Source organism: Lolium perenne, chromosome 5 (genome assembly GCF_019359855.2).
Source record: "Lolium perenne isolate Kyuss_39 chromosome 5, Kyuss_2.0, whole genome shotgun sequence".
In the NCBI taxonomy this organism is placed as follows: domain Eukaryota; kingdom Viridiplantae; phylum Streptophyta; class Magnoliopsida; order Poales; family Poaceae; genus Lolium; species Lolium perenne.
The window spans coordinates 48,353,431-48,424,702 of NC_067248.2; the positions used below are offsets into that span (position 1 = coordinate 48,353,431).

At 45.4% G+C, this 71,272-nt stretch overlaps 5 protein-coding genes and 3 non-coding genes across 8 annotated transcripts; 4 read left to right on the forward strand and 4 right to left on the reverse strand.

Annotated features, from left to right (window-relative positions):
• Positions 1-10,703: 10,703 nt before the first annotated feature.
• Positions 10,704-12,254, forward strand: LOC127304611 (putative F-box protein At2g02030). Its single transcript, XM_051335251.2, has one exon. The coding sequence runs from the start codon at positions 10,707-10,709 to the stop codon at positions 12,252-12,254; it is 1,548 nt and encodes a 515-aa protein (XP_051191211.1). The 5' UTR covers positions 10,704-10,706.
• A 6,356-nt stretch (positions 12,255-18,610) lies between these two features.
• On the reverse strand, positions 18,611-18,830 carry LOC127304962 (small nucleolar RNA U3). The gene has a single exon (XR_007853624.1). It is a non-coding gene; the product is annotated as a small nucleolar RNA U3 (small nucleolar RNA).
• Positions 18,831-21,040: 2,210 nt separating this feature from the next.
• Positions 21,041-24,776, forward strand: LOC127299097 (receptor kinase-like protein Xa21). Its single transcript, XM_051328990.2, has 2 exons — positions 21,041-23,979; positions 24,220-24,776. The coding sequence occupies exons 1-2, from the start codon at positions 21,234-21,236 to the stop codon at positions 24,588-24,590; spliced, it is 3,117 nt and encodes a 1,038-aa protein (XP_051184950.1). The 5' UTR covers positions 21,041-21,233; the 3' UTR covers positions 24,591-24,776.
• A 554-nt stretch (positions 24,777-25,330) lies between these two features.
• LOC127304960 (small nucleolar RNA U3) lies at positions 25,331-25,551 on the reverse strand. The gene has a single exon (XR_007853622.1). It is a non-coding gene; the product is annotated as a small nucleolar RNA U3 (small nucleolar RNA).
• A 1,606-nt stretch (positions 25,552-27,157) lies between these two features.
• LOC127299098 (receptor kinase-like protein Xa21) lies at positions 27,158-31,051 on the forward strand. Its single transcript, XM_051328991.2, has 2 exons — positions 27,158-30,145; positions 30,375-31,051. Exons 1-2 carry the CDS (start codon positions 27,415-27,417, stop codon positions 30,743-30,745), a joined length of 3,102 nt encoding a protein of 1,033 aa, XP_051184951.1. The 5' UTR covers positions 27,158-27,414; the 3' UTR covers positions 30,746-31,051.
• Positions 31,052-31,420: 369 nt separating this feature from the next.
• On the reverse strand, positions 31,421-31,640 carry LOC127304961 (small nucleolar RNA U3). The gene has a single exon (XR_007853623.1). It is a non-coding gene; the product is annotated as a small nucleolar RNA U3 (small nucleolar RNA).
• Positions 31,641-35,457: 3,817 nt separating this feature from the next.
• LOC127299101 (uncharacterized) lies at positions 35,458-38,288 on the forward strand. Its single transcript, XM_071820759.1, has 3 exons — positions 35,458-35,472; positions 35,998-37,340; positions 37,542-38,288. The coding sequence occupies exons 1-2, from the start codon at positions 35,458-35,460 to the stop codon at positions 36,901-36,903; spliced, it is 921 nt and encodes a 306-aa protein (XP_071676860.1). The 3' UTR covers positions 36,904-37,340; positions 37,542-38,288.
• Positions 38,289-39,899: 1,611 nt separating this feature from the next.
• LOC127299099 (polyubiquitin) lies at positions 39,900-42,191 on the reverse strand. Its single transcript, XM_051328992.2, has 2 exons — positions 42,037-42,191; positions 39,900-41,266 (listed from the first exon to the last, which is right to left on the reverse strand). Exon 2 carries the CDS (start codon positions 41,264-41,266, stop codon positions 40,121-40,123), a length of 1,146 nt encoding a protein of 381 aa, XP_051184952.1. The 5' UTR covers positions 42,037-42,191; the 3' UTR covers positions 39,900-40,120.
• Positions 42,192-71,272: the final 29,081 nt, after the last annotated feature.

Sequence of the window (71,272 nt, forward strand, 5' to 3'; positions counted from 1 at the left end):
CGCCCTTGTTCCGCCAGCACCTGCTCCAGAAGATTCTCAGACGCGATGGGATCCAGCCGGAACTTCGGGCCCCTGCAGCCGGAACTTCTGGTGTTACACAAAAACATGCATAACGGTCAGATCTGGAGCGTCTACTCATATAAATAGCTCTCTTCACCATTGGAAGAAGCTGCTCAAACCCTCAAGACTTGTTCCACCATTGCTGAGCCACCAAGAACACCAAAATCGTCAGATCTCCTCCCTCAACCACCCAAATCTCTTGAGCTTTGGAGAATCGAAGGAGAACACCCCGATCTACATCTTCACCAAAGCGATTTGCATTTCCCCTCGTTTTTGTTGAGGGCCCCCTTGCTAGTGTTCCTCTTTGGAAACTGATACGTCTCCAACGTATCGATAATTTCTTATGTTCCATGCTACTTTATTGATGATACCTACATGTTTTATGCACATTATATGTCATATTTATGCATTTTCTGGAACTAACCTATTAACAAGATGCCGAAGAGCCGATTCTTTGTTTTCTGCTGTTTTTGGTTTCAGAAATCCTAGTAAAGAAATATTCTCGGAATTGGACGAAACTTTCGCCCAGGTCCTATTTTTGCACGAAGCTTCCGTAAGACCGAAGACCTAACGAAGTGGGGCCACGAGGAGGCCAGGGGGTGGCCGGCGCGGCCCGGGCCACGGCCGCGCCGACCTATCCCCTGGGCCCCTCGTGTGGCCCCCGCGTTGACCCTCCGCCTACTTAAAGCTTCCGTCGCGAAACCCCGGTGCACCGAGAGCCACGATACGGAAAACCTTACAGAGACGCCGCCGCCGCGCGAATCCCATCTCGGGGGATTCGGAGATCGCCTCCGGCACCCTCCCGGAGAGGGGATTCTTCTCCCGGCGGACTCTACACCGCCAAGGTCGCCTCCGGAGTGATGAGTGAGTAGTCCACCCCTGGACCATGGGTCCATAGCAGTAGCTAGATGGTCGTCTTCTCCTTGTTGTGCTTCATTGTTAGATCTTGTGAGCTGCCTAACATGATCAAGATCATCTATATGTAATTCTATATGTTGTGTTTGTCGGGATCCGATGGATAGAGAGTACTATGATTATGGTGATTATCAATCTATTGTTCATGTGTTGTTTATGATCTTGCATGCTCTCCGTTATTAGTAGAGGCTCTGGCCAAGTTTTTACTCTTAACTCCAAGAGGGAGTATTTATGCTCGATAGTGGGTTCATGCCTCCATTGAATGCAGGGACAAGTGACAAAGTTCTAAGGTTGTGGATGTCTGTTGCCACTAGGGATAAAACATTGATGCTATGTCTAAGGATGTAGTTGTTGATTACATTACGCACCATACTTAATGCAATTGTCTGTTGCTTTGCAACTTAATACCGGGAGGGGTTCGGATGATAACTTTGAAGGTGGACTTTTTAGGCATAGATGCAGTTGGATGGCGGTCTATGTACTTTGTCGTAATGCCCAATTAAATCTCACTATATTTATCATATCATGTATATGCATTGTTATGCCTTTCTCTATTTGTCAATTGCCCGACTGTAATTTGTTCACCCAACATGCTTTTATCTTATGGGAGAGACACCTCTAGTGAACTGTGGACCCCGGTCCTATTCTTTACATAGCATACAATCTGCTGCAATTGTGTTTACTGTTTTCTTTGCAAACATCTTCCACTCGATACGTTTAATCCTTTGTTACAGCAAGCCGGTGAGATTGACAACCTCACTGTTTCGTTGGGACAAAGTACTTGGGTTGTGTTGTGCAGGTTCCGCGTTGGCGCCGAAATCCCTGGTGTTGCGCCGCATCACATTTCGCGACCATCAACCTTCAACGTGCTTCTTGGCTCCTACTGGTTCGATTAAACCTTGGTTTCATACTGAGGGAAACTTGCTTCTATACGCATCATACCTTCCACTTGGGGTTCCCAACGGACGTGTGCATCTACGCGTATCAAGCTAAATTTCTGGCGCCGTTGCCGGGGAGATCAAGACACGCTGCAAGGGGAGTCTCCACTTCTCAATCTCTTTACTTTGTTTTTGTCTTGCTTTATTTTATTTACTATTTTGTTCGCTGCACTAAATCAAAACACAAAAAAATTAGTTGCTAGTTTTACTTTATTTACTGTCTTGCTCTCTATATCAAAAACACAAAAAAAATTAGTTACTTGCATTTACTTTATCTAGTTTGTTTTATTTACCGTTGCTAAAATGAATACCCCTGAAAATACCAAATTGTGTGACTTCACAAATGCAAATAATAATGATTTCCTATGCACACCTATTGCTCCACCTACTACTACAGCAGAATTCTTTGAAATTAAACCTGCTTTACTAAATCTGGTCATGAGAGAACAATTTTCTGGTGCTAGTTCTGATGATGCTGCTGCCCATCTCAATAATTTTGTTGAACTTTGTGAAATGCAAAAGTATAAAGATGTAGATGGTGATATTATTAAATTGAAAGTGTTTCCTTTCTCATTAAGAGGAAGAGCTAAAGATTGGTTGCTATCTTTGCCTAAGAATAGTATTGATTCATGGACTAAATGCAAGGATGCTTTTATTGGTAGATATTATCCTCCCGCTAAAATTATATCTTTGAGAAGTAGCATAATGAATTTTAAACAATTAGATACTGAACATGTTGCTCAAGCTTCGGAGAGAATGAAAACTTTGGTAAAGAATTGCCCAACCCATGGACTGACTACTTGGATGATCATCCAAACCTTCTATGCAGGACTAAATTTTTCTTCGCGGAATTTATTGGATTCAGCTGCTGGAGGTACCTTTATGTCCATCACATTGGGGGCGGCTACAAAGCTTCTTGATGATATGATGATAAATTACTCTGAGTGGCACACGGAAAGAGCTCCACAAGGTAAGAAGGTAAATTCTGTTGAGGAAACCTCTTCCTTGAGTGATAAGATTGATGTGATTATGTCTATGCTTGTTAATGGTAGATCTAATGTTGATCAAAATAATGTTCCTTTAGCTTCATTGGTTGCTCAAGAAGAAAATGTTGATGTGAATTTCATTAAAAATAATAATTTCAACAACAATGCTTATAGGAACAACTCTGGTAATAACTATAGGCCATATCCTTCTGCTAATGGTAATGGTTATGGTAATTCTTATGGGAATTCTTACAATAATAATAGGAATGTACCCTCTGGTCTTGAAGCCATGCTTAAAGAATTTATTGGTACACAAACTGCTTTTAACAAATCTGTTGAGGAAAAGCTTGATAAAATTGATACTATTGCTTCTAGAGTTGATAGACTTGCCTCTGATGTAAATCTTTTAAAATTGAAAGTTATGCCTAATAATGATATTGATAATAAGATTACTACTACAGCAAATGCCATCCAAGTTAGAATTAATGAGAATATAAGATTAATGGCTGAATTGCGTGCTAGGTGGGATAGAGAAGAAAACGAAAAACTAGCTAAAGAGAATAATGTAACTAAAGTTTGGACTATTACCACCACTAGTAATGTTAATTCTTCACATGTTGCTGCACCTCCTACTATCAATGGTAAAATAATTGGTGTTGGCAATGTTTCTACTCCTAGTGCAAAGCGAACAAAACTGCCTGAAATTGCTAAAACTACTTTGAAGCGCTTGTGATAAAACTGCTGAAATTTTTTCCAACCTTGGGAATAATGATCCCATTGCTGTAGCTCATAATGATTTAGATTTTGATGATTGCCACATCTCTGAAGTTATAAAGTTCTTACAAAAACTTGCTAAAAGTCCTAATGCTAGTGCTATAAATTTAGCCTTTACAAAACATATTACAAATGCTCTCATAAAAGCTAGAGAAGAGAAACTAAAACTTGAAACTTCTATTCCTAGAAAGTTAGAGGATGGTTGGGAGCCCATCATTAAAATGAAATTCAATGACTTTGAATGTAATGCTTTATGTGATCTTGGTGCAAGTATTTCTGTTATGCCTAAAAAGATTTATGATATGCTTGACTTGCCACCATTGAAGAATTGTTATTTGGATGTTAATCTTGCTGATAATGTTAAAAAGAAACCTTTGGGGAGAATTGATAATGTGCACATTACGGTTAACAATAACCTTGTCCCCGTTGATTTTGTTGTCTTGGATATCGAATGCAATGCATCTTGTCCAATTGTGTTGGGAAGACCTTTTCTTCGAACTGTTGGTGCTGTTATTGATATGAGGGAAGGTAATATTAAATATCAATTTCCTCTCAAGAAAGGTATGGAACACTTCCCTAGAAAGAGAATGAAGTTGCCTTTTGATTCTATTATTAGAACAAGCTATGATGTTGATGCTTCTACTCTATATGTTACTTGATTTGCACTTTCTGCGCCTAGCTGAAAGGCGTTAAAGAAAAGCGCTTATGGGAGACAACCCATGTTTTTACCTACAGCAATTTTTTGTTTTGTTGAGTCGTGGAAGTTGTTTACTACTGTAGCAACCTCTCCTTATCATGTTTTTGTGCCAAGTAAAGTTTCTATGTCAAAGTTGATGTTATATGTGGGATCGCTGCACAGAAACAGCATTGCTGTCTGTCACGAATCTGGGCACAATTCTCTGTAGAAAATTCGAAAAAATCTGCCAATTTACGAGCGTGATCCTCAGATATGTACGCAACTTTCATTAGTTTTGAGTTTTTCCATTTGAGCAAGTCTGGTGCCATTTCTAAATTCGTCTTTACGGACTGTTCTGTTTTTGACAGATTCTGCCTTTTATTTCGCATTGCCTCTTTTGCTATGTTGGATTTATTTCTTTGATCCATTAATGTCCAGTAGCATTATGCAATGTCCAGAAGTGAAAATAATGATTGTGTCACCTCTGAATGTGTGAATTATTAATTGTGCACTAACCCTCTAATGAGTTTGCTTGAAGTTTGGTGTGAAGGAAGTTTTCAAGGGTCAAGAGAGGAGAATGATATACTATGATCAAGAGGAGTGAAAGCTCTAAGCTTGGGGATGCCCCCGTGGTTCACCCCTGCATATTTTAAGAAGACTCAAGCGTCTAAGCTTGGGGATGCCCAAGGCATCCCCTTCTTCATCGACAACATCATCAGGTTCCTCCCCTGAAACTATATTTTTATTCAATCACATCTTGTGTTCTTTACTTGGAGCGTCGGTTTGTTTTCGTTTTTGTTTTTGTTTGAATAAGATGGATCCTAGCATTCACTTTGTGGGAGAGAGACATGCTCCGCTGTTGCATATGGACACATGTGTCCTTAGGCTTTACTCATAATGTTCAAGGCGAAGTTTCTTCTTCGTTAAATTGTTATATGGTTGGATTTGGAAAATGCTACATGTAGTAATTCTAAAATGTCTTGGATAATGTGATACTTGGCAATTGTTGTGCTCATGTTTAAGCTCTTGCATCATATGCTTTGCACCCATTAATGAAGAAATACATAGAGCTTGCTAAAATTTGGTTTCCATATTTGGTTTCTCTAGAGTCTAGATAATATCTAGTATTGAGTTTTGAACAACAAGGAAGACAGTGTAGAGTCTTATAATGTTTACAATATGTCTTTTATGTGAGTTTTGCTGCACTTGTTCATCCTTGAGTTTGCTTCAAATAACCTTGCTAGCCTAAACCTTGTATCGAGAGGGAATACTTCTCATGCATCCAAAATCCTTGAGCCAACTACTATGCCATTTGTGTCCACCATACCTACCTACTACATGGTATTTCTCCGCCATTCCAAAGTAAATTGCTTGAGTGCTACCTTTAAAATTCCATCATTCACCTTTGCAATATATAGCTCATGGGACAAAATAGCCTTAAAAACTATCGTAGTATTGAATATGTACTTATGCACTTTATATTTTATTAAGTTGCTTGTTGTGCGATAACCATGCTTCTGGGGAACGCCATCAACTATTGTTGAATATCATGTGAGTTGCTATGCATGTCCGTCTTGTCTGAAGGTCTATCATTTTAGTGGTTGGAGCATGCAAAATTGTTAGAGAAGAACATTGGGCCGCTAACTAAAGCCATGAATCATGGTTGAAGTTTCAGTTTTGGACATATATCCTCAATCTCATATGATAACAATAACCATTGCTACATGCTTATGCATTTAAGAGGAGTCCATTATCTGTTGTCCATGTTGTCCCGGTATGGATGTCTAAGTTGAGAATAATCAAAAGCGAGAAATCCGAAATGCGAGCATTCTCCTTAGACCTTTGTACAAAGCGGCATGGAGGTACCCTTTGTGACACTTGGTTGAAACATGGCATGCGAAGACCCGGTAGTCCAAGTTAAGTAGGACGAGGTGCGGGCACTATTAGTATACTATGCGTGAGGCTTGCAACTTGTAAGATATAATTTTCATAACTCATATGCTTTATTACTACCGTTGACAAAATTGTTTCATGTTTTCAAAATAAAAGCTCTAGCACAAATACAGCAATCGATGCTTTCCTCTTTGAAGGACCATTCTTTTACTTTTATTGTTGAGTCAGTTTACCTATCTCCTTCCACCTTAAGAAGCAAACACTTGTGTGAACTGTGCATTGATTCCTACATACTTGCATATTGCACTTGTTATATTACTTTATGTTGACAATATCCATGAGATATACATGTTATAAGTTGAAAGCAACCGCTGAAACTTAATCTTCCTATGTGTTGCTTCAACACCTTTACTTTGATTTATTGCTTTATGAGTTAACTCTTATGCAAGACTTATTGATGCTTGTCTTGAAGTACTATTCATGAAAAGTCTTTGCTTTATGATTCAGTTGTTTACTCATGTCATTACCTTTGCTTTGATCGCTGCATTCATTACATATGTTTACAAATAGTATGATCAAGATTATGATGGCATGTCACTTCAGAAATTATCTTTGTTATCGTTTTACTCGCTTAGGACGAGCAGAACTAAGCTTGGGGATGCTGATACGTCTCCAACGTATCGATAATTTCTTATGTTCCATGCTACTTTATTGATGATACCTACATGTTTTATGCACATTATATGTCATATTTATGCATTTTCTGGAACTAACCTATTAACAAGATGCCGAAGAGCCGATTCTTTGTTTCAACTGTTTTTGGTTTCAGAAATCCTAGTAAAGAAATATTCTCGGAATTGGACGAAACTTTCGCCCAGGGTCCTATTTTTGCACGAAGCTTCCGGAAGACCGAAGACCTAACGAAGTGGGGCCACGAGGAGGCCAGGGGTGGCCGGCGCGGCCCGTGCCCCGGCCGCACCGACCTATCCCCCTGGGCCCCTCGAGAGGCCCCGCGCGCTGACCCGCCGCCTACTCCAACCTTCCGCCGCGAAACCCCCCGGACCGAGAGCCACGATACGGAAAACCTTACAGAGACGCCGCCGCCGCGAATCCCATCTCGGGGGATTCTGGAGATCGCCTCCGGCACCCTGCCGGAGAGGGGATTCATCTCCCGGAGGACTCTACACCGCCATGGTCGCCTCCGGAGTGATGAGTGAGTAGTCCACCCCTGGACCATGGGTCCATAGCAGTAGCTAGATGGTCGTCTTCTCCTTGTTGTGCTTCATTGTTAGATCTTGTGAGCTGCCTAACATGATCAAGATCATCTATATGTAATTCTATATGTTGTGTTTGTCGGGATCCGATGGATAGAGAGTACTATGATTATGGTGATTATCAATCTATTGTTCATGTGTTGTTTATGATCTTGCATGCTCTCCGTTATTCGTAGAGGCTCTGGCCAAGTTTTTACTCTTAACTCCAAGAGGGAGTATTTATGCTCGATAGTGGGTTCATGCCTCCATTGAATGCAGGACGGTGACGAGAAAGTTCTAAGGTTGTGGATGTGCTGTTGCCACTAGGGATAAAACATTGATGCTATGTCTAAGGATGTAGTTGTTGATTACATTACGCACCATACTTAATGCAATTGTCTGTTGCTTTGCAACTTAATACTGGAGGGGGTTCGGATGATAACCTGAAGGTGGACTTTTTAGGCATAGATGCAGTTGGATGGCGGTCTATGTACTTTGTCGTAATGCCCAATTAAATCTCACTATATTTATCATATCATGTATATGCATTGTTATGCCTTTCTCTATTTGTCAATTGCCCGACTGTAATTTGTTCACCCAACATGCTTTTATCTTATGGGAGAGACACCTCTAGTGAACTGTGGACCCCGGTCCTATTCTTTACATAGCATACAATCTGCTGCAATTGTGTTTACTGTTTTCTTTGCAAACATCTTCCACTCGATACGTTTAATCCTTTGTTACAGCAAGCCGGTGAGATTGACAACCTCACTGTTTCGTTGGGACAAAGTACTTGGGTTGTGTTGTGCAGGTTCCGCGTTGGCGCCGGAATCCCTGGTGTTGCGCCGCATCACATTTCGCGACCATCAACCTTCAACGTGCTTCTTGGCTCCTACTGGTTCGATTAAACCTTGGTTTCATACTGAGGGAAACTTGCTTCTATACGCATCATACCTTCCACTTGGGGTTCCCAACGGACGTGTGCATCTACGCGTATCAGAAACCCTAGTTGTTTGTGGTTGATTTGTTCGTGTTGTTGTTACAAATTTTGGGAGCCTCCAATTCGGTTGTGGATGTGTGCCCCAAGAACCTTGTAAAGGCCCGATTTCCGCCTCGAGGAAATCCCTTAGTAGAAGTGGGCTAGGCCTTTGTGGCGTTGCTCACAGGAGAACTGAGTAAAGCCTTCGTGGCGTTGGTCTGGCCTTCATGGCGACCACACTCCTCCAAACGTAGACGTACTTCCCCTCAAAAGGAAGGAACTACGGGAATCATCTCTGTGTCTCCGCGTGCTCCACTCTCGGTTACCTCTATCCTTATTATCTCCCCTATATATTGTCTAGCTATATATTGCTTAGTAGTTGATCTTGTCATATCGGTAAATTCACATAGTTGCATATCTAGAGAATTTACCTTTGTGTCAAGCCTAAATTGAAAAGGAACTAAAAATTGGTTAGCACCTATTCACTCCCCCCTCTAGGTGCGGCATACGATCGTTTCAGTTACAACTGAAAGAGAACGTGGTGAAAAAAACCCGAAAGGCAAGGCGAAACTATCTCCTCCCGGGCCGCTCACGCGAGCTGTTCCGGAGGACCCCAACCCTAAAAGTGAGCAACAACCCTTGATTTGCCTCACCCAACCGTTGCTGGTGCCAACACCGCGGTGGGTGGTGGAGGCGCACCCCGATAGCCCCCCTTCGCACAAAGGTTGGACATCACAAGGGTTGTGATGGTGGTGGAGTGGTATGCGGCGTGGGACCTTGGCGGACGTCGACAGCGCACGACGGAGAGCACGGACTAGCTCCAACCTTCGGCATGGCAACAAGGATGGGGGCGGGGCAATGCGTCGGGACAGTCTGGAGGAGGCAGTGCAAGATGCCATCTTCGAGGTGGTGGAACGGATGATGCCTAGCAAGGGTGGAGTTCCTGGCGCATCAGCCACCTGATCCCGTGATGGGGACTAGGAGTGGAGCTTCTCGGTGGTGCGAGCGAGGGGGTTGGAGATTGGGCGGGCTCGATCTGGGCCTTCTCGGGCCAGATCTGTGCCTTTAAGGGTTGCGTCATCTGATCGTTGCCGTCTGGAGCGGGCGTTGAAGCCGAGGACGTCCTGGCCTTTGCCAGAGGTGTTGGGAGGCTGATGTTGTCCCAATCCTCTCATGCGCGGAGATGAGCAAAGATACGGACAAAAGTCCCGCCTTACTTGTCAGGCCGGCGTCAAAGGCACCCGCGGGTGTCGTGCCCCTCCTTGGAGGCGTCGTCGAGGTGTGTCGGCGTCTCATATTCTCTCTCTTGGTTTGGTAGCTGTCTCCGGGCAAAAGCCTAGGTCCTACAGGTTGGCGCGATCGCGATGTCATCGACGCCATCCCTCTATTGGGAGTTTCGCGTTGGAGACAAGGCTTGGAGGTCCTGTTGCATTTCTTCCGGTGCTCGCCGCTGTCTAAGGTTGGCTTTGAGGGGTGTTATGCACACCATGGCTAGCGAGTCCATGATGATGCCTTCTCGGGACAGACCTAGTTTCGTCATCTTCTCCTTTTGATGGTGCATCGACAAGAACTATCCTTTTGTAGTTGTTGTTCTTCTTCGGAGGTTTTCAGCATCGGGCCAGACGCGGCTTTGTTGCTTAGCTTAGGATAGACTATTTTGTCTTCTTGTTTTATCTATGGTGTCTATCTTCGGACTAACCAGTGTGAATTTGTGCTATGCCCATTGCTCGGAGCGGGTGGTATCTTTCTTGTACTTAAACCTCTACATCCCTTTGATATACTCTCGAAAAAAACAACGGAAAGAGAGGAGCAAGTGATGACGTGCTGAACTAACGTGGGAATGTGGAGATCGTGTTCTAACAATCACAAAACTATTAGACAAACGATCAGGATGAAAATTGTATTCACGGATATAATTAAACACTTGGCTCGCTGGAAACGTGTACAGAGGGCTTGTTCTGCCCATGGATTTCACGGGGCGGGTATCTATGTGAATGGCTTTCCATTATTCCATATGACATGAACATATGGATGAAATTTTCGGAGCGAAGGGAATCTAAATCCAATTTTTGGGTCAATACAAAGAGCGATGCACGGACACATGCATGGGACGGCGGAGCCGATAGTGCTGGCCCAATTATGCTCATCTGCCCTGTTTAATCCAAGTATCAAAAGGAAACTTGATCTTAAACCTAACGTGTCACGTGTGGATGACCGATCGATCACGGCATCATGTTAATTAGGCCACAACATCGATCTCGTGGCCGCCGCCGGCCGGCGTCCTTCTCCCCCTTTTCCGTACCACGATATGCCCAGATTGCACGCATGGCTCCCCGCGGCAAGAAGATCAAGAAGGCGAGGAGGGAGGAGATAGCAACAGCAACGCTTCCCGACGATGTCATGGAGGACATATTCACACGACTGCCGGCAAAGTCGGTGCTTCGGTGCCGCTGCCTCTCCCGCCACTGGGCCGCCTCTCTCTCCTCGGACGACTTCGCTGACCGCCACCTCCACCGCCGCCGCGGCGCCGTCGTCCCCAGAAAGCTCCTCTTCTTCTCCCAAAACTCCAGAGCTCGGGACAACAACACCTCGGTGCACGGTTGCTCGCTCCACAGCCCCGACGACGACGATGGCGCGCCGCCGCTCATGGCCGGCCTGCCACGTGGCCTTCGTAACAGCGGCGTAGGCCAGTGCAACGGGCTCTTCATCCTGAGGAACGGCATCACGTGGATGTACTACGTATGGAACCCGTCCACCGGCCAGATGACGGCGCTCCCGAGGGGGCGTAGCACGATGGGCCGGCCGTGGCCATCCGACCATCACTCGGCCGACAACTGCTGCGAGAGCCTTGGGCTTGGCTACGACGCGCGCAGCAAGAAGCACAAGGTGGTGCGCGTCTGCCACCGTGCCGCCGTCTGCGAGGTCTACGAGCTGGACTCCCCGACGGGGTTCTGGCGGCCGCCGGCGGCCGCCATGGCGTTGCAGCCGTGCCGGGCTCACTACCCGAGCGTGTTCGCGCAGGGCCACCTGCACTGGAAGGCGCGGAAGCCGCACGAGCACGCGCTCATCGTCTCCTTCTGCCTCGCCGAAGAGGCTTTCGGGGTTCTTTCACCGCCGCCCGGGGCCGGCCGTTTCGTGCTGTCGGAAATCGACGGACGCCTGTGCCTCTCGACCTCGGCCGGCGAAGTTCGCCGTCAAAAGCGGTATGACATTTGGCTTCTGCGCGACCACGAGGCCGGAGGCGCGTGGGATCTACTCTGCCGCGTCGACGTTTCACCGAAGTGTCTGAGGCCGTTACCACGAGAAAAAGGGTTCGTGGAAGGCGGCGTCATGCCGCTCGCCTTCACGGACGGCGGCCGCCGCGTCCTGCTGAGGCCGGGCCTCCACTCCGACCCCAGGAGGCTATGCGCGTACACGCCGGCGACCGGCGAGATGGAGGAGCTCCCGCTCGGCGGAGCCTCGGTCACGCACTACGGCGAGTCCGTGACGCAGGCCATGCTGCTGCTGCCGTACGAGGAGACTGTCGTCTCCCCGGGGACACCATACGAACGCCTCGTCTTTTCGTCGGCGTCGGCGCAGGCACTCCGCTTAGCCCTGCGTCGACTGCCGGCGCTCGACCTCAGGCGGCTGAAGCTCGTCTGCCGGAGTTGGCGTGCGATGGTCGAGAGCGACCGTTTCTTGAAGCTGCACGACGAAGTTGACCACGCTGGAACGGGACTCGACATGGAGTGCTACATGCGGCGTCTCGAAGAGGCCGAGATATTTGTACTCTGTCCATGACCGATCACCTTCTTTGGGGAGGGGACGTGATCGAGCACCTCCTTCCAACATGATTTTAATTCTGTTTTGTTAATTGACTCAAAATGTTTAATTCAACATTGGTTTATTCACAATGTATCTCTAAACAACTCGGACGATCCACAAGCCCAAAGAAAACAAATGTGATCCTCCTGGCAGATAAGGTTTCCGTCCCCTCCAACGTCGTTCGGTCCACCTCTAATGGCTTCTCAGTCATTGGAGGTACGGCGGACCTCCGCATCTCGCTGGAGGGAGGGTTCATGTTTGTTTGTTTTGTGTTTTTATGCGTCTTTTTAGGGACGGTGAGGCGGCGTCGACATCTAGAAGTTAGAGTAACATATTTGTACTTTTTATTATTTTTAAAATTGTACTATTGTTGATAACTATTAATAAATCGATAGAATTTCTTAAAAACAATTTTATGTCGTATGCTTTAGCATTTATTTGGAACCAAAAGAAAGCTTTCACCATTCCATCCGTAGTTCAGTTCCATCCGTAGTTCCGTAGGTATATAACTCTACTAAAACTTTCATGACAAATGATAAATACCTTCATAATACTCCTGCATAATGGTTTTGAACTTTTGATGTGCACCTCAATATAAACTGTGAATATTTGTCAGTTCATTTTTATTAAATGGTAGGGGGGTGGCCAATTCTTACATCGCTAACCGTTGGCTCAACATTGCATGCTGCAGATTCCGCTACACTTGGCAGGGCATGACACTTGTATCTGGATGGTTCCTCTTCAAATTGAAAATTAAATGTCTGCCCATTTGTTATTCTATTTTAACCTAAAGACACAACAATTGAGTGAATAAACTCATACTAGTGTGTCGCAACAATCATCTCTGTTTGTTTAAAAAAATCTCTGTTTGTTTACAATTAGTTTGAATATACAATGAGAGGTTTTTGCAAATGATGATTTTGTATTCGATGATTTGGTCCATCATATTTTGACTATAAGATTGATAATGCATTTTATATTACATTACAATAAAAAAATCTTGAGATACATGATTTTTATTTGGAGGTTATGAGTGTATGGGTAGCTTCAAATTAGTCAAATATATAAGTACAATGTCATACAAATTTCAAATAGTTTTTATTATATTTTGGTTTGAAAAAACATATTATTGCTTGTTTGAATGTGACAATTGCATTGTGTATGTGGATATAATTCCAATTTGTAGGAGAAATGGAATTTGAGGAAATTGTTCCTTGGAAACAGGTAGCTTCACCAAATTTATTTTTTGTTATTTTTTACACTTGGCATCTTATGTTTTAACTTGGAAATAGCATGTTTTGTGTCCATGTTCATTATCTCTTCTGATGTTTTATTCCCCATGATGGCTGATGCACATGAATGTTAGACTACGAGCCCTCGAGTGAAATATATGGATGAAGGATTGCGTGTAAAGACCCATCGTTGCAGCAGTACAAAATACCGGTTGTAAAATGAAGGTCCAGTTGATCATAAATTAGGGATGTACATGTACATTGGTCAGTCAATTGGATAGTTCTAGCCTGAAATACACTTTTGATTCCAGGTGCATATGCTCCTGCCACTCAAAAAAGCATTTTAAAATGTTTTTAAAAATTGAACAAAAATTTCGCGTATATATGTCCGACATTTTAGGTGCGCATACAAATTTTCTTCGAAAACCGATATTTTTTGTCTCCTGTGTAAAAAAGATAAAAAAAATGAGTCAATAAGAGTTATTTTTAGCACCAAATTTTGATTTTTTTATACACGACATAAACAATATCGTTTTTTTGTGAAATGACTTTCGAGCATATAGAACGTTGAGATGTATGTGCGACATTTTTTACCGAAATTTTTGACATTTTGAAATACGTTTAAAACTCATTTTAGAAAACCGGAGCATCTCCTACTCCTGGGTATCATACCGATCGAAAAATGAATATCCAGTTGACCACAAAGTAGGGCTTCACATTGATCAGTCAATTCGACAGTTTTCGCAAAAAAAATCGAAAGTTTTCGCACCAAATTCGGCTTTGAGAGTTAAGTTGAAATTGGCCGGATGGCCATGCACGAATCTCCACGTAACTCAGAGCCAAAGTTGCCTTTGGGAGTCATTCTCCAGTCTTCCCGAATGCGTTCACCATTCCGACCCCCAAATCCCAAAGCCCCAAACCCTCGCTTCTTGCCTCCGCTCCTCGCAGATCCTGCGCCGCGCCGCGGCGTTGCCGCGCGTATGCGAGATGCGCCTAGGAAGCAGCAGGCTCCCGATTCACAGGATGCAGCAGCCTATAAGAACCCCCCAGGCTCCTGCCGTCGCTCGGTTCATTGCGAGCGCCCACCAAAGGAACAGCGAGGAAGCAAGAAGTAGTAGAAGCGGGCACCTGGCCGCGCTTTCCACCAAATTTCCCAGTAGATCTCACATTCGAGGTGGATTGTTAGGACTGCGAATTGGAACAGTTCCTTGAGGTGGGTTCTGCTTCTTGCCTGTTCTTGCTCTGCTGTTTGCTGTCAGGTTCCCCTTCATGATTCGGTCTTTCGCCAAGAAATCGAGACGGCCTTGTCTCTAGTTTATCGATTCGATTGCCATGTTTATGGGTTCTTGCTAATCCACTTGCCACATTCTTTGTTACAGCCCACGAATTTTTGCCCTTCCTGTTTGGTCGCTTCCCAAATTTCTGGTAGAGGCCCGAAGCGAAGCCTGAAGGTACAAAGCTTGTATCTATCTCAATTCAGTTACTCCAATTGTTGGTGCAGAATCTATGTTTACCGTGTATGCTCAATTATTCCATTGCTGTAGTTGCCACCGTGATTAGCTATTCGCAGTCTTTTGCTAGTTATCTGAAGAAGCGGATTGAACAAACAAGAACTGCTCGAGGTGGGTTCCGGGTCTTGCATTCTTGGTTTTCGTCAAGAGTTCAATACAATCTTGCCTCTGTTTTGGGGGTTGTCGTGGTACTCTGGGTTCTCGATTTGCGTTTGCCTGGTTCGATGGGCTTCTTGCTACATTTATTTTCTCGTTCCAGTTGTCCTTGCTTTCCCGTGAGAAGCCTCGGTGTCTTCAGGTACAAATCTCTTGCCATGTCTCGCTAGCTACTATCTACTGTGATTGTTCAAACACGTTCCTGTCTTGACAATGACCCCTTGTTTCCATGAATGCTTAAACTACAGAAAGAACTGGAGAGGGGGACACTCATCCAAAATCCAAATTTCAGTTCATGTTTGTTTGTGATGCAATAATCGTCTATCAGTTCTTGATATGGTCTCTGTGGGGAAAAGTTGTCATTTTCGAAGAGAACTTTGATGAGATCGAATTAGTGTGTCTAATTCCCAATGATGCTTTTATTCAAAGAATGTTTGTATGTTCTTGCTTCAAACAATGCATTGCTTAATTCCGTATGATGCATTGATAATTACTACATGATCGGTGTGATTCGGAAATGGCTTCGAGTGGGCCTCAGTAGTACACGAATTTCTTAAATTATGTGATTATTGTTATAGCTAGTGCTGCATGAATTTCTTAATTTTATGTGATTATTGTTATAACTAGTAGTGCATAAATTTCTTAAATTTATGTGATTATTGTTATAACTAGTAGCACATAAAGTTCTCAAATGAATATAGCTTTTGTTATAGCTAGCAGTGCACGAATTTTCAAAAATATATATGATTTTTGTTATAGCTAGTAGTCCTTGAAGTTCTTAAACTTATATGATTCTTGTTATAGCTAGTAGTGTTTTCTATAAGCTCTCATTTAGGGCATTTCCACATTTTCTGCTTACATGGATTTGCTTTCTAAATCTTCCTAAATTCGCTGAATTCTCTGTGATGTGCCCTTACTGGAACCGTTGTTTCAGAAATGAGGAAGTCCCCCAAGAAGCCCAGGCAAAATGCTGCAGGACGGGAAGAAGCTTCAAGCAGTGCCCGGGATGGCATCGATGTGCTTCCTTTTGATACAGTAATGCGGCCACGGAGCAGCCGGGATGCAATGAAGGAGTCCCCCAAGAAGCCCAGGCAAAATGCCACAGGACGGGACGAAGTTTCAAGCAGTGCCCGGGATGGCATCGATGTGCTTCCTTTTGATGTAGTAAGGCGGCCACGGAGCAGCCGGGATGCAATGAAGGAGTCCCCCAAGAAGCCCAGGCAAAATGCCACAGGACGGGACGAAGTTTCAAGCAGTGCCCGGGATGGCATCGATGTGCTTCCTTTTGATGTAGTAAGGCGGCCACGAAGCAGCCGGGATGCAATGGAGGAAATGAAGATAATGGATGCTGCAGAAGCATTGGTGCTTCTCCAGGAATCATGTGGCAAGGGTACATCTTTTGATGACGAGCCGGGAGTTGATTATCCAGGTATTGAATCAGCTGCTGATAATCCAAATGAGAGCCGGGATGCAATGGAGGAAATGAAGATAATGGATGCTGCAGAAGCATTGGTGCTTCTCCAGGAATCATGTGGCAAGGGTACATCTTCTGATGACGAGCCGGGAGTTGATTATCCAGGTATTGAATCAACTGCTGATAATCCAAATGAGAGCCGGGATGCAATGGAGGAAATGAAGATAATGGATGCTGCAGAAGCATTGGTGCTTCTCCAGGAATCATGTGGCAAGGGTACATCTTCTGATGACGAGCCGGGAGTTGATTATCCAGGTATTGAATCAGCTGCTGATAATCCAAATGAGGTGCTCCAGGCATGCTTGGACAAGAGAATTTCTGCTGCGGAATGCAACTCTCACCCTGTTGTGGAGATGGAGGTAGAGGAGACAGAACTGACTCGCAATGATGATGGTCAAGGGCTGGTTGTTTTTCATGAAAACTCTACTGTGATGGAGCTGAAACGGCCCAAGCTTGATCTCAAGGTTTCAGACAAGAGTGAAAACACAGCCTCTGATGATTCTGAAGGTGGAGATGCATCGGGGAAGCAGACATGTCTGACAGAGCCAATGGCCAGAGAGGTGGATCAGAAACCAGAACAAAAGTTAGATGCCTTAGAGGAACAAGCTGCCAAAGGTACAACGTCTGTTGATGAACCAGGAACTGGTAAACCAGGTGAGGAATCAGGTGCCGATAATATGAATGAGGTGCTCACTTCCTGCTCGGAGAAGAGTTCGTGTTCTGTAGAATGCTATGGAGGTGGTGAGGGTACAAGCGATTTGAAGGAGGCTGCAGGTGCATCTTCTGCATATCCCTATGTTTGTACTGAGAATAGTGGGAATGAAGCCTCTGCTGTAGAGGAGGAAGAGCTGAGTCGCAAGCACAGAAGCCAAGCGCTTGCTGACTGTCCTAAAAAGTCTGCTGTGATAGAAGTAGAACGGAAAAAGCCCAAGCTTGACCACCAGGTTCTTGATAACTTTGTTGTGACGCAAGAGGGAAAACAGAAGGTTTGCATCGATGCCCCAGCTCCCAGAAACATTTCAGAGGAGGAGATCTCTGACGTCGTCGATGGTGAAGCGAACCAGACCGCTTGAGCCACTTCCTTGAAGAAGGGTGGAAATGCGATCCCTGTTGCAGTGGATGAAACAAGATGTACAGCTGAATAATGCTTCTGATCTAAAATCTTTAGGCACCCATTCACTGAGGGTACACTGCCCTGAGGGTGAAGCCTGAACCGCAGTCATATGGCGTGTCGAGAGGTTTCTTGACTCACCGGTCGTCAGTCTGAAACAGAAACACCATTTCATGTCTACTGGTAGATAGTTATAGGTTACAGTACTGATATACTTTTCACTGAATGGCGAAAGTCCATGTGGTATTCATTGGGTTCTTGCTTCCATGGTGAAGTAGTTTTGTCCAGTTACCAGGCATGGATCATTCTCTTCTTTTTCCTTCATTTTTCGTTTATACTTGTATGCTTCTGTAAATGATCATATCTTGATAACAAGATTGATGTGTACATGCTGGTTAGCAAAACACGCAACAAAATTTTGTTGCTTGCGTTTGATTCATGAGTAAATACTCCACGGGCATTTACTGATTTGGAGATTCGAATTGCAAATTTTGAGTAGTTTGATGCAATTAGTAAATGTCAAATTTTGTGAATTGACCAAGGGCTTTGTCGGATGGAATTTTGATCAGTCTTGTAGACTGTAACTGAAAACCTGAAACTGGAATACAGAAACATGGTGGCATTTGTCCATGCCTGGGGTGATCAGGAGTTTATTGATGTGATTGCTATCTGATCACGCCTGGGGTGATTGCTATCTGATCTTGGTAAGGCTTTCCATCTCAGTTCTTACTATTTAGTGTTAGTGATCAGATAGCAATCTGTTTACACACACAAAAAAAAAGATAATGCCGCAGTAGCAAAAAGATTGTGTTGTCAAAGATAATGCCGCAGTAGCAAAAAGATTGTGTTGTCCGTCAGACAACCTCTCGGCCACCCTGCACAGGCGCGAGCCAGACAGGAACGATCCTCTACAGCCATCGGATCATCCCATCAGGAGAATCCAGGCCGTTAATCACGCTCTAGCCCAGAGGTCAGAATGCATCAACCAGACTTAAGTGCTTGCCTCCTTATTGGTAAAGGATGCAGCAGTACGATCCTATAGAACAGATCCTGTTCAAGTAAGGTCGTGCTACAACTGCTGGCTCTCCACCTTATAAGCAGCTCAGTTTGGTTCTAAACTTCCGAGGTGGGACTAAAACACCGGGCATCCAGCGCTGCAGCTCGTCCTCGGTCAGAGCTTAGGAGGAGTCGTGGGCCTTGGCCCATCCATTTTGTTATTGAGATCGAGATAAACTGAGCCCAGCCCGTCTGAGCATTATTTGTCTGGTATTCCGCATCTGAGCTCCCGCCTTGCAGAACTCGGTGAGGCGACTCGCCGGCCCGTCTCGCCGCCGTCGCCGGGGCAACCGCTTCTGCTGGCAGGAAGCGGCTGCAGGGAGATAGGTGCGTAGAGAACACATAAGTCATTTGCTCCTCCCCAGTTTTGTACTCCATCGCCAACCACCGCAAGTGGAGTAAGTATATCTGTTGGCCCAGGATCTTATTATGTTCCGATGCACATAAGGTGTTCGAGCAATGTCCTGGTTCCTGTAGTACGCGCGGTGATTGATGGTCTGGTAAATGAAGCGTCCCAACAGGGATTTCCGCGTAGTAGTAAACGGGTCTGCCTTGATTTGATTCTTGTGAAGCGAGTGGAAATCTAACCGATCTTATCAGTAGTTTTGCGCCTTAGGAGACAAACTTTGCAACTCTGTACTGGCTGTTCTGTTCAAGCAAGCTGACAACATCTTTCCGGCTCCTCCTGATGAGAAGTAGTGTCCTGAGTTTCTGGTTAGTATCAACTAAAAATACTCATTTCCTTTTCGTTGCTACTTACTTTGCCTGTGTTGAAAACTCCGTGCTGACAGTGACACAGGCTACATACCAAAGCCTCCGTCATTGTCAATGAATGCTTTTTTATTTTAATTTCAGAGCTTGCAAGCTTATTGAGTCAGACTAGTCTAACTGGATTCCATGGGAAATCATTCAGCCTCATGGAAGGAGAGGAAAGCCTAAACGATGAGGGTTTTCAGTCTTAGATGACTTTTCTTGATACCTGATTGTGCCATATTAACATAACATTCCATTTTTTTCCTGTTTTTCTCTACATCAAATTTACTGCCATTTTCTGTAACATCACTGAAATATTTCAAGCTTTGAAATTATAGGCCACAACTTTAACTCATGGCACCAGGACATCACACTAGTCATTTTCACACTACTTGTTTTTTGTCCTGATGGGATCTGCCGACATAGAAAAGCGAATTTACTATATATTGAATTATTCATGAACATGTCCTGTAAAAATCATTAGGTCCATAATATGAAATCATAATAGACTTTGTAAAAGGTAATGTGGGTCAGCAAATGCTTAAGCAAAGCTCACTTAGATAATTAATTAAAATTTTGGCATGCTCTTCACAAACAAGCATGTTAGGCAATGAAAATACAGCATGAGCGCCACGTCGCAATAACCTTTCATAGCGGAATTGGAGACGCCTTCGTTTTCATTATTATGTGACTGTTTTATCGCTTATTACTCCATATGAACATAAAAAAATCTAGAGGACCCGATATTTCTCTAACATGTACCTCTTCTAGAGCTGTTACATCATTGGACTATTCAACGGTTGAAATTATGCCATATCTCTTTAACTACATGTCACAAAAGACATAGCACTAATCATTGTCAGACTTGTTTTTCTGAAAGTGATATTAGCAATAGCAACGGAAAGTGCCTTCGGCACCTGCTGAGTTTTGAAAATCATATTTCTTGTACTCCAAAATTTTTGAAATTAAATACGAACATACATATAAACATTTAGAGGGTATGGTAAAAAATTTGGAGAAAAGTATGTTGTATTTTGTGCTGTACAAAAAAGACAAATTTCTGACAAATATATGCTCCTATACACAGCCATAAATTTGTTTTTTTTTCCTGTAGCTCAAAACAAAACGCAATTTCTACCAAAACTTCGCACGAGTATTCAGGTATTAATGGAATAAATTAGATGATTTTTTAAAACACAGAAGTACAATTTTTTAATATTTTAAAAACCGGGCATCACTATACACAAAATTAAGTACCACCTCCACCTTATTCAACGACTCGGATGTATCTAACTACAGCCAAGGATGTCGCGGTACTGGAGTCATGGTTTTTCAATATTAGATGATTTTTCTTTATCGAGACAATTTCTCCCTACGATAGTAAAAAAATCCATAGGACCCATTTTTCTCTCGAACATCTAATTTATTGCTGTTGTGTTGTAACATCGTTGGAATCTTTCAACGTTTGAAATTATGTGATGCCTTTAACTCCATGTAACAGAAGACATGACACAAATAATCGACACATTTGTCTTTCTGAAAGTGATATTAGTAACCACAAAACTCAAAATTAGGGACCACCTCCACCTTATTTAACAACTTGGATAGACACAACGGAAGGCAAGACATCATACAATAATCACCTCCACCTCTTGCCCCACCATGAACATCAAGAAGACATGGCAGCTCTTGATGCTCCATCTGCTCACTCATATCCTCCTTTTTCTCACATCCAGCTCTCAACCTACCAACAACGAAACTTCCAACAATGGCGATCTATCGGTGCTCCTGTCATTCAAATCCTTCATAGCCAGTGACCCGACACAGGCATTGTCCTCTTGGTATTGGGACCGTGCTGGCAATGGTACCAGCAAAAAGGTGCCTGATTTCTGCAAATGGATGGGTGTAACCTGCAGCGACCGCCGGCACCCTGGCCGTGTCAGTGCCATACGCCTGCAGGGCTTGGGCCTGGTCGGCACCATCTGCCCTCAGCTCGGTAACCTGACCCGCCTTCGTGTCCTCAATCTTTCAGCCAACATCCTGGAAGGTGAGATCCCAGCCAACATTGGCCACTGTGCAGCACTTCACGCTGTGGACCTAAGGGAGAACCACCTCTCTGGCTCCATGCCTGCTTCTCTGGGTCTTCTATCGAAGCTCTCATTTCTCAACATCAACCATAACAATCTGACTGGTGATATTCCTATGTCATTCTCCAATCTCACATCCCTCACAAACCTTAGCCTGTGGAACAATCACTTACATGGCCAACTTCCAAGCTGGCTGGGCAACTTGACATCATTGACACACTTGGAATTAAGCCAGAATGGCTTCACTGGCCATATCCCTCCAGATCTAGGTAAGATGGCTAATCTTGTTAGGTTTGATGTCATGGGTAACAAACTGGAAGGCTTATTTCCTCTATCCATGTTCAATATTTCTTCCATCACAGACTTCAACATTGGCTTGAACCAGCTGTCAGGGTCTCTGCCACTTGATATTGGTTTTAAGCTTCCCAAGCTAAATGTTTTCGCCACATTTCTGAACCAATTCGAAGGGCCAATACCAGCATCCTTGTCAAATGCATCTGCACTTACATATCTGCTTCTTGGCGGAAATCGGTATCATGGTCCGATTCCACGGGATATTGGCGTCCATGGTCATCTGAAGTTATTTTCGTTAGGAAACAATGTGCTTCAAACCAAAGAACCTAGGGATTGGGATTTCCTCACATCCTTAACCAACTGTAGCAACTTGAGAATACTAGACCTTGAACAAAACAACCTTGAAGGTTTTATGCCTGTTAGTATTGTCAACTTCTCTACAGAGCTTAACTGGATTAAACTAGGTAGGAACAAGATAGCTGGGACCATACCTGCGGGTTTAGGCAAGTTCCAAAACCTTACAACGCTCGCTCTGCAGCATAGCCTCTTCGCAGGCACCTTGCCTCTGGATATTGGCCAAATTCCCAGCCTCCAGTATCTTGACCTATCACATAGTAGATTTGATGGACATATTCCACAATCATTAGGCAATATCACGCAGCTGAGCAGCCTTCTTCTATCTAACAACTTTCTGGATGGCAAAATCCCGCCAAGCCTTGGTAATCTGACAAAACTTACATCTTTGGATCTTTCTGGTAACTCCTTAAAGGGGAAAATCCCACAGGAGATACTTAGTATTCCCTCTTTGACTGTACTTGTCAACCTCTCCAACAATGCTCTAAGTGGCTCCATTCCAACACAGATAGGGAATTTAAAAAGCATCGGCATAATCGACCTATCAAAGAACAAGCTGTCTGGTGAAATCCCAGACGCTCTCAGCAGTTGTGTCCAACTGAATCTCCTATACTTGCAAAGAAACATTTTGCAAGGACAGATCCCAAAAGGTTTATCTGATTTGAGAGGCCTCGTGAAGTTGGATCTTTCTGATAACAACTTATCAGGTCCCATACCTGAGTTCCTCGAGGACCTCGAATTTCTAACTTTCCTGAACCTCTCCACCAACAACCTATATGGTCATGTGCCTAACACGGGCATCTTCTGCAATGCCAGTGCATTATCGCTCACAGGCAATAGCATGCTATGTGGAGGTCCTCCGTTCTTACAACTCCCTTCATGTCCATCTATAGGTTCGCACCAGGCTTCACAGCATCGACGTTATGTCATACTCTTTTGCACACTTGGAACTTTGATCTTCTTCATGTGCTCTGTAACTGCATGCTACCTAGTGAAGACAAGAACCAAACCAAATAATGTTGATCAAGAAGTCGGATTTCACAATGAGAAGCATGAGAGGATATCCTATGCTGAGATACATGCAGCAACAGAGTCATTCTCACCGGCAAATTTGATAGGTTCTGGAAGTTTTGGCGATGTGTATACTGGAACTCTATATCTTGATGAGAGTTTATCTACTGTAGCAATCAAAGTTCTCAATCTTGGAAAACGAGGAGCTAACAGAAGCTTCTTGAGGGAGTGTGAAGCCCTAAGGAAGATTCGGCACCGGAATCTTGTCAAGGTGATCACTGTTTGTAGCAGTTCTGACCGTAATGGTGATGAGTTCAAGGCACTTGTCCTGGAATATATCTGCAATGGGAATTTAGACGAGTGGCTGCATCCAAACACAACGACTAACAGCATGACCTTTAGAAGACTTGTCTTGATGGAAAGGCTATGCATTGCTCTTGATGTTGCAGAGGCATTGGAATATCTTCACCATCAAATTGAGCCATCCATAGTTCACTGTGATATCAAACCATGCAACATCCTTCTAGATGATGACATTGTTGCGCGCGTTACCGACTTTGGTCTAGCAAAGATAATGCATACTGAAGAATGCAAGCCCAGTGGTGGTGGAACTGAAAGCAGCTCACTTGCGATTAAAGGCACAATTGGATATGTCGCGCCAGGTCAGCAATGTTTTTATATTGGAATCAACACTGATGCATCTTAATAGTTCTTTTGCTGATACATATTCTTAGATAAACTGGTAATGTGGTTAGTATATCCTAAAGAGCTAAAAAAATATATGCAATATCGTTATATTATTAACTAAATTGAAATCTCGAGTGCAATGTACCAAATTTATGTCTTAGTCATTGTGTAGCATTATCCAGTAATAATAACATCTTTGTTTATATGTTTGTCAGAGTATGGATCAGGATCTGAAGTCTCTACAGATGGTGACGTGTATAGCTACGGTGTGTTGCTATTGGAAATATTTACTGGAAGAAGGCCAACTGACAGTTTCACAGATGGTGCGACAAGTCTCATCAGCTACGTCAAGATGGCGTACCCTAACAATCTACTGGAAATACTTGATGTTAGTGCAACCTACAGCGGAAACACGCAGCATATCATAGATATATTTTTATATCCCATGTTTAAGCTTGGTCTAGCTTGCTGCGAGGATTCCCCAAGGCACAGAATGAAGATGAACGATGTAGTGAAGGAACTGAATGCCATAAAGAAGGCATGCTCCGCTCGTATGCCTGTTCATGGATTTCAAGCAACCGCCTGATCTGGACAAGCAATGAAGTGTTGCAGTCATATCTGCAGCTCTCCTGTTGTCACTCCGTGGCATCGTGTTTAGGGAAGTCTGCTTGCTGCGGTGATTCCGAAGTCACCATTTTACTTTCCATTTTGTCATCATTTATGTTTATCTGTTTTCGTTTCTAGAATATGCAAGAGTCATGGTGACCTTTTTTTTGTGGGACTTGGCGTCGTTGGCGACCATATTTCATTGCATAGAGACAGTGTTATTTGTTCATGAGTGAGTATTCCGCAGTCATATGCTGATTTGGAAAATTCCACGGGCCTCGCTTTACCAATTTATGTTTTTGCTCATGAATCACTTCTTAGATCTTAAGATCCTCGTGTAAGTATCTGTTGCATGATGTAGCTAGTATGCAAACTTTTGTGTAATTATATGTTGCTTGACTCTGAAATCAAGCAAATCAAGTCTGAAATGAAAACCATTTGCCGCGAATCAAGTCTGAAATGAAAACACCCTTTGCTGTCTGTGTGTTCGTTGCAGGTTACGATACTGAAATGAAAACCTTTGCTTAATGGCCAGTCCATGCGTGTTTGCTTCAATGGTGAAGCAGTTTTGTACAAAACGGCTGTCATTTCTCGTTATATTGCTAAGTAGTAGCACTGGAGCACTTACTTTGTTTGGTGAGTGGAGATATATTAGGTGGCAACACCCTACAAGAGTTGCAAAAGTAAGAAAAAATACATACAGCTGTGCAAAAAGGATGGTGCCTGTCAGACAACCTCTGGGCCACCCTGCACAGGCGTGAGCCAGGGCAGGAACGATCCTCTACAGCCATCGGATAATCCCATCAGGAGGATCCAGGCCGTTAATCACGCTCTGGCCCAGAGGTCAGAATGCATCAACCAGACGTAAGTGCTTGCCTCCTTATTGGTAAAGGATGCAGCGGTACGATCCTATAGAACAGATCCTGTTCAAGTAAGGTCGTGCTACAACTGCTGGCTCTTCACCTTATAAGCTGCCCCATCCGCGTCCAAACTCTCGACGTGGGACTAAAACACCGGGCATCCAGCGCTGCAGCGCGTCCTCGGTCAGAGACTAGGAGGAGTCGTGGCCCTTGGCCCATCCATTTCGTTAATGGGATCGAGATAAACGGAGCCCAGCCCGTCTGAGCATTATTTGTCTCGTATTGCGCATCTGAGCTCCCGCCTTGCAGAACTCGGTGAGCCGCCTCGCCGAGGCAACCGCTTCTGCTGGCTGGAAGCCGCCGCAGGGAGATAGGTGCGTACAGAAGACAGAAATCATTTGCTCCTCCCCAATTTTGTCCTCCATCGCCAGCCATCGCAAGTGGAGTATAGCTGTTGGCCCAGGATCTTATTATGTTCCGATGCACATAGGGTGTTCGAGCGATGTCCTGGTTCCTGTAGTACGCGCGGTGATTGATTGTCTGGTAAATGAAGCGTTCCGACAGGGATTTCCGCGTAGTAGTAAACGGGTCTGCCTTGATTGATTCTTGTGAAGCGAGTGGAAATCTAACCGATCTTATCAGTAGTTTTGCGCCTTAGGACACAAACTTTGCAACTCTGTACTCGCTGTTCAAGCAAGCTGACAACATCTTTCCGGCTCCTCCTGATGAGAAGCAGTGTCCTCAGTTTCTGGTTAGTATTAACTGAAAGTACTCATTTCCTTTTCGTTGGTACTTACTTGCCCGTGTTGAAAACTCCGTGCCGACACAGGCTACATACCAAAGCATCCGTCATTGTCAATGAATACTTTTTTATTTTAATTTCAGAGCTTGCAAGCTTATTGAGTCAGACTAGTCTTACTGGCTTCCATGGGAAATCAGTCAGTCTCATGGAAGGAGAGGAAAGACTAAACGGGCGGCTCTACATCCACTTATGATATCTGCCCTTCGGTAACCATTACGTTTCCTTGGGGATCCTTATGATCTGATTTATATAGGTTACTTTTCTGATTGACGAGGTTTTTCAGTCTGAGATGACTTTTCTTGATTAGCTGATTGCGCCATATGAACATAAAATTCCATATTTGCCTGGTTTTCTCTACAGACAATTAACTGCCATTTTCTGTAACATCACTGAATATTTCAAGCTTTGAAATTATAGGTCACAACTTCAAATTCATGGCACCAGGACATCACACTAGTCACACAATGAAAAATGCAGCATGAGCACCTTGCCGCAATAACCTTTCATACTGGAATTGGAGTCGTCTTGGTTTTTATTATTGTCTGACTGTTTTATCGCTGACTACTCCATATGAACATGTACTTGATGTAGAGCTGTTGCTTCATTGCAATATTTCAACGTTTGAAATTATGCCATATCTCTTTAACTACATGTCACAAAAGACATAACACTAACCATTGTCACGCCTTTTTTTCTGAAAGTGATGTTAGCAATAGCAATCACAATACTTAAATTTAAGGACCACATCCACCTTATTTAACGACTTGGACGTATCTAACTACAGCCAAGGATGTAGCGGAACTGGATTCATCGGTTTTCAATATTAGCTGATTTTGACGATTTCTCCGTATGAACATAAAAAAATCCACAGGACCCTGTTTTTCTCGGACACTTAATTTATTGCTGGCTATAACATCGTTGGAATATTTCAATGCTGAAATTATGTGATATTCCTAACTACATGTGGCACAAGACATATCACAAATTATTGTCGCACTTGTTTTTTCCTGAAAGTGATATTAGCAACCACAAAAGTCAAAATTAGGGGCCACCTTCACCTTATTTAACGACCTGGACATACACGCAGAAAGGCAAGATGTCATACAATAACCATCTCCAATTCTCCACCTCCTTGCTCAACAATGAACATCAAGAGGACATGGCAGCTCTTGATGCTCCATCTTCTCACTCATATCCTCCTTTTCCTCACATCCAGCTCTCAACCTACCAACAACGGCGATCTGCCGGTGCTCCTGTCATTCAAATCCTTCATAACCAGTGACCCAACACAGACACTGTCCTCTTGGACCTCGGACCTTGCTGGCAATGGTACCAGCACAAAGGTGCCTGATTTCTGCAAATGGATGGGTGTAACCTGCAGCGACCACCGGCACCCTGGCCGTGTCACCGCCATACGCCTGCAGGGTTTGGGCTTGGTCGGCACCATCTGCCCGCAGCTCGGTAACCTGACCCACCTCCGTGTCCTCAATCTTTCCGCCAACAACATGGAAGGTGAGATCCCAGGCAGCATCCGCCACTGTGCAGCACTTCGCACCATGGACCTGAGGGTGAACTACCTTTCTGGCTCTGTGCCTGCTTCTCTGGGTCTCCTATCAAAGCTCTCATTTCTCAACATCAACCATAACAATCTGACTGGTGATATCCCGATGTCGTTCTCAAATCTCACATCCCTCACAAAGCTTAGCATGCGGAAGAACCACCTCCATGGCCAAATCCCAATCTGGTTGGGTAACTTGACATCATTGACACACTTGGAATTAGCCCAGAATGGCTTCACTGGCCATATCTCTCCAGATCTAGGTAAGATGGCTAATCTTGTTAGATTTGACGTCATGGATAACTATCTAGAAGGCCCATTTCCTCTATCCATGTTCAATATTTCTTCCATCGCAGACTTCAACATTGGCTTCAACCAGCTGTCAGGGTCTCTGCCACTTGATATTGGCTTTAAGCTTCCCAAGCTAAATGTTTTCGCCACACATCAGAACCAATTCAAAGGACCAGTACCAGCCTCCTTGTCAAATGCATCCACACTTACATATTTGCTTCTTCGTGGAAATCAGTATCATGGTCTGATTCCACGGGATATTGGCATTCAAGGTCATCTGAGGTTATTTTCGTTAGGATACAATGTGCTTCAAACCACAGAGCCTAGGGATTGGGATTTCCTCACATCCTTAACCAACTGTAGTAACTTGGAAATACTAGACTTTGAGGAAAACAACCTTGAAGGTGTTATGCCAGTTACTATTACCAACTTGTCTACAGAGCTCAACTGGATTACTCTAGGTAGAAACAAAATATCTGGGACCATACCTGCAGGATTAGCGGTGTTTAAGAAACTTACCAAGCTCGTCCTCGCAGATAGCCTTTTCACAGGCACCTTACCTCTAGATATTGGCCAGCTTCCTAGCCTCCAGTACCTTGACCTATCCCATAATAGATTTGATGGGAACATACCACAATCATTAGGCAACATCACACAATTGAGCAACCTCTCTCTATCTAATAACTTTCTGGATGGGAGCATTCCAACAAGCCTTGGCAATCTCACAAAACTTACATATCTGGATCTTTCCGGTAACTCCTTGAAGGGGAAAATCCCACAGGAGATACTTAGTATTCCCTCTCTGACTGTACTTCTCAACCTCTCCAACAATGTTCTAAGTGACTCCATTCCAGCACAGATAGGGAACTTGAATAGCCTCAGCGCAATTGACTTATCAATGAACAAGCTCTCTGGTGGAATCCCAGACGCTCTCAGCAGTTGTGTCCTACTAAATTTCCTATACTTGCAAGGAAATATTTTGCAAGGGCAGATCCCAAAAGGTTTGTCTAATTTGAGAGGCCTTGGAAAATTGGATCTTTCTGATAACAACTTATCAGGATCCATACCTGAGTTCCTCGAGAACCTCAAATTTCTAACGTACCTGAACATCTCCGCCAACAACCTATCTGGTCCTGTGCCTAATACAGGTATCTTTCGCAATGCCACTATACTGTCTCTGACAGGTAATAGCATGCTATGTGGAGGTCCTCCGTTCTTGCAACTCCCTTCATGCCCATCAATAGGTTCACACCAGACTTCGCAGTATAGACGTCGTGTCATACTCTTTTGCATGCTTGGAACTTTGATCTTCTTCATTTTCTCCTTAACTGCATGCTACCTCATGAAGACAAGAATCAAACTAGATAGTGTTGATCAAGAAGCCAGGTTTCACAATGAGAAGCATGAGAGGATATCCTATGCTGAGATAGATGCAGCAACAGAGTCATTCTCAGCCGCAAATTTGATAGGTTCTGGAAGTTCTGGCAATGTGTACACTGGAACTCTAAATATTGATGACAGTTTATATATTGTAGCAATCAAAGTTCTCAATCTTGGCATACGAGGAGCTAACAGAAGCTTCTTGAGAGAGTGTGAAGCCCTAAGGAAGATTCGACACCGGAATCTTGTCAAGGTGATCACTGTTTGTAGCAGTTTTGACCATAATGGTGATGAGTTCAAGGCACTTATCCTAGAATTTGTCTGCAATGGGAATTTAGAGGAGTGGCTGCATCCAAACACAACGACGAACAGCATGACCTTCAGAAGTCTAAGTTTGATGGAAAGGCTGTGCATTGCTCTTGATGTTGCAGAGGCATTGGAATATCTTCACCATCAAATTGAGCCATCCATAGTTCACTGTGATATCAAACCATGCAACATCCTTCTAGATGATGACATCGTTGCTCACGTTACCGACTTTGGTCTAGCAAAGATAATGCATACTAAAGAATGCAAGCACAGTGGTGGTGGAACTGAAAGCAGCTCACTTGTGATTAAAGGCACAATTGGATACGTCGCACCAGGTCAGCAATTCTTTTAATTGGGAATTAATTCTGATGCATCTCGATAATTTTTTCGCATATACATATTCTTAGATAAACTGATAATGTGGTTAGTGTGTCCTAAAGATCTAAATAAATATGCCATATCACTATATGATTTAGCTAAATTGAATTTTCGAGTGCAATCTGCCAAATTTTTGTCTTAGTCATTGCATAACATTATCCAGTAACATCTTTGTTTATATGTCAGAGTATGGCTCAGGATGTGAGGTCTCCACAGACGGTGACATATATAGCTACGGTGTGTTGCTGTTGGAAATACTTACTGGAAGAAGGCCAACTGACAGTTTCACAGATGGTGTGACAAGTCTCGTCAGCTACGTCAAGATGGCCTACCCTACGAATCTACTGGAAATTCTTGATGTTAGTGCAGCCTACAGCGGAAAGTCGCAGCATATCATAGATATATTATTATATCCTATGTTTAAGATTGGTCTAGCTTGCTGCGAGGATTCCCCAAGGCACAGAATGAAGATGAACGATGTAGTGAAGGAACTGAATGCCATAAAGAAGGCATGCTCCGCTCGTATGCCTGTTCGTGGATTTCGAGCAACGGCCTGATCCGGACAAGAAATGAAGTGTTGCAGTCATATCTGCAGCTCTGCTGTTGTCACTCCGTGGCATCGTGTTTAGGGAAGCCTGCTTGCTGCGGTGATTCCAAAGTCACCATTTTACTTTCCATTTTGTCATCAGTTATGTTTATCTGTTTTCGTTTCTAGAATATGCAAGAGTCATGGTGACCTTTTTTTTGTGGGACTTGGCGTCGTTGGCGACCATTTTTCATTGCATAGAGACAGTGTTATTTGTTCATGAGTGAGTATTCCGCAGGCATATGCTGTTTTGGAAAATTCCACGGGCCTCGCTTTACCAATTTATGTTTTTGCTCATGAATCACTTCTTAGATCTTAAGATCCTCCTGTAAGTATCTGTTGCATGATGTAGCTAGTATGCGAACTCTTGTGTAATTATATGTTGCTTGACTCTGAAATCAAGCAAATCAAGTATGAAATGAAAACCATTTGCCGCGAATCAAGTCTGAAATGAAAACACCCTTTGCTGTCTATGGGTTAGTTGCAGGTTACGATACTGAAATGAAAACTTTTGCTTAGTCCATGCGTGTTTTGCTTCAATGGTGAAGCAGTTTTGTCCAAAACGGCTGTTTGGTGAGTGTAAGATTAAGGAGATAGTAGCACTTAAGTAAGAAAAAATCATACAGCTGTGCAAAAATAATTATGTTGCCTGTCAGACAACCTCTGGGCCACCCTGCACAGGTGTGAGCCAGGCAGGAACGATCCTCTACAGACGTCGGATAAACCCATCAGGAGAATCCAGACCGTTAATCACGCTCTGGCCCAGAAGTCAGAATACATCAACCAGACTTAAGTGCTTGCCTCCTTATTGGTAAAGGATGCAGCGGTACGATCCTATAGAACAGATCCTGTTCAAGTAAGGTCGTGCCACAACAGCTGCCTCTCCGCCTTAGGGCATCTCCAACCGGGCGACCCAAACGGACGCGCTGGGCCGTCCGTTTTGGGCCGTTTGCGTGGCCGAGCGGACGCGCGGACGTCGCCCCGCGTCCGCGCGTCCGTTTGGATCGCGCGCTGCGCCCAACGCGCGGGATTTGGGTCGCGTTGCCCTATGGTATGTTTTTCTTTTAAATTCACTAGAAAAACGCAAAAACATATTATATAAAATATATAAAATAGTTCAAATGCTCAAAATGTATTACACATTACATAGTCCATGTAATCAAGGATAAAGTATTATTCAAATAAAATGAAAAAACGATACAAATGCTCTAGGCTCCAGGATTTCCTTCATCATTGTTGTTTGCAGCATTGCTGCCTACATGCTGCCACATGTGCTCGACCAAATCAGCCTGAAGCTGGTTGTGTACAGCTAGATCTCGAATTTCATGGTGCGCATGAAGAATGTCCTGGAATGATGCCGGAGCACCTTGAGGAGTAACCAACTCTCCTTGGCCTTCCCAGTCATTATCAAAGAGTGAATCATCCCGCTCTACCTCAACAATCATGTTATGCATGATTACACAAGCGGTCATCACCTCCCACAGAGTTTGCACATCCCAGCTCTGGCAGGGTGTCTGACGATAGCCCAACGAGCTTGGAGGATGCCAAACGCCCGCTCCACATCTTTCCGGGCTGCCTCCTGCTCTTTGGCAAACCTTGCCTCCTGCTCTGAGGTGGGGTTTCGGATTGTCTTCACGAGTGTAGCCCAAGGTGGATAGATACCATCCGCAAGGTAGTACCCCTTGGTGTAGTGGTGGCCATTGATCTCAAAATCCACATCAGGGGACTGACCGTACGCTAGCCTATCAAACACCGGAGAGCGCTGCAGCACATTGATGTCATTGTGCGAGCCAGCCATTCCGAAGAATGAGTGCCAAATCCATGTGTCATGGGAAGCAACAGCTTCAAGAATGACTGTGCACCCCTCAGAATGGCCGCTGTATGCCCCCTGCCAACCAAAGGGGCAGTTCTTCCACTCCCAGTGCATGCAGTCTATGCTGCCAAGCATCCCAGGAAACCCCCTGGAAGCGTTGATCGACAACATACGAGCTGTGTCCTCTGCATTAGGTTGCCGGAGGTACTGTTCTCCGAACGAACCGATCACTGCTCTGCAGAACCTGTACATCGATTCCAGGCCGGTTGACTCACTCATGCGCGTGTACTCATCTACGAAATCACCGGCAACGCCATATGCGAGCATCCTAATCGCTGCCGTGCATTTCTGGTACGAAGAGAGGCCTACCTTGCCAAGTGCATCCACTTTGGCACAGAAGTAGTCGTCGTAGATCTTGACGCCATCCATTATCCGGCGGAACAGCGGCGTGGTCATCCGAAAACGACGGCGAAACATGGCCGGCACGAACAATGCCTTGGGTTGGAAGTAGTCGTTGTAGAGCTGGTCGTGGCCGCGTTCTCTTTCGCGGTCCAAGGCGGCCGCGCGGCCCGGCAAGGACCCCCGGTGCACGGGAATCTGCGAGACAATGTGCTCGTGGATGAGCAGCGCAGCATCCGTGAAAAATTCGTCGTCGGACTCCTCTTCTGACGACGTGTCATGGCCGTCTCAGCCGACTTGCGGTCTGGAAACACGGGCAGGAGAGCTCACCTCCGGCGGAAACGGCGCAGCTGGGAGGCAGACAGGCGGGCCAAGGGCGGACAAGGGAGGACGCGAGCGACCAGCCTTTCGCGTCCGCGGCCACGCAAACTCGTCCAAGATTTGGGCCGGGTTTGGGTCGTCCCGGACGCCCCGGCCATCCGTTTTAGGGATGGGTTCGCGCGCTGGGCCGCGGTTTTGTCCGTTTCGACCCATCCGGACGCGCGGGCGCGGGATGGATCGCCCGGTTGGAGATGCCCTTATAAGCTGCTCTATCCGCCTCCAAACTTTCGAGGTGGGACTAAGGGCATCTCCAACCCAACGACCCAAACGGACGTGTTTGGTCGTCCGATTTGGGTCGTTTGGGTCGACCTCCGGACACGCGGATAGACAATGTGTCCGTGGATTTTTTTGGTTCCCCAACGCATGCAGATACCCAAAATTTGCCCATACTAGTAGTACTACTTCGAGGCGCATGACGGCGAGCTCCCGCAAGCTCCTCCTGCCATGGCCGTCGTCAACCGAGCCTGTGCTTGCGCCCGCCACAGCTCTGCGGCAGTCGGATGGAGGCGAGGCCGGCGTCGTGGCGACCAAGACGGGCAGGCAGAGCTCTGCGGCCGGATGGAGGCGAGGTCGGCGTCGTGGCGACCAAGACGGGCAGGCAGAGCACGGCTCCCCAGGGCGGCAGGCGAGCATGGCGCCCCCGCAGGGCCGCCGGCTGCTGGTCGCCTCGCCCGCGCCGTCGCCCGCCGCGAGCTGGTGCTGGTCCATGTCGCGCGTCCCCGACGCCCTGTTCGCCGCCGCCCCTGCCGCGGGCGCGGCCCCCTTGCCGCCGCGGCGCGGCCTCGTGCGCCGGCCCCGTTCCTCGCCGACGCGGGCGCGGCCCTTGCCGACGCCGGCCCCGTTCCTCGCCGACGCGGCGCGGCCCTTGCCGACGCCGGCCCGTTCCTCGTCGACGCGGCGCGGCCCTTGCCGCCGCGGGCGCGGCCACGTGCGCCGGCCCCGTTCCTCGCCGACGCGGGCGCGGCCCTTGCCGACGCCGGCCCCGTTCCTCGCCGACGCGCGGCGCCCCCTTGCCGACGCGGCCCCGTTCCTCGCCGACGCGGCGCGCGGCCCCCTTGCCGACGCCGGCCCCGTTCCTCGTCGACGCGGGCGCGGCCCCCTTGCCGACGCGAGCGCGGCTCTGTGCGCTGGCCCCGTTCCTTGCCGACGCGCGGCGCGGCCCTTGCCGCCGTGGGCGGTGGCCGCGAGCCGGGCGGAGCGGCACCCCGCCATGGCGCGGCGTCCCGGGGCGAGCGGCACCCGTCTTGGGCTCGGCCCGTGGCGCGCGGCCGCTCCTGGCTCGAGTGCAAGGCGCCGCCGGCGTCGTCGCGCCTCTGTGCGGGAAAGTGAGGGCAAGCTCCACCCCCGTTGCGTCGCTGCGAGGCACGCATGGCGACCTCCGCCCCCGTCCCGCTCCGGCGAACTCCGCCCCATCTTCATCTTGCTCGGCGGCGTCGAGGCCCGCGGTGCTCATTTTGGCTCCGGCGACTTCTAGCTGGGATGAAAAAAAAAAGGAGGCGGCGGCGCCGGGAGTCTCCAGCGGAGGTCGACGGCGGAACGGAGCTAGGCGAGCTCCAATCCGGCGGGGAGGATGAAGGTATCCATGGGAAAAGCAGTCAGAGAGGAAGCAGGGAGAGAGAAGATATATCTGCTTTTTTTGTATCACTGACAAATGGACCACGAACGGACATGCGCGGATGGAAAGGACGTCCACGCTCGTCCGGCTCGCCCCAAAAGTCGCGCAAATTTGGTGGAGGTTTGGGTCCTGCCGGACTTCGCGGACCGTCCGTTTTGCATTTGGGACCGCGCGTTGGGACAGGTTTTTACCGTAACGGACGCACGCGGACGTTTTGCGTACCCGCGCTGGAGATGCCCTAAACACCGGGCAGACAGCACGTCCTCGGTCGGAGCTTAGGAAGAGTCCTGGGTCTTGGCCCATTTGGTTGGTGGGATTGATCAAAAGAGGAGCCCAGCACAGCCCATCTGAGTGCTTTCTCCCCGCACCAAAAGTCCAAAACCCTCTGCGTCCCCTGCTCCCCGGCCGCCGTACGGACTGCGACGACCAGCCCCTCCTTGCTGAGGCCAACGCCAACGCCGCTTGGGAGCTCCACATGGCAGAGACAGAGGTGCGTAGAGAACAAAGAAAGCATTCGCTCCTCCCTTATTTTGCCCTCCGTCGCCATTGCAAGAGAACCACCTTACCTGTCATGACCCCGCGCAACTTCTGCTGTCTTTGTTCTTGGCGCGTATGGTGTTTGGATGCTCGTATGGTGTTCGGATGCACGTAAGGTGTTCGACCCATGTCCTGGTCCGGCAGTGCACACGGTGATTGATTGTGTGGTACCTGGCACGTTCGGGCAGGGATTTCCCTATGGCGAACGGGATCTACCTTGATTCACTTGTTATCACTTGTATTGCACCCTCCGAGGAGTGAAGTTTCAGTTTCTGAAACTCATTTCCTTTTCGTTTGCTGGTTGCTTGACAGTGTTGAATATTTGGCACCTGCGTGACAAAGCTTCCATCATTTTCAATCACTGCTACACAATACAATTTTGAATTCTTGAGACTCATTAACTGCGTAATGTTTTTTTTTCGAAAACAAGGCAAAACTAGTTGCATACATGAAATGGATGGTCTGTTTTATTTTGCAGGAAGCGCAGGGCGTGGACAGGCTCACATTGCTGACTGATGACATCCTATTGTCTATCCTGGGGAGAGTCGACCATGCCGTGGCAGCAAGGACCAGTGTGCTGTCGAAGCGGTGGAGGAACCTTCCTTGGTTGCTCCCTGAGCTCAGCCTCCATGTCAGGGATTTCCTGCCTGCCCCAAGCCCGGACCTCATTGAGGCGCAGCACATGAGTCGAGCAATGGCCTCTCTAACTAAATCAACCAGTAGCTTGTTGGGTAACCGCCGCAGCGACCGCACCATCACAAGACTTTCCCTTCAGCTCTACATGACCGGCAACCGCTCGCGTGATATTGGGCTGCTAGTCAGCGACGCCATCAACAGAGAGATGGTAAAAGAGCTGCACCTTGCAATTGTTGATGAGAAGGGGCTTAATGACTGCGAAAATGAGGATATGCTGAGGCGGGCTCTGAGGGTTGACGGGTTTTTTGGCGCATATCCTAGTGTGCTTCGTTGCCTCACGAGGCTCCATCTGGTCAATGCCCGCTTTGCTAAACCAGATTTACATCACTCACTGTTTGACTGTGGCAGGCAACTGCAGCACCTTAGTATCGAAAATTGTGATACTGGGGACTGTTCGGTATGGCAGATAGATGCGCCAGATTCAAAACTCAGAATTCCTGAAATCTACTTTCCCTGCTGGCAAAGAGTTGAGGTGTTCTGCCTTCCAAAACTAGAGAGGCTATCTTGGGAGGGTTGGTGGTATTTCCATGCCCCCTTGCTTTTTGGTTCTGTCCCAGCTCTTAAGGAATTGTACCTCTTAAATCCGGCAACTCCTAATCAAAGGGGCTTTAGTTTAGCGGAGGTACTGCATGGAACGACAAATGTAAATACTCTGGCATTAAACTTCCAAGGGGAAAAGGTAAAATGATACATATTTTTCAAGCACTTTGCATATTTCTATGCACCATATATTGTGAATGTGCTTCTAACTACTATATGATTCAGAATAAATTCACCATGAATGTTGAAGTAACACAAGTTGGATATGAGCTAGGAGTGCAACATCATGCTAGTTTTACCTGTGTCATATCTTGATCCAGATATTTGCTTTTGTTTACAATTGTCAGGATTTATTAGAAAATTTAATAACCTTGTTAGCACATAATTTCCCTCCATACATGCAAACTGTGTCATTCTTTGCTTGTATATTACCAGCTTTGGATACAGCCAGAAGGGAAGCAACTCCGGGATGCATTCAGCAAGCTCAGGAAGTTGTGTATTCATGGCATCTATGTTGAATTTGACCTGTTCTGGACAATGAATCTCCTTGAAGCTGCTCCATCTATTGAGACATTTGATGTCGAGGTATTTTTACTCATTCCTTTTAGATTTCTTACTGCAACAGGCTCTAGCCTTTTCCAATATAGCTTAAATTAAAAACACCATCACAATAAGTCTGGATCCGTCAGTTTTTAGAGTTTCTTCAGTTTAGAATAGCCTCTCATTGTCTTGAAAAATAAGTGGTAGGAACCCTAGCATACCCTTTATGAACAGGTGTTTATGCAGGTATACGAACATCCCTGTGAAGATGTTACAGAAGGATGAATAGTAACTTTCGGTGACAGAGTGAAACCATCATGGGAGATGCCTCGGTTCACAAGCTCTGGTAAGTGGCAATTGAAAGAACTCCTATTTGTTGGTTTTAGGCCCAGTCTGGAGCAACATACCTTGTTTATTCGTGCTGTCATGGATCGAGCTCCGAACTTGAAGACGGTTCTTATCAAAGACTACAAAGAGTCATGTCAAAGTTGTGAGGCCTTGGTTCCAAGGCCTTCTCCGACAGGAGGCACCTTTCCAAGAGACAAGGCTGAGCAAGAAACGGTTGTCAACCAACTTAGAGACAGGGCCTGTTGGTCCTCCCCACAGATAATATTTAGCAGCGGTTATTTGATTTGTGGCACTTACTGAAATCTGAATGATTTTCTTTTTGTTGTATGTTGAACCGAGTTCATTTTGTTATTTCCTCGTCCTATTGGCAGCTTGTCTTCACATTCTGCAAACAAAAGCAGAAAATTTAACAGTTGACTTTTTTTGGTGAAGCATGGCTTCAACCTGTGTTGCCATGGCCGGAATGGATTGACATGCTTCACAGCGAAATCTTATCACTCGCCCGTGGTGCTGAATACAGAGCAGGTGGATGGGAGATGCAAAGCCACATTTTTGCGGTGTATCTTTTAAATTTTCCTTTTAAATAGATTTCTCAGTGTTGTTTCTCAAAGCTGGGATTGAATTCAGAGTTCAAAGTTTATGCCATGATGACCCATTTGTTTCAATAGTTTCGAAAAAGAAACTGAATTATCATGATTGTTTGGGAAATTCAATTCGGCACATGGGAGCATATGCTCCTGCCACCGAAAAAATATTTTGAAATGTTCAAAAAATTCGAACAAATTTTTTCTCTCTTACGTATCAACATTTTCCGTGCGCACATCAAGTCTTGCGAAAAATCGACATTTTTTATGACTTGTGTGAAAAAGACAAACAAAACGTCTTGTACATAACCTTTTTTACATAAAAATTTGTCTTTTTTACGGATGACACTCAAAATGTCGTTTTTCTGTGAAACCACTTTGTGAACGTGTAGAATTTCGAGATGTATCCACTAAATTTTGTGTTCAAATTTTTCAACATTTTAAAAATACATTTAAAACGAAGTTTAAAAAACGGGAGCATATGCTCCCGGGTGCCAAAACGCCACTCCCTGATTGTTTGTGCTACAGAAGTACATTGGTATCATTCAAGCATTGATACCAGTTGTTTACGCGGAAGCTTCTCAACACTCGCTGGACCTGAGCTAGGTCTATCTGTTTTTCCTTTTAATAAAATTGATCCGGAAGTTCTTTCATGTTGCACTGTCTGGGTGCTTCTACATTTCTGGACGGATGTAAGACAAAATTGTTTGAAGCACGCACAGAACCGGAAGCGCCCCTTGTTTCAAAGAGAGGAGGACGGGTTATTCACATTTCATTTAATGGTCAGAGGCAAATTGAAAGCTAAGCAATGGTAATTAAGAACCCGGGGGGGGGAAATAGGGATGTCTCGAGAAAATCAGTTTCATCTCACGCTGAAACACAACTGGAGAGCATGTCCAGTGTGGGCAAAGAGTATGCAGATGATTATGTTAGGATAAGGATAATTTACCCAGGATACACTTACCAAAATTAACAATTTGCTGCATCAAACATATTACCCAAGACCGGCAACGCATAGAACAATCAGGCGTCCTCAGCAAAGGCAGCACCGTAGAGCTTGCAAGCGAACACTAAACAGAAACTTCTGCCATTTCACGTCGCATGAGCACCAACGCGACAAGCGGGAGAAGCCGGACATCGTTGAGGCAGTTTGATAAGCTCTCAAGTTAATTGTCTCCAGTTTGATAAGTTCTCAAGTTAATGGTCTGAACAAACAACAAATAAACTTGCACTAACATCGAGAAAATAATCATGGATCGTCACTGGACATTCAGTTCAGAAAAATTCAGCACATATGGTTTATCATGTTCTACGAGAAGAACAGTCGAGGCCATCACAGCACTTACAAACAGTGTATGTTGATTCAGCCCCGGCCTAGAGCCAACAAACTGGAGCTCTCTGAATTGCCCATTCCTGAACCTAGCATCTCCCATGAAGGTTTCACCTTTTTATCACCATGGTAAGTTTCTTATCTTCCTTCCTCATTGTCGCATGGATGTTCAAAGATCTGAGCGGAAAATCTCACTCTCTTACCTGGTTTACATACTTTGATCAGTATGCAGGGCAACGAGCTGAGATAACAAACTCCAAAAAAGAAAAGCAGAGCAAATACAGTTTATAAAGCATCAAGAACGGCAACACTACATGACAGTAAGAGAGGTCACAGACGGTATTGCGCAAATTGAGGGCTCACTTATTCATTCATTCAATCTGCTGGACGAGCGCACGGCACAAGTTTGTAGACACAGACAAACACAAGACTAGACAACATCACCGTAGCAACAAAGAAAACACCAGACACAGGACACACCAACATCAACTGCAGGACACAGAAGGCCACCAGACTTGTGAAGTTGTGAACCCAGACACAGAAGCAACTCAATGGCCAGGCAATTACTGGCCACCACGGAGACGGAGCACCAAGTGAAGGGTGGACTCCTTCTGGATGTTGTAGTCTGCCAGAGTGCGGCCATCCTCAAGCTGCTTGCCGGCGAAAATGAGGCGCTGCTGGTCCGGGGGGATGCCCTCCTTGTCCTGGATCTTCGCCTTCACGTTGTCAATTGTGTCTGAAGACTCAACCTCAAGCGTAATGGTCTTGCCGGTGAGGGTCTTGACAAAGATCTGCATGCCTCCACGGAGACGAAGCACCAGGTGGAGGGTGGACTCCTTCTGGATGTTGTAGTCCGCAAGGGTGCGGCCGTCCTCGAGCTGCTTGCCAGCGAAGATGAGGCGCTGCTGGTCCGGAGGGATGCCCTCCTTGTCCTGGATCTTCGCCTTGACGTTGTCGATCGTGTCAGACGACTCGACCTCCAGGGTGATGGTCTTGCCAGTGAGGGTCTTGACGAAGATCTGCATGCCACCACGGAGGCGGAGCACCAGGTGGAGGGTGGACTCCTTCTGGATGTTGTAGTCCGCAAGGGTGCGGCCGTCCTCGAGCTGCTTGCCAGCGAAGATGAGGCGCTGCTGGTCCGGAGGGATGCCCTCCTTGTCCTGGATCTTCGCCTTCACATTGTCGATCGTGTCAGACGACTCGACCTCCAGGGTGATGGTCTTGCCAGTGAGGGTCTTGACGAAGATCTGCATGCCACCACGGAGGCGGAGCACCAGGTGGAGGGTGGACTCCTTCTGGATGTTGTAGTCCGCAAGGGTGCGGCCGTCCTCGAGCTGCTTGCCAGCGAAGATGAGGCGCTGCTGGTCCGGAGGGATGCCCTCCTTGTCCTGGATCTTCGCCTTCACATTGTCGATCGTGTCAGACGACTCGACCTCCAAGGTGATGGTCTTGCCAGTGAGGGTCTTGACGAAGATCTGCATGCCACCACGGAGGCGGAGCACAAGGTGGAGGGTGGACTCCTTCTGGATGTTGTAGTCAGCAAGTGTGCGGCCATCCTCAAGCTGCTTGCCAGCGAAGATGAGGCGCTGCTGGTCCGGAGGGATGCCCTCCTTGTCCTGGATCTTCGCCTTCACATTGTCGATGGTATCAGAGGACTCGACCTCAAGTGTGATGGTCTTGCCTGTGAGGGTCTTCACAAAGATCTGCATCTGTAAGTAAAAAAGTAGACCAGACCCAGCATAAGTCGCAGGTAAAAGAGGAAATCTACAGGAAATAACCAATTCATAAACTGAATCATGAACCAGAAGGCAACTATCCAACAGATATGAAATCATAACTAGGAATCAACAAAGTCTAAATAGGAAGATGAGCAAACGGGAAACCACTACAATCTGTTTTAGCAAATGCAAGTCAATAATGTCTAAATAGGATGCTGAACAAACGAACATGGCTAAGCTTGTTGTAGCTGGGCAAGTAAAAAATGTCTAAATAGGATGTCGAACAAACAGACAGGCTTTAGCAGGTGCAAGTCGTAGCAGATTTGTTTGTAATTATGGATGAATCCACTAACAATATCATCAAATCTAAACGATTTCCAGAGAATAACTGCACAACTAGGGAGGATCCTACAAGCAACTACAAGGCCCAAATACAAAGCTAGATGCACAGATCAGACATGTGAGGAATATAAAGGGTAGAAATCATGAGCCTCATAATGTCGGAAACCTGAACGAAGATTCAAAAAAATCTAGCGGAACCTACCAACTAGACCTACACGGATGAACAGAACCGACATCAATCGCATCACAAACCGGCAGATCTACGCGATAATCCAGGCCTAATCAAGACACGATTTCACGAAACCGAACCACCGAGCCGAATCAACAACAACCGATCAATCAACCATAATAACTACAGATCGTCCTAGCCCGCCGATCGGCAGATCTATTCGACAAGGATCGATCGGAGACTCGCGTACCTTGAGGAGGAGGAGGAGGGCGCCTTCGCTTCGATCGCTCGTAGATTTTTCTGGGGGACGACTGGATGGGGATTGGATGCGTGCAGAGGATACGGGAGGGGGTGGGGATTTATAGTCGGGACGGAGGGAGAGTCCCGTGAGGCTACGGCACGGATGACGGATAGACGAAGGTTGCGTGGTCCGTCTCCACCACGCAATTCCCGGAAGAAACCAACAACAGCAGAGCGGCCGTTGCGGAGATACCCGTTGGCTGCTGTTTGCCTGTTTGGCGTCTGACTCGTGTTCGTGTGTTGTTAGGCCATCTCCAACCGCGCGATCTAAACGGACGTCCGTTTTGGGTTGTTTGGGTCGTCGCGCGGACACGCGGATAGCATTTCGGTCCGTGAATCCGTTTGCATCGCACAGTACGCCCAACGCTCTGACCCAAATAATTATTTCTCCTCTTCCTAGTAGTACTAGTTGCCACGCCGGAGGCCGCGCTCGGCACGCCACGCCGGAGGTCGCCACGCCACGCCGGAGGCCGCGCTCGGCACGCCACGCCGGTGAGCGGCCGCCCTCCTTCCCCGCGTCCCAAGCCCAAGCTCTCCACCGGCCGCAAGGAGCTCGTGTCCTCCTCCTCCGACGACGAAGGGGACGAGCCCATGAAGGCGCCCAAGGCCACCGCGGATCAAGAAGAAGGTCTCCCCCGACGCCAAGAACCAGACCGCCAAGGCTGCTGTCAAAGCCAAGAAATCGGAGCCGGCCTCGACAGCCAAGGTCACCAAGAAGACCACCACCAAAGCAGGCGCCGATGGGCCACTGCCAAGCCGAAGGTCCCCAAGCTGGACAAGGCGGCCGCCGCCGCCAAGCTGGGCAAGGGCGCCACCGCCAAGCCGGATAAGGCAGCCACCGCCAAGCCCAAGAGCACCGCCGATTCCACCAAGTCCACAAAGACGGGCGCTGCCAAGGCGGCCAAGCCGGTGAAATCCGAGGGAGGCGCCTCCAAGCCGAAGAAACCGTCCAATTCCACGGTGGATGCGGGTGCCAAGCCGGCCAAATCGACCACCAAGAAGCCGAAGGTGGTCGCCGATGTGAAGGCGAACACAACAGCCGTGAGCAAGGAGGCGGCGGCGGGGGTGGAGGAGGACGTGGTGCTGGCGGAGGAGGCGGAGGGGACGGAGGACCTCATGTCCGCCCCGCCACGGGGCTGGAGCAGCTCCGCTTCTTCCACGCCGCCTCGCCGGCGGCGTACGCCTGGACGCAGGCCGCGCAGTCGATCGGCTTCATGGGCTTGAAGGGGCTCTCCCGTGGCCGCCGTGCCCAGGGCTCGCCCGTGCCCGCGCGTGGCCGACGCGGCCGGCGGCGCCCCGCTTTGTGCCTCGCGCGGCCGGCTCCGCCACCGCACGGACAGCTCCGGCCCGCTACACCCCCTGCCCTACCACACCCCGGCTTGCCCCGGCGACCTCCGCGCCCGCTCCAGCGGCACCACCACCATAGCGGCTCCGGCGACTTCTACTTGGAATGAAAAAAAGAGGAGGCGGCGGAGCCGGGAGTCTCCAGGCGAGGGCGTCGACGAAGGTTAGCTAGGCGAGCTCCAGTCCGACGGGGAGAATGGAGGTATCCATGGCAGAAAAAGTAAACAGAGAGAGAGATAGAGGAGAGAGATGATATGGGGACTTTTTTTGTCACTGACAAATGGGCCATGAACGGACATGCGCGGATGAAAAAGGACGCAAGCCCTTGTCCGGCTCGCCCCAAAAGCCACGTAAATTTGGTCCGACTTTGGGTCGTTCCGGACGCGGCAGCTGTCCGTTATTAGTTTAGGTCCGCACGTTGGGAGCTGGTTTTACCCAAACGGACCAATCTGATGTCCATTTGTCCGTTTGGGTACCCTAGTTGGAGATGCCCTTACAGTGTGGGGTAATGTCTGAAAAAAAACCTGGGTTTGACATGTTTTTATTGGTTTCCGTCTAATTTCAACTAAGGGCATCTCGAGCGGCGCGACGCATTTCGGATTCCGAAAACGTTCACGGACGTCCGTTTCCGTCGCCTCGCGGACGCCCAAATGGTCGCGCGTCCGTTTGCATCTGGGGTTGCCTCCAGCGGGGCGACGCATTTTAGGCGCAGGCCAGATTTCAAAAAATAGATTGTAGCCTCAGATTTGCACGAAATTTAGAGCCGCAAATTAAGGTCTACAATATGTTCATCACACTTTGAACAAGGTACGGCGCAAAGTGGAGCAAAAGGGGCACAACAAGGCCTGAACAGCAATAAGAAAAAGTCCAAAAGGAGGCCAAAGTGTTGGGCGCATGGCGATGGCGATCAGGAGTCTCGCGTGCGGATTTCGGCGCGCCTCTTCATGAACCGCCGCCCCGTTGAACGGCTCCGGCGCCACGGTCAAATGCATTGGCGGCACGCCAGAGGCGAACCGCGACGGCGCGTGGACCTGCAAGGGGGCGGGAGTTCCAGGATGCAGATGGAAACTTACCGAGCTCACCCACGAGGCCGGAGGAGCGACGCCGGCGATCCCCTCTCTCTTGACGAGCATGTAGGCCTCCGCTAAGCTCGGATGGAGGGCTACTTGTGCGACGCCGGCTTTGATCTGCATCTGCCAGGTGATACGGTGGATCCAAGCCGATCCACCTAGATTGATGCCCGATCTTTCACAGCGAGAACCTGGGGTAGAGAATCCTCCCAACAACACGATGAACGCAGCCTGGAGAAGAGGGAACGAATCCAGCAAGCAACGGATCGACGAACGATACGCCTCAAACCAAGAGCTAGACAATCCTTGATGAACACAAGAACCTTCGCAGCGGATAATAATAGATAAACGGCAGCGCCGTACCCCCGGAGGGATGATACACGTGAGCACACGCAATGGGGAAAACCCTAATCTTTAGTCTAAACTTGTCTCTCTAACCCTAGCCGTGCCTCCACCTTATATGAGGGATGGAGTGGCCGGCCAGCCCTAGTGGGCCTCTCTACCTTGGTTTGGACAGGCCCAAACCAAACTGACTCAATTTATTAAAAACCCTAATTGGCCCACATATGACCATTACCTAAACTAAGATAATTAAGCTGGTGGAGTCCTGAATCTGGGCTCCACATAGGCCTCCATGCCCGTATCATCCTCCCCCCCCCCCCTTCAAGAAGCGTTGTCCCCAACGCGTGAGGGTCTTCTGGAAAAGGTGACGTGATATGAACATGACACGTCCTCGCCGTCTTCAAGTCTTGCTTGCCTTCCACACCACATCCTCCCTCGCGGCCTTCTCGACTTGATACAGCACTTGGCACCTCCTTTCTTCTCCATATGAGCTTGGACTTCGGCGCCAATTCCTTCTTCTTGCGAGGTTTTGATGGACTCCTGTGTCGCTGCACATGACCCTGCACAAGATGTGTAATTCCTGGGCCACATAGATGTCTCACACGTCCATCCTTGCCTCGATGCATCCGCGGTGTCGCGGAAAACTGGACAGTACTCCTAGCACGGTAGTGCCGCTGCCCACTGTCTCCAGTGACGCGCTCGCCTCCCACTCCTCCCACACGCATCTCCGCCATATGCACTGAAACACCATCAGCGCACTGATGCGCGTAGATGTACACGTCCGTTGGGAACCCCAAGAGGAAGGTATGATGCGCACAGTGGCAAGTTTTCCCTCAGTATGAAACCAAGGTTTAATCGAACCAGTAGGAGCCAAGAAGCACGTTGAAGGTTGATGGTCGCGAAATGTGATGCGGCGCAACACCAGGGATTCCGGCGCCAACTAGGAACCTGCACAACACAACCAAAGTACTTTGCCCCAACGAAACAGTGAGGTTGTCAATCTCACCGGCTTGCTGTAACAAAGGATTAAACGTATCGAGTGGAAGATGTTTGCAAAGAAAACAGTAAAACAAGTAGATTGTATGCTATGGAAAGAATAGGACCGGGGTCCACAGTTCACTAGAGGTGTCTCTCCCATAAGATAAAAGCATGTTGGGTGAACAAATTACAGTCGGGCAATTGACAAATAGAGAAAGGCATAATAATGCATATACATGACATGATAAATATAGTGAGATTTAATCCGGGCATTACGACAAAGAACATAGACCGCCATCCAACTGCATCTATGCCTAAAAAGTCCACCTTCAGGTTATCGTCCGAACCCCCTCCAGTATTAAGTTGCAAAGCAACAGACAATTGCATTAAGTATTGTGCGTAATGTAATCAATAACTACATCCTTAGACATAGCATCAATGTTTTATCCCTAGTGGCAACAGCACATCACAACCTTAGAACTTTCTGTCATCGTCCTGTATCAATGAAGGCATGAACCCACTATCGAGCATAATTACTCCCTCTTGGAGTTAAGAGTAAAAACTTGGCCAGAGCCTCTACTAATAACGGAGAGCATGCAAGATCATAAACAACACATGAACAATAGATTGATAATCACCATAATCATAGTACTCTCTATCCATCGGATCCCGACAAACACAACATATAGAATTACATATAGATGATCTTGATCATGTTAGGCAGCTCACAAGATCTAACAATGAAGCACAACAAGGAGAAGACGACCATCTAGCTACTGCTATGGACCCATGGTCCAGGGGTGAACTACTCACTCATCACTCCGGAGGCGATCATGGCGATGAAGAGTCCTCCGGGAGATGAATCCCCTCTCCGGCAGGGTGCCGGAGGCGATCTCCAGAATCCCCCGAGATGGGATTCGCGGCGGCGGCGTCTCTGTAAGGTTTTCCGTATCGTGGCTCTCGGTACTGGGGGTTTCGCGACGGAGGCTTTAAGTAGGCGGAAGGTCAACGCGAGGGGCCACACGAGGGGCCCAGGGGGCAGGTCGGCGCGGCCAAGACCTGGGCCGCGCCGGCCACCCTCCTGGCTGCCTCGTGGCCCCACTTCGTTAGGTCTTCGGTCTTCTGGAAGCTTCGTGCAAAAATAGGACCCTGGGCGAAAGTTTCGTCCAATTCCGAGAATATTTCTTTACTAGGATTTCTGAAACCAAAAACAGCAGAAAACAGCAACTGGCTCCTCGGCATCTTGTTAATAGGTTAGTTCCAGAAAATGCATAAATATGACATATAATGTGCATAAAACATGTAGGTATCATCAATAAAGTAGCATGGAACATAAGAAATTATCGATACGTTGGAGACGTATCAGCATCCCCAAGCTTAGTTCTGCTCGTCCCGAGCAGGTAAAACGATAACAAAGATAATTTCTGAAGTGACATGCCATCATAATCTTGATCATACTATTTGTAAACATATGTAATGAATGCAGCGATCAAAGCAAAGGTAATGACATGAGTAAACAACTGAATCATAAAGCAAAGACTTTTCATGAATAGTACTTCAAGACAAGCATCAATAAGTCTTGCATAAGAGTTAACTCGTAAAGCAATAAATCAAAGTAAAGGTGTTGAAGCAACACATAAGAAGATTAAGTTTCAGCGGTTGCTTTCAACTTGTAACATGTATATCTCATGGATATTGTCAACATAAAGTAATATAACAAGTGCAATATGCAAGTATGTAGGAATCAATGCATAGTTCACACAAGTGTTTGCTTCTTAAGGTGGAAGGAGATAGGTAAACTGACTCAACAATAAAAGTAAAAGAATGGTCCTTCGCAGAGGAAAGCATCGATTGCTGTATTTGTGCTAGAGCTTTTATTTTGAAAACATGAAACAATTTTGTCAACGGTAGTAATAAAGCATATGAGTTATGAAGATTATATCTTACAAGTTGCAAGCCTCACGCATAGTATACTAATAGTGCCCGCACCTCGTCCTACTTAACTTGGACTACCGGATCTTTGCATGCCATGTTTCAACCAAGTGTCACAAAGGGGTACCTCCATGCCGCCTGTACAAAGGTCCAAGGAGAATGCTCGCATTTCGGATTTCTCGCTTTTGATTATTCTCAACTTAGACATCCATCACGGGACAACATGGACAACAGATAATGGACTCCTCTTTAATGCATAAGCATGTAGCAAAGTTATTATTCTCATATGAGATTGAGGATATATGTCCAAAACTGAAACTTCCACCATGATTCATGGCTTTAGTTAGCGGCCCAATGTTCTTCTCTAACAATTTTGCATGCTCCAACCACTAAAATGATAGACCTTCGGACAAGACGGACATGCATAGCAACTCACATGATATTCAACAATAGTTGATGGCGTTCCCCAAACATGGTTATCGCACAACAAGCAACTTAATAAAATATAAAGTGCATAAGTACATATTCAATACTACGATAGTTTTTAAGGCTATTTTGTCCCATGAGCTATATATTGCAAAGGTGAATGATGGAATTTTAAAGGTAGCACTCAAGCAATTTACTTTGGAATGGCGGGTAAATACCATGTAGTAGGTAGGTATGGTGGACACAAATGGCATAGTGGTTGGCTCAAGGATTTTGGATGCATGAGAAGTATTCCCTCTCGATACAAGGTTTAGGCTAGCAAGGTTATTTGAAGCAAACTCAAGGATGAACAAGTGCAGCAAGACTCACATAAAAGACATATTGTAAACATTATAAGACTCTACACTGTCTTCCTTGTTGTTCAAAACTCAATACTAGATATTATCTAGACCTTAGAGAAACCAAATATGCAAATCAAATTTTAGCAAGCTCTATGTATTTCTTCATTAATGGGTGCAAAGCATATGATGCAAGAGCTTAAACATGAGCACAACAATTGCCAAGTATCACATTATCCAAGACATTTTTAGAATTACTACATGTAGCATTTTCCAATTCCAACCATATAACAAATTAACGAAGAAGAAACTTCGCCTTGAACATTATGAGTAAAGCCTAAGGACACATGTGTCCATATGCAACAGCGGAGCGTGTCTCTCTCCCACAAAGTGAATGCTAGGATCCATCCTATTCAAACAAAAACAAAAACGAAAACAAACCGACGCTCCAAGTAAAGAACACCAGATGTGACTGAATAAAAATATAGTTTCAGGGGAGGAACCTGATGATGTTGTCGATGAAGAAGGGGATGCCTTGGGCATCCCCAAGCTTAGATGCTTGAGTCTTCTTAAAATATGCAGGGATGAACCACGGGGCATCCCCAAGCTTAGAGCTTTCACTCCTCTTGATCTTAGTATATCATTCTCCTCTCTTGACCCTTGAAAACTTCCTTCACACCAAACTTCAAGCAAACTCATTAGAGGGTTAGTGCATCATTAATAATTCACACATTCAGAGGTGACACAATCATTCTTTTCACTTCTGGACATTGCATAATGCTACTGGACATTAATGGATCAAAGAAATAAATCCAACATAGCAAAAGAGGCAATGCGAAATAAAAGGCAGAATCTGTCAAAAACAGAACAGTCCGTAAAGACGAATTTATAAATGGCACCAGACTTGCTCAAATGGAAAAACTCAAAACTAATGAAAGTTGCGTACATATCTGAGGATCACGCTCGTAAATTGGCAGATTTTTTCGAATTTTCTACAGAGAATTATGCCCAGATTCGTGACAGACAGCAATGCTGTTTCTGCGCAGCGATCCCAAATATAACATCAACTTTGACATAGAAACTTTACTTGGCACAAAAACATGATAAGGAGAGGTTGCTACAGTAGTAAACAACTTCCAAGACTCAATAAAACAAAAAATTGCTGTAGGTAAAAACATGGGTTGTCTCCCATAAGCGCTTTTCTTTAACGCCTTTCAGCTAGGCGCAGAAAGTGCAAATCAAGTAACATCGAGAGTAGAAGCATCAACATTATTATTCTTCATGCAAACACAACTTGTTGCAGGGGGTACTTTAGGTGTTCCATTATCTAGATTTTCTATGGTAGTGCTAGGGGTTTTAGCAATTTTAGGCCTATAATAATTCTTTTGTTTAGGCACCTTAGAGGCGTACATGAATTTTTGCTCTTTACCCACATAAGCTTTCTCATTATACTTGAGAGAAGAAAAGGTTGAACCCAAGGTTCCCATAGCTTTTTCAAGTTCATCAATCCTATTGGTTTGATTATCATGGACAACACAAGTTCCTAGGATACTAATTCTTTCATCAATTCCTCCTAAGGATTTATCAAGTTCATAAGTTTTGTCAAATAACATTCCCAATTTAGCTTCAATACTTGGAAAATTTTTCTCTATGGTTTCCAATTTTTTCATAACATCTTCAAGAGAGATTTCAATTTTAACTTCATTAACAGGTGGTATTCCAACTAGACTCTCAATGATGCAACTAGCTTCTAAAGCGGGAGTACCTAGGAAATTACCTCCCGAAAGAGTATCAAGAACATATCTATTCCAACTAGACAAACCAACATAAAAGTTCCTAAGAAGGATAGTGGTGGAGTGTTTCTTAATGCACCTTTGATGAGCATTACTAATTCTATACCAAGCATCTTTAAAACTTTCTCCACCTTGTTGCTTAAAAGAACGAACTTCAACCTCAGGATTACTCATTTTAGTAGCAGTAAAATAAAACAAACTAGATAGAGTAAATGCGAGTAACTAATTTTTTTGTGTTTTTGATATAGCAAACAAGATAGCAAATAAAGTAAAACTAGCAACTAATTTTTTTGTGTTTTGATTTAGTGCAGCAAACAAAGTAGTAAATAAAATAAAGCAAGACAAAAACAAAGTAAAGAGATTGAGAAGTGGAGACTCCCCTTGCAGCGTGTCTTGATCTCCCGCAAGAACGGCGCCTTGAGAAAAAGTGCTTGATGCGCGTAGATGTACACGTCCGTTGGGAACCCCAAGAGGAAGGTATGATGCGCACAGTGGCAAGTTTTCCCTCAGTATGAAACCAAGGTTTAATCGAACCAGTAGGAGCCAAGAAGCACGTTGAAGGTTGATGGTCGCGAAATGTGATGCGGCGCAACACCAGGGATTCCGGCGCCAACTAGGAACCTGCACAACACAACCAAAGGACTGTGCCCCAACGACACCGTGAGGTGGTCAATCTCACCGGCTTGCTGTAACAAAGGATTAAACGTATCGAGTGGAAGATGTTTGCAAAGAAAACAGTAAAACAAGTAGATTGTATGCTATGGAAAGAATAGGACCGGGGTCCACAGTTCACTAGAGGTGTCTCTCCCATAAGATAAAAGCATGTTGGGTGAACAAATTACAGTCGGGCAATTGACAAATAGAGAAAGGCATAATAATGCATATACATGACATGATAAATATAGTGAGATTTAATCCGGGCATTACGACAAAGAACATAGACCGCCATCCAAGCGCATCTATGCCTAAAAAGTCCACCTTCGTGTTATCGTCCGAACCCCTCCGTATTAAGTTGCAAAGCAACAGACAATTGCATTAAGTATTGTGCGTAATGTAATCAATAACTACATCCTTAGACATAGCATCAATGTTTTATCCCTAGTGGCAACAGCACATCACAACCTTAGAACTTTCTCACATCGTCCCGGTATCAATGAAGGCATGAACCCACTATCGAGCATAATTACTCCCTCTTGGAGTTAAGAGTAAAAACTTGGCCGTAGCCTCTACTAATAACGGAGAGCATGCAAGATCATAAACAACACATGAACAATAGATTGATAATCACCATAATCATAGTACTCTCTATCCATCGGATCCCGACAAACACAACATATAGAATTACATATAGATGATCTTGATCATGTTAGGCAGCTCACAAGATCTAACAATGAAGCACAACAAGGAGAAGACGACCATCTAGCTACTGCTATGGACCCATGGTCCAGGGGTGAACTACTCACTCATCACTCCGGAGGCGATCATGGCGATGAAGAGTCCTCCGGGAGATGAATCCCCTCTCCGGCAGGGTGCCGGAGGCGATCTCCAGAATCCCCCGAGATGGGATTCGCGGCGGCGGCGTCTCTGTAAGGTTTTCCGTATCGTGGCTCTCGGTACTGGGGGTTTCGCGACGGAGGCTTTAAGTAGGCGGAAGGTCAACGCGAGGGGCCACACGAGGGGCCCAGGGGGCAGGTCGGCGCGGCCAAGACCTGGGCCGCGCCGGCCACCCTCCTGGCTGCCTCGTGGCCCCACTTCGTTAGGTCTTCGGTCTTCTGGAAGCTTCGTGCAAAAATAGGACCCTGGGCGAAAGTTTCGTCCAATTCCGAGAATATTTCTTTACTAGGATTTCTGAAACCAAAAACAGCAGAAAACAAAGAATCGGCTCTTCGGCATCTTGTTAATAGGTTAGTTCCAGAAAATGCATAAATATGACATATAATGTGCATAAAACATGTAGGTATCATCAATAAAGTAGCATGGAACATAAGAAATTATCGATACGTTGGAGACGTATCACGCACCCATCATCAGTCTGTGTACTGACATCAACACAAACTGGAACTGTAGCACATGCTGCAACATCCACATCAACAATAAGTGTAGCTTCATCCGGCTTGTCACCAACAAGAACTGGCTTGTCATCTACAGGCATGGCTGAAACATCACCAACATCAATGCTCGGAACATCATGTACCTCTTGTTGCACTTTAGGCTTGTGCAACTTCTCTTTACGCACCACTAACTCCACATCGGACTTGATATGATCATCACCCATAGGCTTCAAAGTCCGCTGTTTGCCACCATGCATAAAAGAATATGTATTTGCTCGCCCAGCATGTGTCACATTACGATCATACTGCCAAGGACGCCCAAGTAGCAATCCACACACCTCCAATGGCAACACATCGCAGTCTATCTCATCAATATAATCATCAACTGTAAATGGCACACGCACCTTGTGAGTAATCTTCAGCATACCACAGCTATTCAACCACTCAAGACGTTTAGGTTCAGGAAGACGCCATGTAGACAACCCCAATGCTTCCACCATCGCCTTGCTAATGCCATTAGTACAGCTACCACCATCAATCATCAACTTGCAAGCCTTGCCCTTGATAAAGCACTGAGTCTGAAACAAAATCCACCGCTGAACCTTGTCAACTGTCTTGCAAGCATCATCTTGTACCTTCTTGAGTTGCATATTCAGCCCACTCAATGGTACATCCTCCTCAACAGTCACAGTAGTGCTCTTGGTATCAGAGCCAGGTTTCCTCTCCTCAATGACTGTCGACACTGGAACAACCTCCTCCACGGTAGCGTTAGAGCACACCACCGGCTTACTCAAGCTCGCAAAATGAAAGTTATGACGCAGAAACTGCTTGAAATCTGCCCAACTAGACCGTAGACCAATGATACCCAGAACTATAAGAGCATTACGGTACCAACCAGCCACAACATCATCAACACGCCGGTATGCAATAGCAAACTCCGTCTAGCCACCAAAAGAACTATCAAACTCCTTGCATCTCGCAAATCCACCTTCAATGTGTGATTCCCAAAGTTGATATTCCGTCGGTGTCGCAGAACTAGTGATGTGGTCTAAGACCCCGATTGTGGCCCGATCTCGCGAATGACCCAAGAATCAAAGGGGGGAAGAGAGGGAGAGGCGGAAGAACACGAAGAACGCGAAGAACACAACGCACACCAACCCGATACTTACCCTCGTGGCTCGATGGACCACGCCAATAGAATCACCACGGGAGAGACTCGAGGTAGAATCCCGGAGTGAGAGATTGGTGTTGGGGACGGAGACCGGTGAGGGAGAGAGAATGGAGCACACTAGAATCTCACTCACATAGATCCAATCATCCTACATGGGGTACTGATGTCTACGGGTGCTTCTATTCTTGTAGACAGTGTTGGGCCTCCAAGAGCAGAGGTTTGTAGAACAGCAGCAAGTTTTCCCTTAAGTGGATCACCCAAGGTTTATAACACTCAGGGAGGAAGAGGTCAAAGATATCCCTCTCAAGCAACCCTGCAATCACGATACAAGAAGTCTCTTGTGTCCCCAACACACCAAATACACTTGTCAGATGTATAGGTGCACTAGTTCGGCGAAGAGATAGTAAAACACAGGTGGTATAGATGGTGGTAATATTGCAGAAAGTAAAGATGCAGTAAAACAGTAAACAAGCGGCGCCAGAAAATAGCTTGCTGGCGTGGGAAGCAATTCTTTGTGGTGGAAACAAGGCCTAGGGATCATACTTTCACTAGTGGACACTCTCAACATTGATCACATAATAAATAAGTTCTCTTCCTTTGTGCTACATATACTCTTGTTTGATAATGAACACCATTCGTTGCGTAGGATTACACGAACCCTCAATGCCGGAGTTAACAAGCTCCACAACATTCGATATTCATGTTTAAGTAACCTTAGAGTATAATAGATCTTTGCAAAATAGACCAAGTACTAACATAGCATGCACACTGTCACCATCACACTACGAAGGAGGCATAGATCACATCAATACTATCATAGCGATAATCAACTCCATAACCTACAAGAGATTATGATCATAATCTACGACAAGAACTACACGATGCACACACTGTCACCATTACACCATGCAGGAGGAATAGACTACTTTAATAACATCACATGAGTAGCACATAGATAAATAGTGATACAAAACACATTGCAATCATAAAGGGATATAACTAAGCACTTCACTATGCCATTCATAACAGTGAATAAGTATTCTGTGAAATATAGCCTAAGAGACCCACACGGTGCACACACTGTCACCATTACACACGTGGGACAAGGTGTCTCCGGAGATCACATAAGTAAAACCCACTTGACTAGCATAATGACATCTAGATTACAAGCATCATCATATGAATCTCAATCATGTAAGGCAGCTCATGAGATTATTGTATTGAAGTACATAGGAGAGAGATGAACCACATAGCTACCGGTACAGCCCCGAGCCTCGATGGAGAACTACTCACTCCTCATGGGAGCAGCAGCGGTGATGAAGATGGCGGTGGAGATGGCAGCGGTGTCGATGGAGAAGCCTTCCGGGGGCACTTCCCCGTCCCGGCGGCGTGCCGGAACAGAGACTCCTGTCCCCCAGATCTTGGCTTCGCGATGGCGGCGGCTCTGGAAGGTTTCGCGTACCGTGGCTTATTCGTCTCGGGGTTTTAGGTCAGGGACCTTATATAGGCGAAAGGGCAAGGTCAGAGGGGGTCTGGGGCCACCAGACACTAGGGAGGCGCGCCCCCCCTCCTGGGCCGCGCCGCCACCATGTGTGGGCCCCTTTGGTCCCTCTCTGGCGGCTCTCGGGTGTTCTGGAAGCTCCCAGGGATTCTAAGATGCTGGACGTTGATTTCGTCCAATTCCGAGAATATTTCCTTACTAGGATTTCTGAAATCAAAAACAGCAGAAAACAGGAACTGGCACTTCGGCATCTCGTCAATAGGTTAGTTCCGGAAAACGCATAAATATGACATAAAGTATGCATAAAACATGTAGATATCATCAATAAAGTGGCATGGAACATAAGAAATTATAGATACGTTGGAGACGTATCAGCATCCCCAAGCTTAGTTCCTACTCGTCCTCGAGTAGGTAAACGATAACAATGATAATTTCTTAAGTGACATGCCATCATAACCTTGATCATACTATTGTAAGCATATGTAATGAATGCAGCGATCAAAAACAATGGTAATGACATGAGTAAACAAATGAATCATAAAGCAAAGACTTTTCATGAATAGTACTTTCAAGACAAGCATCAATAAGTCTTGCATAAGAGTTAACTCATAAAGCAATAATTCAAAGTAAAGGCATCGAAACAACACAAAGGAAGATTAAGTTTCAGCGGTTGCTTTCAACTTATAACATGTATATCTCATGGATAGTTGTCAATGCAAAGTAATATAATAAGTGCAATATGCAAGTATGTAGGAATCAATGCACAGTTCACACACGTGTTTGCTTCTTAAGGTGGAGAGAGATAGGTAAACCGACTCAACAATAAAAGTAAAAGAAAGGTCCTTCAAAGAGGAAAGCATCGATTGCTATATTTGTGCTAGAGCTTTTATTTTGAAAACATGAAACAATTTTGTCAATGGTAGTAATAAAGCATATGAGTTATGTAAATTATATCTTACAAGTTGCAAGCCTCATGCATAGTATACTAATAGTGCCCGCACCTTGTCCTAATCAGCTTGGACTACCGGATCATCGCAATACACATGTTTCAACCAAGTGTCACAAAGGGGTACCTCCATGCCGCCTGTACAAAGGTCTAAGGAGAAAGCTCGCATTTTGGATTTCTCGCTTTTGATTATTCTCAACTTAGACATCCATACCGGGACAACATGGACAACAGATAATGGACTCCTCTTTAATGCATAAGCATGTGGCAACAATTACTATTCTCATATGAGATTGAGGATATATGTTCAAAACTGAAACTTCCACCATGATTCATGGCTTTAGTTAGCGGCTCAATGTTCTTCTCTAACAATATGCATGCTCCAACCATTAAGGTGGTAGATCTCTCTTACTTCAGACAAGACGGACATGCATAGCAACTCACATGATATTCAACAAAGAATAGTTGATGGCGTCCCCAGAAGCATGGTTATCGCACAACAAGCAACTTAATAAGAGATAAAGTGCATAAGTACATATTCAATACCACAATAGTTTTTAAGGCTATTTTGTCCCATGAGCTATATATTGCAAAGGCGAATGATGGAAATTTAAAGGTAGCACTCAAGCAATTTACTTTGGAATGGCGGAGAAATACCATGTAGTAGGTAGGTATGGTGGACACAAATGGCATAGTGGTTGGCTCAAGGATTTGGATGCATGAGAAGTATTCCCTCTCGATACAAGGTTTAGGCTAGCAAGGTTATTTGAAGCAAACTCAAGGATGAACCGGTGCAGCAAAACTCACATAAAAGACATATTGTAAACATTATAAGACTCTACACCGTCTTCCTTGTTGTTCAAAACTCAATACTAGAAATTATCTAGACCTTAGAGAGACCAAATATGCAAACCAAATTTTAGCAAGCTCTATGTATTTCTTCATTAATAGGTGCAAAGTATATGATGCAAGAGCTTAAACATGAGCACAACAATTGCCAAGTATCACATTATCCAAGACATTTTACCAATTACTACATGTAGCATTTTCTGTTTCCAACCATATAACAACAAGTGAAGCGATCAACTTTCGCCCTTGAACATTAAAAGCTAAGAACACATGTGTTCATATGAACCAGCGGAGCGTGTCTCTCTCCCACACAAGGATGAATTTATTCAGAGGATGAAAATAACAAAACGAAAATAAAAGCACACAGACGCTCCAAGTAAAATACATAAGATGTGACTGAATAAAAATATAGTTTCACTAGAAGAAACCTGATAAGTTGTCGATGAAGAAGGGGATGCCTTGGGCATCCCCAAGATTATATGCTTGAGTATTCTTAAAATATGCAGGGATGAACCACCGGGGCATCCCCAAGCTTAGACCTTTCACTCTTCTCGATCACATTATATCACCCTCTTCTATTGACCCTTGAAAACTTCTGCCACACCAAACTTCAAGCAAACTCATTAGAGGGTTAGTGCATAATCAAAATTTACATGTTCAGAGGTGACACAATCATTCTTAACACTTCTGGACATTGCACAAAACTTCTGAAAGTTAATGGAACAAAGAAACTCATTCAACTTAACAAAAGCGGCAATGCGAAATAAAAGGCAGAATCTGTCAAAAACAGAACAGTCCGTAAAGATGCTTCTGGACTGGGCACTTAACTTGCTCAAATGGAAAAACTCAAAACTAATGAAAGTTGCGTACATATCTGAGGATCACGCTCGTAATTTTGCAGATTTTTTTCGAATTTTTTACAGAAACTTGTGCCAGAATTCGTGACAGACAGCAATGTTGTTTCTGCGCAGCGATCCCAAATATAACATCAACTTTAGCATAGAAACTTTACTTGGCACAAAAACATGATAAGGAGAGGTTGCTACAGTAGTAAACAACTTCCAAGACTCAACAAAACAAAAATTGCTGTAGTAAAATAAACACATGGGTTATCTTCCAAGAAGTTCTTTCTTTATAGCCATTAAGATGGGCTCAGCAGTTTTAATGATGCACTCGCAAGAAATAGTATTTGAAGCAAAAGAGAGCATCAAGAGGCAAATTCAAAACAAATTTAAGCCTAACATGCTTCCTATGAAAATGAATCTTGTAAATAAACAAGTTCAAGAAGAATAATGCAACAAGCATAGAAAGATAAAACAAGTGTAGCTTAAAAAATTTCAGCACATAGAGAGGCATTTTAGTAACATGAAAATTTCTATAACCATATTTTCCTCTCTCATAATAACTTTCAGTAGCATCATGAGCAAACTCAACAATATAACTATCACTTAAAGCATTCTTATCATGAGTCTCATGCATAAAATAATTACTACTCCCAACATAAGCATAGTCATTCTTATTAAATATAGTGGGAGCAAATTCAACAAAGTAGCTATCAAATATAGGAGGTATATTGTAATCATAATCAAATTTATCCTCCATAACAGGTGGTAACAAAAGACTACTATCATTATAATCATCATAAATGGGAGGCAAAGTATCATCAAAGTAAATTTTCTCCTCAATGCTTGGGGGACTAAAAATATCATGCTCATCAAAACCAGCTTCCCAAGCTTAGAATTTTCCATAGCATTAGCAACAATGGTGTTCAAAGCATTCATAGTAATAACATTCCCATTAGCATGCATATAAAGTTCCATGGGTTTCTTAATTCTTTCTTCAAACACATCATGTCCTAATTCAAGATAAAGTTCATAAAGATCTCTCATATTTTTGTTGTTTTCCATTATGCCTAACTAGTGTAAACAAGAAACCAAAAGATGCAATTGCAGGATCTAAAGGAAATAGCTTCGAGTACTTACAGTGGCGCCGGAAAATAGCTTAGTAGCCGAGATCCGGAGTGTGAGTACCTTCTACCTTTCCTCCCCGGCAACGGCGCCAGAAAATAGCTTGATGTCTACGGGTGCTTCTATTCTTGTAGACAGTGTTGGGCCTCCAAGAGCAGAGGTTTGTAGAACAGCAGCAAGTTTTCCCTTGAGTGGATCACCCAAGGTTTATCGAACTCAGGGAGGAAGAGGTCAAAGATATCCCTCTCAAGCAACCCTGCAATCACGATACAAGAAGTCTCTTGTGTCCCCAACACACCAAATACACTTGTCAGATGTATAGGTGCACTAGTTCGGAGAAGAGATAGTAACACAAGTGGTATAGATGGTGGTAATATTGCAGAAAGTAAAGATGCAGTAAAACAGTAAACAAGCGGCGCCAGAAAATAGCTTCTGGCATGGGAAGCAATTCTTTGTGGTGGAAACAAGGCCTAGGGATCATACTTTCACTAGTGGACACTCTCAACATTGATCACATAATAAATAAGTTCTCTTCCTTTGTGCTACATATACTCTTGTTTGATAATGAACACCATTCGTTGCGTAGGATTACACGAACCCTCAATGCCGGAGTTAACAAGCTCCACAACATTTGATATTCATGTTTAAGTAACCTTAGAGTATAATAGATCTTTGCAAAATAGACCAAGTACTAACATAGCATGCACACTGTCACCATCACACTATGAAGGAGGCATAGATCACATCAATACTATCATAGCGATAATCAACTCCATAACCTACAAGAGATTATGATCATAATCTACGACAAGAACTACACGATGCACACACTGTCACCATTACACCATGCAGGAGGAATAGACTACTTTAATAACATCACATGAGTAGCACATAGATAAATAGTGATACAAAACACATTGCAATCATAAAGGGATATAACTAAGCACTTCACTATGCCATTCATAACAGTGAATACGTATTCTGTGAAATATAGCCTAAGAGACCCACACGGTGCACACACTGTCACCATTACACACGTGGGACAAGGAGTCTCCGGAGATCACATAAGTAAAACCCACTTGACTAGCATAATGACATCTAGATTACAAGCATCATCATATGAATCTCAATCATGTAAGGCAGCTCATGAGATTATTGTATTGAAGTACATAGGAGAGAGATGAACCACATAGCTACCGGTACAGCCCCGAGCCTCGATGGAGAACTACTCACTCCTCATGGGAGCAGCAGCGGTGATGAAGATGGCGGTGGAGATGGCAGCGGTGGAGATGGAGAAGCCTTCCGGGGGCACTTCCCCGTCCCGGCGGCGTGCCGGAACAGAGACTCCTGTCCCCCAGATCTTGGCTTCGCGATGGCGGCGGCTCTGGAAGGTTTCGCATACCGTGGCTTATTCGTCTCGGGGTTTTAGGTCAGGGACCTTATATAGGCGAAAGGGCAAGGTCAGAGGGGGTCTGGGGCCACCAGACACTAGGGCGGCGCGCCCCCCCTCCTGGGCCGCGCCGCCACCATGTGTGGGCCCCCTGTGGTCCCTCTATGGCGGCTCTCGGGTGTTCTGGAAGCTCCCGGGGATTCTAAGATGCTGGGCGTTGATTTCGTCCAATTCCGAGAATATTTCCTTACTAGGATTTCTGAAACCAAAAATAGCAGAAAACAGGAACTGGCACTTCGGCATCTCGTCAATAGGTTAGTTCCGGAAAACGCATAAATATGACATAAAGTATGCATAAAACATGTAGATATCATCAATAAAGTGGCATGGAACATAAGAAATTATAGATACGTTGGAGACGTATCAGGTACCTTGATACAAAGGGGATGAAACCCTAGGGAGACAAAGCTCAAAGTCATGTTTAAGCCTAAATCTTGTCTAACCAGCTATGGGGGCGAGCTGGGGTCTTATATAGGCATACAAGGCGACATGGGTCGAAAAGGTACAAGTTGGTGGGTCAAACCCGACGAATCCGGTCCTGGGGCCGGTCAGACCGGGCCTGGGACCGGGCCATCCGGTTCCAAACCGGATTCTGGGCCGGACGTGACCGGGCGGGGCTTCGGGAGCCCCAGGATTGCGTCCGGATGGCACTGGTCGACGTTCCGGTCAAAAACCGGCCGGGCCGGTCAGGAGGCCGGTCAGACCGGGCCTGGGACTGGGTGGTCCGGTCAGGAGCCCGGTCAGACCGGGCCTGGGACCGGCCGGCCTTCCTCCTCCCGCCTCTTCTTCCTCTTCCTTCCTTCTTCTCTCTTCCTTGCACCATGGGAGTTCCTTCTCTCCGGTTCCTCGATGACTCTTGTACCTAATGACATGTAACACACCGACATGAGGTAGCATTCCGTCCAAGGTATTGACGAGGTCGAGTGTCGAGAGGAAGGAGTTCACCTTGACATATATGGCGGGGGTTTGTGTTGTTGGTCCACTTGGGGGACTCCTTGGCCATGGTGTAGCGTCGACGATAGGTGGGGTTGCACTTGACGGTCTTGAGGCGGAGGTGTCCGAAAGCCACCCCGCATCATCTCCCCCCCTTGGGGAAGAGTCGTCCTCGACTCTTGCTCCTCCTCACCGATGAGGTAGACGGGAAGGACTTGTATAGGTGCCCTTGTGTCCTTAGGGATGCTCTTCGTAGTGCAGGCGTCTTTGTTGTAGTCCATAACGGGTCTCCCATGTAGTGGTGGAGGGGCCAAGTCTCGGTCGAAGAAGAACGTGAGGAAAAACAACTTGCAAAAGGAAAGCTTGTGGATGCCAACTTGGTGACCGGTGAACAAGAGGCTCTCAATCAAATACGAAGCATCAAGTCGTTTGTCCAAGAGGCATGTGGCAAAAATGGTTACCGAAAGAGTGTCGGTGTATCCAAAATTTGGTGGGGCAAAAATTTGTGCATGTAAAAGGGTCCTTTGTAAAGTGTCAAAAATGTGATGTGTAGCATTGTCCCACACAAATGGAACGATCAAAAGGCAAGTATTGGCGGCAAAATTTGGGGCAAAATTGTTATGTGCAATGGCAAAGCTATGGAGACTTCTAGCTTGGGAAAGTATGGTTGGCGTGAGCCGAGTATGGGTATCCTCAAGTGTCAAAGAATCCATTGCAATTGCCAAAGATGAAATGAGAAATCCAAAGGAGAGCAACTTTTGGTGTGACATGTGGCACAAGGTGCATAATTTGTCTCTCACATGTATGACATGATCCTTGAGATTCTCGTAGTGTATGATGATATCATCAATACATTCAACAACCATTGTGCCAACAAGATGTTTCAAGATATGTTGCATAAGAAGCAAAAGAGGTGACGAGGAATTGGACCAAACCGGAAGCTCGACAAGAAATGTCGGAAACACACGATGGCGAAGGCGTTGGGAAACATACCCTTTGGTTTGAATCCCGCGGGTTTGGTGATGGAGTTCGTCCTTGGTGGGGTAGCTCTCAATTGCACGTGTCGTCAACTCATGCTCCGTGGCGGTGGATGTTGTCGTTCGGGTACCTATACACACAATGGAGAAAACAAAAAGAGTGTGTGCATGGTAGATGAATACATCATCCATCATGATGTTCCATGTCTTATGCACATCACCATTAGTGTCAAGCAAGATAGTATGAAATGTATGGTGATAGTGTATATGGCATGAAGGTGCATTCGTGGCATGTGGTAAATCATGATCATCAAAATTTGAAAAGGCTATGGGGGCCTTCTCATGAACAATAAAATAAGCATTCTTGCATTCCAAGCATAAGAAAGAGCAATTGTTCACAATCTTGGATGCAAGGATCATGGAATGGTGTAAACATTTGGGGCAAAACATGTGAAAGCTAATGTCATCATTGTTGTCGACAACCCTATGGAAAGAGCAAGTGTTCATCAAGGGAGTCACAACACAAGCATGAGCATAATCATTATCATTGCAAGCAAGCGGAGCAAATATGAAACTCTCAAGGCATGGCATGTTCATGGTATCACAATCAAGCAATTCCACATGATCAACAATGTTATCAAGCAAAGCATCACATGGGAATATGAAGGAAACATGTGATGTAGCAAATGTATCATCAAGATCATGCATGCACTCATAAGTCATCATGTCCACTAGTGGGATCATGGCATCATCAACACCTATGTTGTTACCTTTGTAGGCCGACTCATGTAAGGTAGGTGTTGTGGAAGTAGTAGGATCCATGTGGTCGACATGTCCATCTTGGAGCAAGCATGGTGAGATATCATCATCTTCATGCACCATGTACATCTTCTCCATGAGCGGGAACTCGTCCTCCGTGGAACCTAGTGCAACATAAGAAGACACAAACGAGGGAGAGGTTAATGTGTTAGCAAATGCGATGTCCTCCATGGACCTATCATCTACCTCTCTCAACTCACTTTGTGTATCACTCATGTCCTCCAAATGGAAGCACTCAAACTCGCATATGGGGTGGAAGTCACTCAACTCACTATCACTCGCACTCAAGTGGGCTAAGTGGCTCTCTTGCTCACATGGGATTGGTACCAACTCATCAATCAAGCACATAGGAGTAGGTTCGACTTGCTCATCTCCATGCGCCTCCTTGGTTGAAGGGAACTTCCCATGCTCAACCATCTCAACTCCATGCGCCTCCGTAGGTGAAGGGAGAATCCCATGCTCACCATGCTCAACTCCATCGCCTCCTAAGTCGTTCTCAAGTGGTGGCATCTTGGAGACTTGTGCATTTAGCTCGTCGAAGTAGAGCTTCTTGGCGCTTGGCGTTGTGCATTGCCATGCCATGTGACCCTTGGTCTTGCACACCTCACATAGGAGATTGGGACATTCCCGTGGATGGTGGCCTTGTTGCTTGCACTTGTAGCATCGGAGTCCATAGGCATATGACGATGTAGGGGCCATTGTGGTGGTGGCACAAGAGATATAAGTCGCCTTATGAGGAAGGTCTTCTTGATGTGCCTTCTCCATCCTTTGAGTGGTAGATACCCTATGATGGCGTTCGTCGCCTTCATGTCGAGACTCTCGTCTTCTTGCCTCATCACCATGTCTTGAGTGGTGTCGTCGAAGATCATGTGTGGACGGATGTCGATGTAGACCATGAGGTGGTGGTGGTCGACGACGATCATGAGATGGTGTGAGTCGATGACGGTCCTTGCCATGCCTAGGTGATGGCTCATGTTGGGGGCGCTCTTGATGCTCCATATGATGTCCGTGATGTCGATGATCTTGTGCATAGGCACTCTCATGATGGCGCCTTGTGGAGCTCGGAGAAGGGTGTCGATGCCGAACATGTTGGGGACGCTCTTGATGATCCATATGATGGTGCCATCGGGGAGGACCTCGATCTTCATATGTAGCTCCATTGGCCAAGTAGGGGTATGTGGGAGCATCGGCGGTGTGCATGGTGGGTGATACGTCTCCAACGTATCGATAATTTCTTATGTTCCATGCCACTTTATTGATGATACCTACATGTTTTATGCACACTTTATGTCATATTCGTGCATTTTCTGGAACTAACCTATTAACAAGATGCCGAAGTGCCAGTTCCTGTTTTCTGCTGTTTTTGGTTTCAGAAATCCTAGTAACGAAATATTCTCGGAATTGGACGAAATCAACGCCCAGGTTCCTATTTTTCCACGAAGCTTCCAGAACACCCGAGAGCCGCCAGAGGGGGGCCCTGTGGGCCCCAGATGACATGGTGGCGCGGCCAGGGCTGGGCCCGCGCCACCCTATGGTGTGGGCGCCCCTTTGACCTCCCTGCGCCGCCTCTTCGCCTATATAAAGCCCCTGCATCGAAAACCCTTACGGAGGAAGCCACGATACGAGAAAAGTTCCAGAGCCGCCGTCATCGCGAAGCCAAGATCTGGGGGACAGGAGTCTCTGTTAGGCACCTGCCGGAGCGGGGAAGTGCCCCCGGAAGGCTTCTCCATCGACACCGCTGCCATCTCCACCGCCATCTTCATCACCGCTGCTGCTCCCATGAGGAGGGAGTAGTTCTCCATTGAGGCTCGGGGCTGTACCGGTAGCTATGTGGTTAATCTCTCTCCTATGTACCTCAATACAATGATCTCATGAGCTGCTTTACATGATTGAGATTCATATGAGTTTTGTATCACTACTATCTATGTGCTACTCTAGCAAAGTTATTAAAGTAGTTCTATTCCTCCTGCACGTGTGTAAAGGTGACAGTGTGTGCACCGTGTTAGTACTTGGTTTATGCTATGATCATGATCTCTTGTAGATTGCGAAGTTAACTATTGCTATGATAATATTGATGTGATCTATTCCTCCTACATATGCATGAAGGTGACAGTGTGCATGCTATGCTAGTCCTTGGTTTAGTCTTTTGATCTATCTTACACTTAAGGTTACTTAAACATGAGCATTATTGTGGAGCTTGTTAACTCCGGCATTGAGGGTTCGTGTAATCCTACGCAATGTGTTCATCATCCAACAAAAGTGTAGAGTATGCATTTATCTATTCTGTTATGTGATCAATGTTGAGAGTGTCCACTAGTGAAAGTGTAATCCCTAGGCCTTGTTCCTAAATACTGCTGAGTTACTACTGCTTGTTTACTGTTTTACTGTGTTACTACTGCTGCAATACTACCACCATCAACTACACGCCAGCAAGCTATTTTCTGGCACCGTTGCTACTGCTCATATATATTTATACCACCTGTATTTCACTATCTCTTCGCCGAACTAGTGCACCTATTAGGTGTGTTGGGGACACAAGAGACTTCTTGCTTTGTGGTTGCAGGGTTGCATGAGAGGGATATCTTTGACCTCTTCCTCCCTGAGTTCGATAAACCTTGGGTGATCCACTTAAGGGAAAACTTGCTGCTGTTCTACAAACCTCTGCACTTGGAGGCCCAACACTGTCTACAGGAAAGGAGGGGGAACGTAGACATCAAGCAATTTTCTGGCGCCGTTGCCGGGGAGGAAAGGTAAAAGGCACTCATACTCCGGTTCCAGGTAACAGTACTTTTCTGGCGCCATTGTGTGTGTGCTCGAAGCTATTTCCTTTAGACTCTGCAATTGCATCTTTTTGTTTCTTGTTTTTATTTTACACTAGTTAGGCTTAATGGAAGACAACAATAAAATGAGAGATCTTTATGAACTTTATCTTGAATTAGGACATGATGTGTTTGAAGAGAGAATTAAGAAACCCATGGAACTTTATATGCATGATAATGGGAATGTTATTAGTATGAATGCTTTGAACACCATTGTTGCTAATGCTATGGAAAATTCTAAGCTTGGGGAAGCCGGCTTTGATGAGCATGATATTTTTAGTCCCCCAAGCATTGAGGAGAAAATTTACTTTGATGATACTTTGCCTCCTATTTATGATGATTATAATGATAGTAGTCTTTTGTTACCACCTGTTATGGAGGATAAATTTGATTATGATTACAATATACCTCCTATATTTGATAGCTACTTTGTTGAATTTGCTCCCACTACAACTAATAAAATTGACTATGCTTATGTTGGGAGTAGTAATTATTTTATGCATGAGACTCATGATAAGAATGCTTTAAGTGATAGTTATATTGTTGAGTTTGCTCATGTTGCTACTGAAAGTTATTATGAGAGAGGAAAATATGGTTGTAGAAATTTTCATGTTACTAAAATGCCTCTCTATGTGCTGAAATTTTTGAAGCTACACTTGTTTTATCTTCCTATGCTTGTTACTTTGCTCTTCATGAACTTGTTTATTTACAAGATTCCTATGCATAGGAAGCATGTTAGACTTAAATGTGTTTTTAATTTGCCTCTTGATGCTCTCTTTTGCTTCAACTCTTATTTCTTGCGAGTGCATCATTAAAACTGCTGAGCCCATCTTAATGGCTATAAAGAAAAGAACTTCTTGGGAGATAACCCATGTGTTATTTTGCTACAGTAATTTGTTTTATATTTGTGTCTTGGAAGTTGTTTACTACTGTAGCAACCTCTCCTTATCTTAGTTTTGTGTTTTGTTGTGCCAAGTAAAGCTTCTATGTCAAAGTTGATGTTATATTTGGGATTGCTGCGCAGAAACAGCATTGCTGTCTGTCACGAATCTGGGCACAGTTCTCTGTAGAAAATTCGAAAAAATCTGCCAATTTACGAGCGTGATCCTCAGATATGTACGCAACTTTCATTAGTTTTGAGTTTTTCCATTTGAGCAAGTCTGGTGCCATATTTAAATTCGTCTTTACGGACTGTTCTGTTTTTGACAGATTCTGCCTTTTATTTCGCATTGCCGCTTTTGTTAAGTTGAATGAGTTTCTTTGTTCCATTAACTTTCAGAAGTTATGTGCAATGTCCAGAAGTGTTAAGAATGATTGTGTCACCTCTGAACATGTGAATTTTTGATTATGCACTAACCCTCTAATGAGTTTGCTTGAAGTTTGGTGTGAAGGAAGTTTTCAAGGGTCAATAGAAGAGGGTGATATAATGTGATCGAGAAGAGTGAAAGGTCTAAGCTTGGGGATGCCCCGGTGGTTCATCCCTGCATATTTCAAGAAGACTCAAGCATCTAAGCTTGGGGATGCCCAAGGCATCCCCTTCTTCATCGACAACTTATCAGGTTTCTTCTAGTGAAACTATATTTTTATTCCATCACATCCTATGTATTTTACTTGGAGCGTCTGTGTGTGCTTTTATTTTTGTTTTGTTATCTTAGTTCTCTGAATAAGTTCATCCTTGTGTGGGAGAGAGACACGCTCCGCTGGTTCGTATGAACACATGTGTTCTTAGCTCATAATATTCATGGCGAAGTTTCCTCTTCGTTAAATTGTTATATGGTTGGAATTGGAAAATGCTACATGTAGTAATTGCTAAAATGTCTTGGATAATGTGATACTTGGCAATTGTTGTGCTCATGTTTAAGCTCTTGCATCATATACTTTGCACCCATTAGTGAAGAAATACATAGAGCATGCTAAAATTTGGTTTGCATAATTGGTCTCTCTAAGGTCTAGATAATTTCTAGTATTGAGTTTGAACAACAAGGAAGACGGTGTAGAGTCTTATAATGTTTACAATATGTCTTTTATGTGAGTTTTGCTGCACTTGTTCATCCTTGAGTTTGCTTCAAATAACCTTGCTAGCCTAAACCTTGTATCGAGAGGGAATACTTCTCATGCATCCAAAATCCTTGAGCCAACCACTATGCCATTTGTGTCCACCATACCTACCTACTACATGGTATTTCTCCGCCATTCCAAAGTAAATTGCTTGAGTGCTACCTTTAAACAATTCAAAAGTTATTACCTCTGATTTGTGTCAATGTTTTATAGCTCATGAGGAAGTATGTGGTGTTTATCTTTCAATCTTGTTGGGCAACTTTCACTAATGGACTAGTGGCTTCATCCGCTTATCCAATAATATTGCAAAAAGAGCTGGCAATGGGATTCCCAGTCCCAAATTAATTAACAAAAATAGACACTCCTCCATGGTATGTGATTGTTGGACGGCACCCGAAGGATTCGGTTAGCCATGGCTTGAGAAAGCAAAGGTGGGGAGGAGTGTCATCATAATAAAACTAAAATAAAAAGGCACTCCTTCATGGTATGAGATTGTTGGCAGGCACCCGATGGAATCGGTTAGCCATGGTTTGTGAAAGAAAGGTTGGAAGGAGAGCCACACAAAAATAAAATAAAATGGGAGCCGCTCTTTGATGGTTTGTCTGGCAAGGGGGTTAGAGTACCCATTACCATTCGTTGACAACAACAAACACCTCTCAAAACTTTACTTTTATACTCTCTTGATGATTTCAAAACCAAAGCTCTAGCACAAATATAGCAATCGATGCTTTCCTCTTTGAAGGACCATTCTTTTACCTTTATGTTGAGTCAGTTCACCTATTTCTCTCCATCTCAAGAAGCAAACACTTGTGTGAACTGTGCATTGATTCCTACATACTTGCATATTGCACTTGTTATATTACTTTATGTTGACAATTATCCATGAGATATACATGTTATAAGTTGAAAGCAACCGCTGAAACTTAATCTTCCATTATGTTGCTTCAATGTCTATACTTTAAATTATTGCTTTATGAGTTAACTCTTATGCAAGACTTATTGATGCTTGTCTTGAAGTACTATTCATGAAAAGTCTTTGCTTTATGATTCACTTGTTTACTCATGTCATTACCATTGTTTTGATCGCTGCATTCATTACATATGTTTACAATATGATCAAGTTTATGATGGCATGTCACTTAAGAAATTATCTTTGTTATCGTTTTACCTGCTCGGGACGAGCAGAACTAAGCTTGGGGATGCTGATACGTCTCCAACGTATCGATAATTTCTTATGTTCCATGCCACTTTATTGATGATACCTACATGTTTTATGCACACTTTATGTCATATTCGTGCATTTTCTGGAACTAACCTATTAACAAGATGCCGAAGTGCCAGTTCCTCGTTCTGCTGTTTTTGGTTTCAGAAATCCTAGTAACGAAATATTCTCGGAATTGGACGAAATCAACGCCCAGGTTCCTATTTTTCCACGAAGCTTCCAGAACACCCGAGAGCCGCCAGAGGGGGGCCCTGTGGGCCCCAGATGACATGGTGGCGCGGCCAGGGCTGGGCCCGCGCCACCCTATGGTGTGGGCGCCCCTTTGACCTCCCTGCGCCGCCTCTTCGCCTATATAAAGCCCCTGCATCGAAAACCCTTACGGAGGAAGCCACGATACGAGAAAAGTTCCAGAGCCGCCGTCATCGCGAAGCCAAGATCTGGGGGACAGGAGTCTCTGTTCCGGCACCCTGCCGGAGCGGGGAAGTGCCCCCGGAAGGCTTCTCCATCGACACCGCTGCCATCTCCACCGCCATCTTCATCACCGCTGCTGCTCCCATGAGGAGGGAGTAGTTCTCCATTGAGGCTCGGGGCTGTACCGGTAGCTATGTGGTTAATCTCTCTCCTATGTACCTCAATACAATGATCTCATGAGCTGCTTTACATGATTGAGATTCATATGAGTTTTGTATCACTACTATCTATGTGCTACTCTAGCAAAGTTATTAAAGTAGTTCTATTCCTCCTGCACGTGTGTAAAGGTGACAGTGTGTGCACCGTGTTAGTACTTGGTTTATGCTATGATCATGATCTCTTGTAGATTGCGAAGTTAACTATTGCTATGATAATATTGATGTGATCTATTCCTCCTACATATGCATGAAGGTGACAGTGTGCATGCTATGCTAGTCCTTGGTTTAGTCTTTTGATCTATCTTACACTTAAGGTTACTTAAACATGAGCATTATTGTGGAGCTTGTTAACTCCGGCATTGAGGGTTCGTGTAATCCTACGCAATGTGTTCATCATCCAACAAAAGTGTAGAGTATGCATTTATCTATTCTGTTATGTGATCAATGTTGAGAGTGTCCACTAGTGAAAGTGTAATCCCTAGGCCTTGTTCCTAAATACTGCTGAGTTACTACTGCTTGTTTACTGTTTTACTGTGTTACTACTGCTGCAATACTACCACCATCAACTACACGCCAGCAAGCTATTTTCTGGCACCGTTGCTACTGCTCATATATATTTATACCACCTGTATTTCACTATCTCTTCGCCGAACTAGTGCACCTATTAGGTGTGTTGGGGACACAAGAGACTTCTTGCTTTGTGGTTGCAGGGTTGCATGAGAGGGATATCTTTGACCTCTTCCTCCCTGAGTTCGATAAACCTTGGGTGATCCACTTAAGGGAAAACTTGCTGCTGTTCTACAAACCTCTGCACTTGGAGGCCCAACACTGTCTACAGGAAAGGAGGGGGAACGTAGACATCAGTGGGGTCGATGTCGTCCTCGTGGTGGTGCTCCACCATGTCGTCCATGCTTGTTGAGCAAGTGTCGATGTAGAGCTCGTCGATGTCGTCCATGTTGGCGATGCTCGCGGAGCCATAGTCGGTGTAGAGCTCCTCGATGTCGGTCATGTTGGCGATGCTCGTGGAGCCATAGTCGGTGTAGAGCTCCACATGTTCCTCCACATCCGCGGTGCTTGAAGAGGTATCCTCCTCGAAGTGCTCCGTGTACTCCTCCGTATCTTCTTCGTCGCTATACATGTTAGCAAGACGGTATCTATATGGTGTATGTTAGTGGAAGAACACTACCTCGCAATCGTACCGTGGTATGACAAGATTGGGGTGATCCAACAAACCAAGAGTTAGAACAATTGTATCGGGCACTCACACAAAGACACACGCAAAAGCTAGCAAATATGAGTCAAAAACAATGTTTAGGGTTTGGTGCTTGGGTAAACATCCCAGCCCGTTCCACATATATATATATGACCAATACAACATACACGTCCATATACAACACGTATAGGCGTGTGCTACAAGTAAGACAGAGTTAGATGATAATTACAATTCTAACACTCCCCCTCAATCTAAACCGCTATGAAACAAAGGTTAAGATTGAACCGGAATCTATCTAACATCTGTCTAGTGGCTGGCTTAGTAAACACATCAGCCAATTGGTCATGAGTGGATATGA

What these genes read in the sequence shown, in the direction of transcription:
- LOC127304611 (XM_051335251.2), top strand. Translation starts at nt 10,707, where the DNA reads ATGTTAATTAGGCCACAACATCGATCTCGTGGCCGCCGCCGGCCGGCG.
- LOC127299097 (XM_051328990.2), top strand. Translation starts at nt 21,234, where the DNA reads ATGAACATCAAGAAGACATGGCAGCTCTTGATGCTCCATCTGCTCACT. An exon ending in AATTGGATATGTCGCGCCAG is followed by an intron (nt 23,980 to 24,219) that starts GTCAGCAATGTT and finishes TATGTTTGTCAG; the next exon opens with AGTATGGATCAGGATCTGAA.
- LOC127299098 (XM_051328991.2), top strand. Translation starts at nt 27,415, where the DNA reads ATGAACATCAAGAGGACATGGCAGCTCTTGATGCTCCATCTTCTCACT. An exon ending in AATTGGATACGTCGCACCAG is followed by an intron (nt 30,146 to 30,374) that starts GTCAGCAATTCT and finishes TTTATATGTCAG; the next exon opens with AGTATGGCTCAGGATGTGAG.
- LOC127299099 (XM_051328992.2), bottom strand. Translation starts at nt 41,266, where the DNA reads ATGCAGATCTTTGTGAAGACCCTCACAGGCAAGACCATCACACTTGAG.